At 44.2% G+C, this 71730-nt stretch overlaps 1 protein-coding gene, 5 non-coding genes and 1 pseudogene across 6 annotated transcripts; 3 read left to right on the top strand and 4 right to left on the bottom strand.

Moving 5' to 3' along the window:
- Positions 1-725: 725 nt before the first annotated feature.
- Positions 726-797, top strand: TRNAQ-CUG. The gene has a single exon. It is a non-coding gene; the product is annotated as a tRNA-Gln (tRNA).
- Positions 798-7460: 6663 nt separating this feature from the next.
- Positions 7461-7624, bottom strand: LOC115899294. The gene has a single exon (XR_004059045.1). It is a non-coding gene; the product is annotated as a U1 spliceosomal RNA (small nuclear RNA).
- A 13225-nt stretch (positions 7625-20849) lies between these two features.
- Positions 20850-21013, bottom strand: LOC115899506. The gene has a single exon (XR_004059199.1). It is a non-coding gene; the product is annotated as a U1 spliceosomal RNA (small nuclear RNA).
- A 10125-nt stretch (positions 21014-31138) lies between these two features.
- TRNAN-GUU lies at positions 31139-31212 on the bottom strand. The gene has a single exon. It is a non-coding gene; the product is annotated as a tRNA-Asn (tRNA).
- Positions 31213-42529: 11317 nt separating this feature from the next.
- Positions 42530-46913, bottom strand: LOC115898988 (annotated as a pseudogene).
- Positions 46910-46980, top strand: TRNAG-CCC. Its single transcript has one exon. It is a non-coding gene; the product is annotated as a tRNA-Gly (tRNA).
- Positions 46981-59111: 12131 nt separating this feature from the next.
- LOC104671058 lies at positions 59112-66931 on the top strand. The gene is given in 7 exon segments (XM_030935512.1): positions 59112-59190; positions 63046-63189; positions 64277-64415; positions 64721-64767; positions 65655-65706; positions 66481-66673; positions 66675-66931. Coding segments are annotated over 5 exon segments (483 nt in total). The 5' UTR covers positions 59112-59190; positions 63046-63189; positions 64277-64390; the 3' UTR covers positions 66841-66931.
- The last annotated feature ends 4799 nt before the right edge of the window (positions 66932-71730 follow it).

The following is a 71730-nucleotide window of genomic DNA, read 5'->3' as shown; positions in this document are numbered from 1 at the left end:
ACAAAATTTAGCCGGGTATGGTGGCATACACTTGTAATCACAGCTACTGGGGTTTACAATTATTTGAACCCAACAGATGGAGGTTACAGTGAGGGGAGATCGCCCACTGCCACTGCACTGCACTCCAGCCTGAGCAACAAAAGAGACTCTATCTCAATGCAAAGGAAGGAAGGAAGGCAGGAAGGAAGGAAGGAAGGAAGGGAGAAAGAAGTGAGAGAGGAAGGGAGGGAGGGAGAAAGAGGAAGGAAGGAAGGAAAGAAAAGAAAAGAAAAGAGAGAGAAAGAAAGGAAAGAGAGAAAGAAAGAAAAAAAGAAAGAAAGAAAGAAAGAAAAGAAAGAAGAGAAAGAAAGAAAAGAAAGAAAGAGAGAGAGAGAAAAAAAGAGAGAGAGCGAGAGAGAGAAAAAGAGAAAGAGAGAAGGAGAGAAAGAGAAAAAGAAGAAAGATACTTCACCTTGGCACAGGAAACTCTTATGACCGAGGCTTCAAGGGCTCTTCTCTGGCCCTAAACCCACAGTGGATATTGCCTCATTTTCCGAGGTGCAAATGCAATGATAGAAGCCGATCAAAGGAGAGGACAGAGAGAAAGCAAGAGGGGTGGCTACTTCCTACTGATCCACCTTCCTCGAGTGTTGCTTGTGGGATAATAGAAATGCCTTGACATGGGTGGGTGGGAACTATTGCTACTTATTAGGAATTCAGACACCGCCAGCAAGCTTGCATTGTGAGGTTCCATGGTGTAATGGTGAGCACTCTGGACTCTGAATCCAGCGATCCGAGTTCGAGTCTCGGTAGAACCTTTGTGTATCTTTCAGTTTAATTAGGACGATAGTGCAGTGTTTTATTCCCTAAATGGAATGGGGATTCCACTGACGTTCAGAAGCTCTGAGCTGCGGGCCTGCGTGTCCCTTCTGCTCGCGATGTACCTGGCGCTCCTTGTCCCCTCTCCGTCTCCCTCTTAGGTGTTCGGGGTCCCAGAAGCCAGGTTCTCACAGTGGCAGGGACCACAGGGAAATTGCCGAATCATCCAGTCGGGGTCACCGATCCTGCAGGGTCCCCTTCCTGGGCGAGTCTCCTGGCACCCAGCAATCGGAAGCCCGGACCTCCCGCCCCCACCTCCCCCCCACCCCCCGCCTCGGGGTGAGAGGTCTCCTCCACTATAAAGGCTGCCGCCCCTCAGTCCTAGACCGGGACTTTCACCCGGGAAATCTCGTAATGGCACCCACTGTCATTTTGGTAAGTAAACGGTGGCGTGAGAAATTTTGATGGGGTTAGCTCAGTCATTGGAGATTGTGTCTCAGTTTAGGATGGATGGTTGGAGACCTAACTTGGGATAGCAATGCTTTATTCACATGGCCCATCTGATTCCGAGTGTTAATTTATTCTCTTCTTCATACTCAGATTTTTATGCCGAATTTTTAGCTCCTACGTCTCTATTGCGGACCCTAAAAGTCGCCATTTCACTAAGCTTTGGAACCTGACTCCAGGAAATCTCATTTATTTATCCCAAGATCTGAGCTAGAAAGAGAAATCCTCCCGGCGGCCTCTTCAAGCGCGCGGCCTGGGAGCGCGGGTTCTGATCCTCCGCCGCCCCGGCCGAGCTCCCAGCAGCACCACGGGGAAGAGGAGCCTGAGCAGCTCTGACGGGGCGAGTCTCTGACGGTGGGGCTCCCCCTCGTCCCGTCAGAACCCTGCCCCAAGAAGAAGACGCCTTAGGACGCTACCAGAGTTAAAAATGTTTTCTCCTGCTCTTCAGAGCACTTGGGATGAGGTTCCTGATGGGTCTTGGGAGCGAACTAAGATGTCACTCCAGGCGCTCAGGACCATGGCTCTCATTTTCATATTTTGGGTCTGAGAGCGATTAGGAAGGACTGAAAATCACCGCAATCTTTGAAGGGCTCAGAGGACGAGCCGGGGTTGAGTGGGGTGAGATGAGGCCTTCTTGGCTCCTTGGAGTGGACTAGAAGGTAAGGAAACACACAAACTCTGTTTCCCCTTGCAGGCTGGACGGCAGGGCCTGGGGAGGAAAATTGGGCAAAGAGTAACAATATTTATGTACAGGTTGGCTGCACGCATTAAAAATTGTTATCCCTAGAGGTAAGTGTAGGAAGAGACCAGGGCACTGCTGTTCACCTCCAGCTTTGCAGCATATGTAAATTTGACAACAGTGTATAGTGCATAAAAATTCATTCCTGTTTACAAATAATTGATCACAACCAGTTACAGCTTTCATTGTGCCTTCTCCACTTCCACTGCTTCACTTGACTAGCCTTATAGGAAAAAAAATCATTTGTAAATATGATATTGTTTCAGTTGATCCTCAGCCCACTCATTCCCCACCCTCTGAAAGTAGCTGGAACAATAGGTGTGCACCACATGCTGGGCTAATTTTTCTATTTTTAGTAGAGATGGGGTTTCAACATATTGGCCAGGCAGCTCTTGAATTCCAGAACTCAAGTGATCCACCTGCCTGGGCCTCCCCGCACCTCCCTGCTGGGACTACAGGTATAAGCCACCCTACTTGGTCATCATTTGTATTTTGAATTTAAATATTTTGTAGTCATCACTCTTCAAAGACTCTGGGTTTTGTTGCATGAGCATGATGGGGTTCATGACATGCTACTCCAAAATATAACATCTTGGGGTATTGAATATTTTATGCTAAAGGAATTTGAGTAAACAACAGAAGCAAGAAGGTCATTGTCACCCCACCACTGGCTGCCCTTCTTCTCTGAAGTCGATTAAAAGACACTTATGTGAGAGGTGCACTCTCTGTACCCAGAGGAAAGGTGCATCCTCAATTCTGAAGACACAGGGACACAGAGAAGAGCCTGAACACAGAGGCCTGGCTACGTTTTCCCCAGTTTGTTACTGCTGGGTCATACTATTATTGTCTTATCATACTTCTCCATGACTATCCATTCTTCAACAAACTGACTGTTAAACAAAAAAAAAAAAAAATTGAGATTTAGCTGTTTCCATGGGCCTTCATTTCCTTTAGAAGGCGCTCCTGTCATGTAAAACGTACATTAAATAAATACATATGCTCTTCTCTTGTTAGTCTGTCTTTTGCTGTAAGGGTCTCAGCGGTGAACCTAGGCTGGGTGAGGAAAAGTCATCTTTCCTCCCCTACATGTAGAAATGTCTTCCACTATAAAACTACAAAATATATATATATATTTTGACAGGGTCTTGCGCTGTCATCCAGGCTGGAATACAATGACGTGATCTCAGCTCACTGCAATGTCCACCTCCTGGGTTCAAGCGATTCTCCTGCCTCAGCCTCCTGAGTTGCTGGGATTACAGGCGCCTGCCACCACACCCGGTTACTTTTTGTATTTTTAGTAGAGATGGGGTTTCACCATGTTGGCCAGGCTGGTCTCGAACTCCTGACCTCAGGTAATCCACCCGCCTCAGCCTTCCAAAGTGCGGGAATTACAGGCATGAGCCACTGCACCCGGCCAAAACTGTAAGAATTTTATTGGGGCAGATTTGAAGCCAGAAATTGAATCATTGTTCCCCTTTGGAGGAGCTGAACAGATGAGCTAATAAACTCCCAGTTCCTCCCAGATAGAAATACTTCTCTAGCTCCTTCCCTGAAGCTCCTTGAGGGTCAAACCTGCTGGAGATTGAGGGGCCTTCCTGGAACCTCCCAGCTCAGGAGGTTACTGCTGGTGAGAGGATTGCTGCAGTCTCCCTGGGAGGGTGCACAGCCACTGGAAAGTATCACTGCTGTAACTTCAGTACAAATGGTTTTCATCACATCTGCTCTTTGTGCAGTGTTGCAGGCAAAACACCAGAGCTAACATGCACATGAGTAACATATGCACATTATCAACTGTGCCTGAATCACAAAGTGCCACATGTTATGCACAGTTGATGAGTGCATATTGATTTGCTTTAATGCGACCCCCAGAGCAAATGCCAGAGAAAAGGCAAGTAGGCAAGGCAAAAAAAACTTTATTTACAAGCCAATGTGAAGGAGGGGTGAGGTTCACCGGCCTCCGGCGGTGGAGGCCGACGAAGTCGCTCCGGCGTTCTCGGACGAGGTTCCTGGGTCCCGAGCACGAGAAGGGGGCGAGGAAGTTCGCTCCGGCGTTCTCGGACGAGGTTCCTGGGTCCCTGCGCACGAGGAGGGGCCACGGAAGTTCGCTCCGGCGTTCTCGGACGAGGTTCCTGGGTCCCGCACACGAGGAGGGGCCGAGGAAGTTCGCTCCGGCGTTCTCGGACGAGGTTCCTGGGTCCCGCGCACGAGGAGGGGCCACGGAAGTTCGCTCCAGCGTTCTCGGACGAGGTTCCTGGGTCCCGCACACGAGGAGGGGCCGAGGAAGTTCGCTCAGGCGTTCTCGGACGAGGTTCCTGGGTCCCGCGTAGGAGAAGGGGCCCAGGAAGTTCGCTCCGCGCACCCGCGGGAGCGGCTTTTATGTCCTGGGCCCGGGAGTGGGAGGGCAGTGGGCAGGACATAGGCGGGTCGGGGGCGGGGTGGTAGGCGTGGCTAGGCGGGTTCCGGTTTTTCTCCGTCGGAGGTCGGGTTGCCCCTGCGCAGTCGACCCCTGTCTTTCCCGGGCACGGGAAAGTTGACGGTGAAGAACCCGGAACTGTGCCATCTTGCCTCCGTTTGTCCAAACACATATGTTTACTCATTTAGTCCTTACCTCAGGCCGAGGTCACACCATCATTTTCACCTTCCATATGAGAAAACTGAGATGCACAAAGACGTTAAGTGACCTGCCCAGGGTCACTCAGCCAGCAAAGGAGGATTTGAAAGCAGGAATTTGAAGTGAAGGCAGCCTGGCTCCAGAAGATATTCTGAAAACCACCGTGTTTATACTGCTCCTAGTGAAATCACCCTTGCAAAAATTAAGGCAGTGAGAAAAACCTGACATAGGAAAACTATGACTGTGAAAGAAATCTGACCTGACTCCATCTTGCTTCTAACCTCTGAGCTGCCCTTGTCCATTCCTGGGCATAGGCCAGGCTAACTATGAGAGGAGTTTAGTTCCAAGTCTAAGTCTGAAACAAAGATGACTACCCCTTCCCGAGACAAACTCCTTCCTATCTTGGGGATCAGACCTCCTTAGCAAAGCTAACAAATTAGGCACGAGATTGGAAATTATGGCTCAAGAGCCATGCAGCCAGAAGCCACACGATTCCTAAGCTCCCCAACTGTGCCTATATATAACATTGCTAGCGTTAAACCTTAGATTGGTGTCCAAGATATTTTTCAGACCCTGCCTTATGATGGACTAGCTGGCACACCCAGACCAGTAAACTGGCTCATCTGGTCCTGTGGCCCTCACCCAGGGACTGACTCAGTGCAGTAAACAAGCTCTGACACTGTGATTTCATCCCCCAGACCAACCAATCAGCTTTGCCCATTCCCTAGCCCCCTGCCTGCCAGACTATCCTAAACAAACAAACAAACAAACAAAAAACTCTAGTCTTTGAATTTTGGCAGATTTGAGTAATAATAAACCCCTGTCCTGGTCACTCAGCTACCTCTGCATTTATTAAATTCTTTCTCTATTGTAGAAAGCCTGATGTTCTCAGCTCCATTGGCTTTTCTGGGCAATTGGCAAGATAAACCTACCGGGCAGTTACATTAATAAAAGAGAAACACAAATGGTAAGCATGCTTGAAAAGAAATGTAAGTCTGTGTATTTCTTTTGAAGAAACACAAAAGGAGGAGGAATGATAAGACAGGCGATACACTGTCCTAAATATTTTCGTGATTCTCCTGCCTCCCCCATATTCTTCTTAGTCCGACAGCTGCTCCACAGAAACCTTCAAGTTAAACACAGTCCTGCCAGAACTGGGTTTGTCCTTCCCTTTACATTTTCCTCTCACCTGCTCCACACCCCTTCCAAATCTAATCTGTTCGTTCACTTCCAGGTCATTGAGGATTTTCCATTTAAAAATTTAAAAAATTCATAAAGGGGAAGATAACTGCTCATCCATATTCACACCTCCTGGAATTAACTACTGTTAACATAGGTACATATTTTTCTTTCAAATCATTGTTAAGCTATTGTCTTTTAAAAAAAATTAAACATGCTAAGCATAGACCATACTAACAGTAGAGAAGATGTAAACATATGTAAAATTTTTGGTCACCTTAAGTTCAAAAATAATTTCTCATAACATTTGGGCAACACTGGAGCAATGGTCTTGTGGTATATCTACAGAGACAGGAATGTATGTTGTAGCTAGACTGTCCCCACCAGGCCCCAAAAAAGAAAAAGAAGAAAAAATAATAAGGATATATATATCTGAAAAAATAATAAAATAATAAAGATGCATATATGTATGCTTTTACAAAATTCAGCTTAGACTCTATTTTTATTTTACAAATATTCCATTTAATAGTGCATGAACTTAACTGCAGACAAAGAGACAGAACCACAAATGAAGGAATTCCTCAACTCCCTAGCACAGTTAGAGAGACATCTTTCTAAAGGAATCCTCTAAGGGTAAACATACACTAAATTAAGTAGAAGACATTAAGATTTGGAGTGGTTTTCTTATTCCTTTTTACAACCAAGTTGATTAAGGTGTGAGCTGACTATGGTGCAACGCATCCATTTCAAGTTTGATGACGTGTCTATTACTCTAAAAGGTCCTCTCGTGCCCTTTGCAGTCAGTCCCACCCTCTGCCTGACCCCAGCAATCAATGATGTAGTTTCTGTCACTATACAGGTTAGTTTTACCTGTTCTAGAAATTCACCTTGATGGCGCCTCACAGGATGCCCTCTTTTCGTCACTCGGCATAATGTTTTTGAGATTATCCATGCAATCTCATCTTTCCGTAATGTGTCCCATTTTATTGCTGGGTAGTTCGGGTAGCTGGGGGGTAGCTGGGGTAGATCGCAGCCCTTTCTGCCTACAGGTAAGACTGCGGTTCCGACCTGCAGGCCTCGGTGAACACGAGCAAGGGCACCTGGGCGCGGGGAGAGCCCTCCCGTTCCCCTATGGAAAGCAAGCATGTTGTGTCTACAACCGAACGGGGACACTGCTTTCATCCCAAAGAACAACACCAAAGTCCCTGCTTTCATCTCAGAGAACAGCACCCGACTGCGTAGAGTTTCTTCCTGGCTCTGTGAGGTGAGAACACGTTCCCCACTAGCACAGAAATCCCACAAACCCCTGTGAGGGCTGCAGTTAGAAGCAGAGGCTGTGTGAAGAGTGACTGGGGGCTACGCAAAAACACGAGGGTTTCCACAGAGCGTGAGAACCCAAGAGACTGGAGACCATGAAGCAATCTGCAAAAAGCAACCCCACGTAGAGAGAGAAGGGAAGGGAACGGAAGGTCCTTGCGGTCACTTAGCTAGTGTTAACGGATAACACGGTATTTCTTGTTAACCAACACCGCAACTATAAGGAGAACGGTTAAGATCCAACCCAAACCACGTACACGTGAAGAACAGCCTTTTGCATGAATTCTACTTTTAGTCAATACAAAAATATAGGGGAAAGCGCGAACGCAGTCCCCCACTACCACAAATTATGCAGTCGAGTTTCCCACATTTGGGGAAATCGCAGGAGTCAGCACATCCGGAGTGCAATGGATAAGCCTCGCCCTGGGAAAACCACCTTCGTGATCATGGTATCCTCCCTGCCAGGTAAGTATGAGTTCCTGCACCTCCGCCCCGCCACAGCCCCACACGCCTCACCCTTTACACGCACGGTCACTTGCCCCGCGCACCCCCGAGCCCTCCTAGCCCTGACACACAGCTGGGACTCTCAGGTCCGACCGGCGGTCCTGGGCTCGCTCCTACAGCACGGGAACTCCTTCGTCGCGAAGCAGCCGGTGGCGAAGCGGCAGCCCCTGCGTTGCCTCATCTACATAGAAGTCGCCCTCTCCGTGATGTCACCGACAGCGCGTTCCCGGTCCCCGTCTGCTTTTCCGCCCCTTCGTCCGCCCACTCAGCCGAACAACCTGCTGCCACAGCCTGCGGGGACAGTGACGTCTGCCTCTCCTTTCCCTCCCTTCCCTGTCCCTGGTCTTCCCCAAAGAAGCGGGCGTTTCTGTTGTAGTTTTTTGTTTTTGGTTTGGCGCCGAGTCTCGCTCTGTCGCCCAGGCTGGAATGCAGTCGCATGATCTCGGCTCCCTGCAACCTCCGCCTCCCGAGTTGAAGCGATTCTCCTGCCGCAGGCTTCCGCATAGCCGGGATTACAGGCGCATGCCACCAAGGCCGGCTAATTTTTGTATTTTTAGTAGAGACCGGGTTTCATTCACCATGATGGCCAGGCTGATCTCGGACTCCTGACTTCAGGTAATCCGCTGGCCTCAGCCTCCCAAAGTGCTGGGATTACAGGCCTGAGCCATCACGCCCGCCCAGAAGCAGGTTCTTACACTGTGTTGCCGAGGACCTCTTTGGCAGACAGCTGGAACCTGTCCACCCTTCTTCAAACAATGGCTTGTAATGCGCAGACTAAAACATGTAGGATTACACAGGAAACTGGTTCTCTTCACATCGTTATCCTTGTGATGTAACATTCTACTTGAAATTACAAGTCGTTCAATATCAGAGAGAAACCAAATCTATGAAACAAGAGAGGCTGCTCAGATGACTGCAAACCAGCCATCCTTACTTGTTTTACCACTAGTAGTGTTATAAAGACGGTGGTCCAATTTCATGAATCTTGTAGGGTTTTTTCAAATACAGCAATGTACAAATATGCTGCCCCAGCAGAGCACACTGGACACTCAGGCATGGTGCTGGAGTTTGTCATGTCTTCCACAGCCTTCTCTAGACCTCAGCACTTACCTCATGTTAGCACTTTATGCTCTGCAAAGACAGAAACAAAGTGGTCCAAATTTGGGGGGGGAATATATATATATATGGGGGAAATTTTATTTGAGGTGCTTAACAGATTACTGTTAATCTGTAGAATCCAACCCCAAACTCTGACAATACTCCACAGACTTCAAAACTATCAGGCAAGTTTTTCCTGTCCTTTGCTTTCATATAAACTGAATCATAAAGTGTGTAGGGGGTTTTGAGGGAGTATAAGTGCCCAATGGGTTCACGTTGCCTGCTGCCTAGACAGAACCAATTTATCTAGACAGGGAATTGCAATAAAGAAAGTCATTTACCCAGAGCCGGCTGTGTGGGACCCAGAGTTTTATTATTACTCAAATCAGTATTCCTGAGCATTCTGGGACCAGAGTTTTTAAGGATAGTTTGGTGATTGGGGGCCAGTGAGTTGGGAGTTCTGATTGGTGAGGTCGGAGATGAACTCAGAGGGAGCTAAAGCATCCTCTTGAGCTGGGTCAGTTCCTGGGTGGGGGCCACAAGATCAGATGAGCTGGTTTATCCATCTGGGTGGTGCCAGCTGAGGCATCGAGTGTAGTGTCTACAAAATATCTCATGTACCGATCTTAGGTTTTACAATAGTGATGTGATCCCCAGGAACAATTTGGGGAGGTTTAGAATCGTAAGCTGGAGGCTGTGTGACTCCTAAACCATCATTTCTAATACCGTGGCTAATTTGTGAGTCCTGCAAAGGCAGTCTAGTCCCCAGGTAGGAAGGGGGTTTGTTTTGGGAAAGGGCTGTTATCATCTTTGTTTCACAGCTAAACCATAAACTAAGTTCCTCTCAAAGTTATTTTGGCCTGTGCCCAGGAATGAACAAGGACAGCTTGGACGTTAGAAGCAGGATGGAATCAGTTAGGTGGGATCTCTTTCGCTGTGATCATTGTCCCAGTTATAATTTTTGCAAAGTCAGTCTCAGGAGCAGAGGCATAGGTTTGACTTCTTTCACTCAGTCTTACATCTATGAATTGTTCACGTTATTCGTGTGGTTATTTGTTTCTGTGTGTATTCCTTTGTATGAATATAGGCCAACTTATTTATTTATTCTACTGTTGCTGAACATGTTGACCTAAAAGAAAGAGGCTGAAGCACAAAATAGAATCTAGAGTTTACTTGGGCCAATGTGAAGGCAGCTGCCTGGAAGACTCACACCCAAAGAACTTTGGGTCTGAGCTCCCTTTGGCCTTTGTCACAAGCAGGTTTTGAAAGGTCAAAAGGGAGGACGCACGATGGACTGATAGAAAGGTGCCTGTGTGGAATTCTCATTGGTTTTCAGAAATGGCACTGATGAGACATTGGCTATCCGTTGTTACGGGGTGTGGGATATAGTGTTTGGTGTGGCATTATTAGATTAATTTACACCTACCTGGGGTGATAGCAAGCAGTTCCAACAGATGAATACATAGCTCAAAAGGAAGGAATCAGAAAGTGGTTGCTGTCTTGATTTAATGTCTCTCTGACCATGTGAAGTGGCTCACATTCCTCAGATAAAAATTCTTTAAAAAAATCTTTCTTCTTGAAAGCACTGGTGGTGAAAAGCTCAGCCAAGGTGTCCCTCTTTGCCAGGAAGGCTCATTCCCAGATGGTCTTTCCCAGGCTGAGGGCAGGGGAGGAAAGGAGCCGCCTCACTGAGGAATTTTTAAGAGCACCAAAAAGCCCAGTGAAAGGGTGTCACAGAGTAGGGAAAAAAAAAAAAGAAGAAGAAAAGAGGAGAGAGAGACCTCAGTTAAGTCTACAGCTGTCACTTGTTGAATCATCTCTAGTCTTCAGATACCATAAAATCAGTTTTCTCAGAAATAAAACAAGAAATATATAACATTAATACTTTGAGTAGAACACATATAATGCACACAAGAATGAGATTCACAAAGAGAATCTGTATGCCAGAACAGTAAGGGAACCTATTCCTATTCCATTAGGGAGCCAACTAAAACCATCAGGGAAAACATCACATCCCAGTTCTTCTTTCATGATTTCTTGTAGCCAACTGACTTCTAATTTTTTTCTAGATGAAGTTCTACTTCATGGGAAGTATTTATATATGTATACGCAACAAGACGTTGTAACCAGCACACATCACCTCCCTGATCAGCTAAATCTATCATCTAAAGCGGACTGCGGAGGCTGCTGTGGCTGCGGCTCTCCCCTTGTGTGTTCTGGGCTGTGTTGTACTAAGTGGAAGAGGAGGTCATGGGCAAGCGTTGTGCGGAGATCACAACCAGGTGGGCAGGCGGCTGCTATCTGTCTCCACACTATCAGTTGACAATGTACAATTCCTTTTATGAACTCTTATAAGTGCTGCTGTGTCTACTCATTGTTTTTGTTTTGTTTTGTTTTGTTGAGACAGACTCTTCCTCTGTCTCCCAGGCTGGAGTGCAGTGGCACAATCTTGGCTCACTGCAACCTCTGCCTCCTGGGTTCAAGTGATTCCCCTGCCACAGCCTCCCAACTTGATGGGACTACAGGCACACGCCACTGTGCCCGGCTAATTTTTGTATTTTTAGTAGAGACGGGGTTTCATCCGTGTTGGCCAGGCTGATCTCGGACTCCTGACCTCAGGTGACCCACTCACCTCGGCCTGCCAAAGTGCTGGGATTACAGGTGTGAGCCACCGCGCCCAGGTTCTACCTGTTTTTAAATAAGGATAATATTGTCTTTGAAAATATGTATCATCTAAAGTGATGCGATTATCTAGTACAACCTTAGCCAGTGAATAAATAGCTTTTTGTTGAGCTGTGAAATAGGCTACAGTTTCATCAACAATATTTGTTTCTTTCTTTTGTCTTTTTTTTTTTTTTTTTTTTTTTTAAGACACAGTCTTGCTGTGTTGCCTAGGCTAGAGTGCAGTGGTGCAGTCTTGGCTCACTGCAGCCTCCACTTCCCTCGCTCAAGCAATCCTCCCACCTCAGCCTCCTGAGTAGCTGGGACTACAGACATGCACTGCTATGCCTGGCTAATTTTGTTTTTGTTTGTTTGTTTGTTTTGTTTGTTTGTTTGTTGAAAGACAGGGTCTCCCTATCTTGCTCAGGATGGTCCCAAATTCCTGAGCTGAAGCAATCCTCCCACCCAAGCCTCTCAAAGTGCTGGGATTACAAGCATAGGCCACCAAGCCTGGACTCTATTTTTCTTTCAGAGAGTAGGAGTGGCTCTGTCGCCCAGGCTGGAGTGCAGTGTCACCATCATAGCTCACTTCAGCCTGGAATTCCTGGGTTTAAGTGATCCTTCCAGCTCGGCCTCTGAATCACTGGGATTAGAGGCCAGAGCCACCATGCTGAATTTTTATCAGCAATGTTACCTAGATAAAAGAAGGATTTCTAACCATGGGAAGCAATATCCCATCAAAATAAAAAGTCTGTGCTCCCCCAAAAATGTTTGGAGCTATGTTCTTAATGGCCAGGCAGTGGACATGCCTAGCGAAAAGTTTGAGGATACTCTTCCAATTTTGGTGGTTTTTTTTTTTGGTTTTTTTTTTTTTTTTTTTTTTTTTTTTGAGATGGAGCCTCTCTCTGTCTCCTAGGTTGAAGTGCAGTGGCATAATCTTGGCTCACTGCAACCTCTGCCTCCCAGGCTCAAGTGATTCTCCTACCTCAGCCTCCTGAGTAGCTGGGAGTACATGTGAACACCACCATACCCAGCTAATTTTTGCATTTTTAGTAGAGACGGGGTTTCACAATGTTGGCCAGGCTGGTCTCATACCCCTGATCTCAGGTGATCCACCCGCCTCGGCCTCCCCACTCATCCAATGTTGGGTTTCTTCAGAGGTATATATGCATAGGCATGACCAAATATCCTAAAAGACATTGCACTTCATCATTCCATGTCTTTAGACATTTAAGGGCCATGAATGGTGATCTCTTCCAGAGACAAAATAAATGCTGGTGCAGAACATGTAAGTGTAGTATAATTTGGCTACATCAGCTTTCAGCATTTAAGCCATGGGTCACACATGTTAGAGCAAGAGGGCAGGTTGGATCCTGATAGCAGAAGGGAGTGTTTTTGTCTTAGCTTTCCAATAGCATCATGGTGTTCACCACTGTCATTTCAGAGTGAGGCAGCAATTTTTTGTTTGGTTGGTGTTGTCTCTGGTTTTTTTTGTTTGTTTGTTAGTTTTTTGCAGCCGGGTTCTCACTGTTGCCCAGGCTGGAGTGCTGTGGCAACATCACAGCCCAGTACAGTCTTGATCTCTTGACCTTCAGGGCTCAATGAATCATCCTACCTCAGCTTCCCAAGTGCTGGAGTTACAGGCACACACCACCACACCCAGCTTATTTATTTACTTTCTGAGACAAGGTCTCACTCTTTTGCCCAGGATGGACTGCAGTGGTGTCAACAGGATTCACTGCAGGCTCGAACTCCTGGGCTCAAGTCATCCTCTCACCTCATACTCCTGAGTAGCTGGGACTACAGTTGGGTGCCACCATGCCTGGCTAATTTTTTCATATTTTGTAGAGACATTGTTTCACCATTTTGTCCAGGAAGCTAGTCTCAAACTTCTGGGCTCAAGTGATCCTCCTGCCTCGACCTCCCAAAGTGCTGGGATTACAGGCAGTTATTTTGACAGTACAATTACGATGGTTTAAACTGAGATGTGGGGCAGGAATGTTAGGAAGAGTCAGACAGATTCGATAAAGAGGTTTTGCTTGATGTGATCCCGAGTTGCATCGTGAGTGTAATCAGGGGGAATACTGGTGAAATTTAGCACAGGATGTACCAATGGTCATTACGGCCAAAGGTGGTTGGTGGTTTAAGGTGGCAAACCCAGCACCTTGTCAAATTTCCCACAGTGGCAATGGTTTGTGAGATTCTGATGAGAGAATCCCTCCCTGCTGTAATCAAATTAATTAGGGACAGTAAAACAACAATCTGATCACAGGCATTTTGCTATGTGTGTAGGTATATATATATATATACATACATGCAATAGGACTAGTGTGTCATATCTTTAGAGAATATGCATATAGGGTGATTTTACCAAAACCACGAAGAGAGGACCCCTACAAATTAAAGGAACCCTAATGGTGTACATATTCCAGCCTACAGAAAAAGAGATTAACCCTTTCAGTTGCAGTTAGCACTGGAATTGTGAATAACTGGTTATACAGCCCAGTTATATATGACATCTGGAAGTCGGCTACAACAGATGTCAGCTACTTGCCATCTTGGTCAGGGATATTGCAGGTCACCTTTAAGTGAAAACCTCACTGACAAATGTCCACTCTGGAGAGCTGCCTTTTAGATATGAGAAACATGAATCTGTGTGTCAACGCCCTTATGTTTACTGCCACAGAGATTGGGCAATAACACCTGATGTGAGCCAGGTGTTGTGACCCACACCTCTGGTCCCAGCTACTTGGGAGACTCAGGAAGGAAGATGGCTTGACCCCAGGAGTTAAAGGCTCCAATGAGTCATAATTGCGCCACTGCATTCCGGCCTGGGCAACAGAGGGAGTACCCATCTCAAGAAAAAAAGAAAGAAAGAGAGAGAGAGAGAGAGAGAAAGAAAGAAAGAGAAAAGAGAGAGGGGGAGAGAGAGAGAGAGAAAGAAGGAAAGGAAGGAAGGAGGAAAGGAGGAAAGGAGGGAGGAAGGAAGGAAGGAAGGAAGGAAGGAAGGAAGGAAGGAAGGAAGGAAGGAAAGAAAAGAAAGAAAGAAAGGAAAACATTCATATTAATAATATCTATTTGGTGCCCTCCAGTGGGCTTGGAGGGAATATTTTATTTGATGTTTCCAGTAAACAACATCTCCAGATTATAGTCCACAATGTTTGATATTTTCATCTCCCAGCAGCTCATTATGAAAGGCATCCTTTATTAATTCGGAGCTCTTGGTAAGAAGTCTTGTGAGACCTTAGCAATGATGGAGAATGTTACCTTTAAGAAGTACAGTACAGGTTCATAAGCCCCTTCATCTAACCACTACATGGGTCTTCCTGTTCTAATTTCAAAGGGAGACTGTGAAAGTTTTCCAGAAACAGTGGGGGATCTTTGGCCAGGGAAGGTTAAAAACTTCTGTTAGTTTTGCCGATTGAGTTTTTATTGTATCACTATTGAGTTGCACCAGTCCAGAAAATTAGGGGTGATAGGCACAATGGAAACGTTGGGAGATAGGCCAAACATTGCAAATGGATCCAACTACCTGACTGATAGAGTGTGTTCGTCAGTTGCTATGAGATCAGATGGCACTCCCCATGAGGAATGATTTTTTTCTAATCACAGCCTGCCTACTGCTTGGGCTGAGGCTCATTGGCATGGAAATGCTTCACACCATTGAGAGCATATACAAATTACCACCAGAAGGTATCTGTGACCCTGAGATGGAGACAGCTGGATAAAGTCTAACTGCCATGTCTCGAAGGGTCCTAAAGGTACAAAGTCCCTGTGACACGTGAAGGGGTTTTCCAGGATTATGTTCGGGCCAGAACAGACGGTACAGCAAGAATAAACCTTTTGTACAATCGTAGACAATGGTTTTCAATACACTGCTTTCCCCACGCTATCATTTTGTCTGAATTCCAACAAGTCAGCTTATGAACTACTTTAAAAAGGGTAATTGAAGCCTAAGGGGTGGATCAGGGTATCATTGGGCCCATACCATATGCCTGTTTCTGGAAAAAAACTTGTTCCCTTTATCTTTCCAGAGAAAATAAAATATTGACTCAAAATAAATAAATTTTAAAAAGAAACAGGGCTGACCATGGAGGCTCATGCCAGTAATCTCAGCACAGCACTTTGGGAGGCTGAAGCAGGAGGATCACTTGAGCTCAGGACTTGCAGACCAGCCTGGGCAATTTAGTGAGACACAGAATTAATATTTTTCTTAATAGCCACATATGATGGTGCATACCTGTAGTCTCAGCTACTGGGAAGGGTAAAGTGAGAGGATCACTGGAGCCCAGGAGGTTCAGGCTGCAGTGAACTGTGATTGTGGCACTGCACTACAGCCTGGGCAACAGAGAAAGACCTTGACTCAAAAAAGAAAAGAAAAGAAAATGTCTTACAAGTTTAGCTGTCCATCCTATGCAACAGAATATCTATGTGTAATGTCCACCATGTCCTTCTGTTGTACCCTCCCCTTAGTTAAGCCAGGAAGGCACCTGTCCCCTTATTAGAATATCATGGGCTCATGGCCAGCACAGTGGCTCACACCTGAAATCCCAGCACTGTGGGAGACTGAGGCAAATAGATCTCTTGAGGTCCGGGGTTGGAGACCAACCTGGGCAACATAGCAAGGCCCTCTCTTTACAAAAAAAGAAGAAAAAAGCTGAATGTGGTGGTGCATGTTTGTAGATCCAGCTACTCTGGAGGCTGAGGTGGGAGGATCACTAGAGCCCAGGGGGTGGAGGCTGCAGTGACCTGAGATCACACCACTGCCCTCCAGCCTGGGTGACAGAGTGAGACCTAGTCTAAAAAATGTGGGGGAAGGGGGAGAAAGTTTGTTGTGCAAGCAAGTAAATGAAGAAAGGGACAGTATTAGAGTTGAGAAATAAATTGGAATATGAATTGGTACCTCTCCCGCAGAAGATAAATTTGCTAAAAGTGCTGAAGTTAAAGGCATTATATAAGACCTGTTGCATAAGACCACTGCTTCACTTGACTAGCCTTATAGGAAAAAAATAATTTGTAAATATGATATTGTTTCAGTTGATCCTCAGCCCACTCATTCCCCACCCCTTGAAAGTAGCTGGAACAACAGGTGTGCACCACATGCTCGGCTAATTTTTGTATTTTTAGTAGAGATGAGGTTTCGCCATATTGGCCAGGCAGCTCTCAAACTCCAGAACTCAAGTGATCCACCTGCCTGGGCCTCCCTGCACCTCCCTGCTGGGACTACAAGCATGAGCCACCCCACTTGGTCATCATTTGTATTTTGAATTTAAATATTTTGTAGTCATCACCCTTCAAAGTTTCTGGGTTTGGTTGCATGTGCATGACGGGGCTCAGGACATGCTACTCCAAAATATAACATCTTGGGGTATTGAATATTTTATGCTAAAGGAACTTGAGTAAACAACAGAGGTAGGAAGGTCATTGTCACCCCACCACCTGCTGCCCTTTCTGAAGTCGATTAAAAGACACTTACGTGAGGGGTGCCCTCTCCGTACCCAGAGGAAAGGTGCATCCTTGATTCTGAAGACACAGGGACGCGGAGAAGCCTGAACACAGAGGCCTGGCTACGTTTTCCCCAGTTTGTTACTGCTGGGTCATACTGTTATTGTCTTATCATACTTCTCCGTGACTATCCATTCTTCAACAAACTGACTGTTAAACAAACAAAACAAAACTGAGGTTTAGCTGTTTCCATGGGCCTTCATTTCCTTTGGAAGGTGCTCCGGTCATATAAAACGTACATTAAATAAATACATATGCTCTTCTCTTGTTAGTCTGTCTTTTGCTGTAAGGGTCTCAGCAGGTGAACCTAGGCTGGGTGAGGAAAAGTCATCTTTCCTCCCCTACATGTAGAAATGTCTTCCACTGTAAAACTATGAAAATATGTATATATATTTTGACAGGGTCTTGCGCTGTCATCCAGGCTGGAGTGCAATGATATGATCTCAGCTCACTGCAACGTCCGCCTCCCGGGTTCAAGCGATTCTCCTGCCTCAGCCTCCCGAGGTGCTGGGATTACAGGCGCCTGCCACCACACCCGGCTACTTTCTGTATTTTGAGTAGAGATAGGGTTTCACCACATTGGCCAGGCTGATCTCGAACTCCTGACCTCAGGTGATCCACCCGCCTCAGCCTCCCAAACTGCCGGGATTATAGGCGTGAGCCACTGCCCCCGATCAAAACTATAAGAATTTTATTGGGGCAGATTTGAAGCCAGAAATTGAATCATTATTCCCCTTTGGATGAGCTGTACGGATGAGCTAATAAACTCCCAGTTCCTCCCAGATAGAAATACTTCTCTAGCTCCTTCCCTGAAGCTCCTTGAGGGTCAAACCTGCTGGAGATTGAGGGGCTTCCTGGAACCTCCCAGCTCAGGAGGTTACTGCTGGTGAGAGGATTGCTGCAGTCTCCCTGGGAGGGTGCACAGCCACTGGAAAGTATCACTGCTGTAACTTCAGTACAAATGGTTTTCATCACATCTGCTCTTTGTGCAGTGTTGCAGGCAAAACACCAGAGCTAACATGCACATGAGTAACATATGCACATCATCAACTGTGCCTGAAACACAAAGTGCCGCATGTCACGCACAGTTGATGATGTGCATATGTTTACTCATTTAGTCCTTACCTCAGGCCGAGGTCACACCATCACTTTCATCTTCCATATGAGAAAACTGAGATGCACAAAGACGTTAAGTGACCTGCCCAGGGTCACTCAGCCAGCAAAGGAGAATTTGAAGTGAAGGCAGCCTGGCTCCAGAAGACATTCTCAGAACCACCGTGTTTATACTGCTCCTAACGAAATCACCCTTGCAAAAATTATGTCAGTAAGAAAAACCTGACATGGGAAAACTATGACTGTGAAAGAAATCTGACCTGACTCCATCTTGCTTCTAACCTCTGAGCTGCCCTTGTCCATTCCTGGGCATAGGCCAGGCTAACTATGAGAGGAGTTTAGTTCCAAGTCTAAGTCTGAAACAGAGATGACTACCCCTTCCCGAGACAAACTCCTTCCTATCTTGGGGATCAGACCTCCTTAGCAAAGCTAACAAATTAGGCACGAGATTGGAAATTATGGCTCAGGAGCCATGCAGCCAGAAGCCACACGATTCCTAAGCTCCCCAACTGTGCCTATATATAACATTGCTAGCGTTAAACCTTAGATTGGTGTCCAAGATATTTTTCAGACCCTGCCTTATGATGGACTAGCTGGCACACCCAGACCAGTAAACTGGCTCATCTGGTCCTGTGGCCCTCACCCAGGGACTGACTCAGTGCAGTAAACAAGCTCTGACACTGTGATTTCATCCCCCAGACCAACCAATCAGCTTTGCCCATTCCCTAGCCCCCTGCCTGCCAGACTATCCTAAACAAACAAACAAACAAAAAACTCTAGTCTTTGAATTTTGGCAGATTTGAGTAATAATAAACCCCTGTCCTGGTCACTCAGCTACCTCTGCATTTATTAAATTCTTTCTCTATTGTAGAAAGCCTGATGTTCTCAGCTCCATTGGCTTTTCTGGGCAATCGGCAAGATAAACCTACCGGGCAGTTACATTAATAAAAGAGAAACACAAATGGTAAGCATGCTTGAAAAGAAATGTAAGTCTGTGTATTTCTTTTGAAGAAACACAAAAGGAGGAGGAATGATAAGACAGGCGATACACTGTCCTAAATATTTTCGTGATTCTCCTGCCTCCCCCATATTCTTCTTATCCCAACAGCTGCTCCACAGAAACCTTCAAGTTAAACACAGTCCTGCCAGAACTGGGTTTGTCCTTCCCTTTACATTATCCTCTCACCTGCTCCACACCCCTTCCAAATCTAATCTGTTCGTTCACTTCCAGGTCATTGAGGATTTTCCATTTAAAAATTTAAAAAATTCATAAAGGGGAAGATAACTGCTCATCCATATTCACACCTCCTGGAATTAACTACTGTTAACATAGGTACATATTTTTCTTTCAAATCGTTGTTAAGCTATTGTCTTTTAAAAAAAAATAAACATGCTAAGCATAGACCATACTAACAGTAGAGAAGATGTAAACATATGTAAAATTTTTGGTCACCTTAAGTTCAAAAATAATTTCTCATAACATTTGGGCAACACTGGAGCAATGGTCTTGTGGTATATCTACAGAGACAGGAATGTATGTTTTAGCTAGACTGTCCCCACCAGGCCCCAAAAAAGAAAAAGAAGAAAAAATAATAAGGATATATATATCTGAAAAAATAATAAAATAATAAAGATGCATATATGTATGCTTTTACAAAATTCAGCTTAGACTCTATTTTTATTTTACAAATATTCCATTTAATAGTGCATGAACTTAACTGCAGACAAAGAGACAGAACCACAAATGAAGGAATTCCTCAACTCCCTAGCACAGTTAGAGAGACATCTTTCTAAAGGAAACCTCTAAGGGTAAACATACACTAAATTAAGTAGAAGACATTAAGATTTGGAGTGGTTTTCTTATTCCTTTTTACAACCAAGTTGATTAAGGTGTGAGCTGACTATGGTACAATGCATCCATTTCAAGTTTGATGACGTGTCTATTACTCTAAAAGGTCCTCTCGTGCCCTTTGCAGTCAGTCCTGCCCTCTCCCTGACCCCAGCAATCAATGATGTAGTTTCTGTCACTATACAGGTTAGTTTTACCTGTTCTAGAAATTCACCTTGATGGCGCCTCACAGGATGCCCTCTTTTCGTCACTCGGCATAATGTTTTTGAGATTATCCATGCCATCTAATCTTTCCTTAATGTGGCCCATTTTATTGCTGGGTAGTTCGGGTAGCTGGGGTAGATCGCAGCTCTTTCTGCCTACAGGTAAGACTGCGGTTCCGACCTGCAGGCCTCGGTGAACATGAGCAAGGTCACCCGGGCGCCTGGAGAGCTCCCCCCGTTCCCCTACAGAAAGCAAGCGTGTTTGTCTACAACCGAACCGGGACACTGCTTTCATCCCAAAGAACAGCACCAAAGGCCCTGCTTTCATCCCAGAGAACAGCACCCGACTGCTTAAAGTTTCTACCTGGCTCTATCAGGTGAGAACACGTTCCCCGCTTAGCACAGAAATCCCACAAACCCCTGTGGGGGTTGCGGTTAGAAGCGGAGGCTGTGTGAAGGGTGACTGGGGACCACGAAAAAACACGAAGGATTCCGCAGAGCGTGAGAACTCAAGAGACTGGAGACCATGAAGCAATCTGCAAAAAGCAACCCACGTAGAAATGGAGAAAAAAAAAGGCTCTGCGGGCACTTAGTTTGTGTTTAAGAAGCTCACGACGGCGGACAGAATACCGCAACAGGGTATTTACTTTCTGTTTCCCATCACTGAGACTATAATGAGAACGCGTAACATACCACCCAAACCACAAATACGTGGAAGTTAATACTAATTCTTTACGTGAAATCTACTTTTTCAACACAACAGTTCAGGGGAAAGCGCGAACGCAGTCCCCCACTACCACAAATTATGCAGTCGAGTTTCCCACATTTGGGGAAATCGCAGGGGTCAGCACATCCGGAGTGCAATGGATAAGCCTCGCCCTGGGAAAACCACCTTCGTGATCATGGTATCTCCCCTGCCAGGTAAGTATGAGTTTCTGCATCTCCGCCCTGCCACAGCCCCACACGCCTCACCCTTTACACGCACGGTCACTTGCCCCGCGCACCCCCGAGCCCTCCTAGCCCTGACACACAGCTGGGACTCTCAGGTCCGACCGGCGGTCCTGGGCTCGCTCCTACAGCACGGGAACTCCTTCGTCGCGAAGCAGCCAGTGGCGAAGCGGCAGCCCCTGCGCTGCCTCATCTACATAGAAGTCGCCCTCTCCGTGATGTCACCGACAGCGCGTTCCCGGTCCCCGTCTGCTTTTCCGCCCCTTCGTCCGCCCACTCAGCCGAACAACCTGCTGCCACAGCCTGCGGGGACAGTGACGTCTGCCTCTCCTTTCCCTCCCTTCCCTGTCCCTGGTCTTCCCCAAAGAAGCGGGCGTTTCTGTTGTAGTTTTTTGTTTTTGGTTTGGCGCCGAGTCTCGCTCTGTCGCCCAGGCTGGAATGCAGTCGCATGATCTCGGCTCCCTGCAACCTCCGCCTCCCGAGTTGAAGCGATTCTCCTGCCGCAGGCTTCCGCATAGCCGGGATTACAGGCGCATGCCACCAAGGCCGGCTAATTTTTGTATTCTTAGTAGAGACCGGGTTTCACCATGATGGCCAGGCTGATCTCGCACTCCTGACTTCAGGTAATCCGCTGGCCTCAGCCTCCCAAAGTGCTGGGATTACAGGCCTGAGCCATCACGCCCGCCCAGAAGCAGGTTCTTACACTGTGTTGCCGAGGACCTCTTTGGCAGACAGCTGGAACCTGTCCACCCTTCTTCAAACAATGGCTTGTAATGCGCAGACTAAAACATGTAGGATTACACAGGAAACTGGTTCTCTTCACATCGTTATCCTTGTGATGTAGCATTCTACTTGAAATTACAAGTCGTTCAATATCAGAGAGAAACCATATTTATGAAACCAGAGAGGCTGCTCAGATGACTGCAAACCAGCCATCCTTACTTGTTTTACCACTAGTAGTGTTATAAAGACGGTGGTCCAATTTCATGAATCTTGTAGGGTTTTTTCAAATACAGCAATGTACAAATATGCTGCCCCAGCAGAGCACACTGGACACTCAGGCATGGTGCTGGAGTTTGTCATGTCTTCCACAGCCTTCTCTAGACCTTGACACTTACCTCAGGTTAGCACTTTATATTCTGCAAAGACAGAAACAAAGTGGTCCAATTTTGGGGGGGGGGGGAATATATATATAAATATAAATATATATATTATATATAAATATATATAATTTATATATAATATATATATTTATATATATATAAATATATATATGGGGAAATTTTATTTGAGGTGCTTAACAGATTACTGTTAATCTGTAGAACACAACCCCAAACTCTGACAATACTCCACAGACTTCAAATCTATCAGGCAATTCTTTCTGTCCTTTGCTTTCATATAAACTGAATCATAAAGTGTGTAGTGGGTTTTGGGGGAGTATAAGTGCCCAATGGGTTCATGTTGGCTGCTGCCTAGACAGAACCAATTTATCTAGACAGGGAATTGCAATAAAGAAAGTCATTTACCCAGAGCTGGCTGTGTGGGAGACCAGAATTTTATTATTACTCAAATCGGTCTTCCTGAGCATTCTGGGACCAGAGTTTTTAAGGATAATTTGGTGGGTGGGGGCCAGTGGTTTGGTTGGGAGTTCTGATTGGTCAGGTCGGAGATGAACTCAGAGGGAGCTAAAGCATCCTCTTGAGCTGGGTCAGTTCCTGGGTGGGGGCCACAAGATCAGATGAGCTGGTTTATCCATCTGGGTGGTGCCAGCTGAGGCATCGAGTGTAGTGTCTACAAAATATCTCATGTACTGATCTTAGGTTTTACAATAGTGATGTGATCCCCAGGAACAATTTGGGGAGGTTTAGCATCGTAAGCTGGAGGCTGTGTGACTCCTAAACCATCATTTCTAATACCGTGGCTAATTTGTGAGTCCTGCAAAGGCAGTCTAGTCCCCAGGTAGGAAGGGGGTTTGTTTTGGGAAAGGGCTGTTATCATCTTTGTTTCACAGCTAAACCATAAACTAAGTTCCTCTCAAAGTTATTTTGGCCTGTGCCCAGGAATGAACAAGGACAGCTTGGACGTTAGAAGCAGGATGGAATCAGTTAGGTGGGATCTCTTTCGCTGTGATCATTGTCCCAGTTATAATTTTTGCAAAGTCAGTCTCAGGAGCAGAGGCATAGGTTTGACTTCTTTCACTCAGTCTTACATCTACGAATTGTTCACGTTATTCATGTGGTTATTTGTTTCTGTGTGTATTCCTTTGTATGAATATAGGCCAACTTATTTATTCTACTGTTGCTGAACATGTTGACCTAAAAGAAAGAGGCTGAAGCACAAAATAGAATCTAGAGTTTACTTGGGCCAATGTGAAGGCAGCTGCCTGGAAGACTCACACCCAAAGAACTTTGGGTCTGAGCTCCCTTTGGCCTTTGTCACAAGCAGGTTTTTAAAGATCAAAAGAGGGGATGCACGATGGGCTAATAGAAAGGTGCCTGTGTGGAATTCTCATTGGTTTTCAGAAATGGCACTGATGAGACATTGGCTATCCGTTGTTACGGGGTGTGGGATATAGTGTTTGGTGTGGCATTATTAGATTAATTTACACCTACCTGGGGTGATAGCAAGCAGTTCCAACAGATGAATACATAGCTCAAAAGGAAGGAATCAGAAAGTGGTTGCTGTCTTGATTTAATGTCTCTCTGACCATGTGAAGTGGCTCACATTCCTCAGATAAAAATTCTTTAAAAAAATCTTTCTTCTTGAAAGCACTGGTGGTGAAAAGCTCAGCCAAGGTGTCCCTCTTTGCCAGGAAGGCTCATTCCCAGATGGTCTTTCCCAGGCTGAGGGCAGGGGAGGAAAGGAGCCGCCTCACTGAGGAATTTTTAAGAGCACCAAAAAGCCCAGTGAAAGGGTGTCACAGAGTAGGAAAAAAAAAAGAGAAGAAGAAAAGAGGAGAGAGACCTCAGTTAAGTCTACAGCTGTCACTTGTTTAATCATCTCTAGTCTTCAGATACCATAATCAGTTTTCTCAGAAGTAATATATAACATTAATATATATATGTTATAATTATATATATAAATTATATATAATTTATATATTATATATAATATATAAATTATTATATATAAATATATATAACATTAGTAATTTGAGTAGAACACATATAATGCACACAAGAATGAGATTCACAAAGAGAATCTGTATGCCGGAACAGTAAGGGAACCTATTCCTATTCCATTAGGGAGCCAACTAAAACCATCAGGGAAAACATCACATCCCAGTTCTTCTTTCATGATTTCCTGTAGCCAAATGACTTCCACTTTTTTTCTAGATGAAGTTCTACTTCATGGGAAGTATTTATATATGTATACGCAACAAGACGTTGTAACCAGCACACATCCACCTCCCTGATCAGCTAAATCTATCATCTAAAGCGGGCTGCGGAGGCTGCTGTGGCTGCAGCTCTCCCCTTGTGTGTTCTGGGCTGTGTTGTACTAAGTGGAAGAGGAGGTTGTGGGCAAGTATTGTGCAGAGATCACAACCAGGTGGGCCAGGGGCTGCTCTCTCCACACTATCAGTTGACAATGTACAATTCCTTTTATGAACTCTCGTAAGTGCTGTTGTATCTACCCATTGTTTTTGTTTTGTTTTGTTTTGTTTTGTGCAGACAGACTTTCTCTGTCTCCCAGGCTGGAGTGCAGTGGCACAATCTCGGCTCACTGCAACCTCTGCCTCCTGGGTTCAAGCGATTCTCCTGCCACAGCCTCCCAACTTGATGGGACTACAGGCACACGCCACTGCACCCGGCTAATTTTTGTATTTTTAGTAGAGACGGGGTTTCTTCGTGTTGGCCAGGCTGATCTCGGACTCCTGACCTCAGGTGACCCACTCGCCTCGGCCTGCCAAAGTGCTGGGATTACAGGTGTGAGCCACCGCGCCCAAGTTCTACCCATTTTTAAATAAGGATAATATTGTCTTTGAAAATATGTATCATCTAAAGTGATGCGATTATCTAGTACAACCTTAGCCAGTGAATAAATAGCTTTTTGTTGACCTGTGAAGGAGGCTACAGTTTCATCAACAATATTTGTTTGTTTCTTTTGTCTTTCTTTTTTTTTTTTTTTAAGACACAGTCTTGCTATGTTGCCTAGGCTAGAGTGCAGTGGTGCAGTCTTGGCTCACTGCAGCCTCCACTTCCCTTGCTCAAGCAATCCTCCCACCTCAGCCTCCTGAGTAGCTGGGACTACAGACATGCACTGCTATGCCTGGCTAATTTTGTTTTTGTTTGTTTGTTTGTTTGTTTTGTTTGTTTGTTGAAAGACAGGGTCTCCCTATCTTGCTCAGGATGGTCCCAAATTCCTGAGCTCAAGCAATCCTCCCACCCGAGCCTCTCAAAGTGCTGGGATTACAAGCATAGGCCACCAAGCCTGGACTCTTTACTTTTTTTAGAGGGAGTAGGAGTGGCTCTGTCACCCAGGCTGGAGTGCAGTGTCACCATCATAGCTCACTGCAGACTGGAACTCCTGGATTTTAATGATCCTTCCAGCTCAGCCTCTGAATCACTGGGATTATAGGCCAGAGCCACCATGTTCAATTTTTATCAGCAATGTTACCTAAAGTAAATGAAGGATTTCTAACCATGGGAAGCAACATCCTATCAAAGCAAAAATGTGCTCCCCCAAAAATGTTTGGAGCTATCTTCTTAATGGCCAGGCAGATAATTAGCAAGTTTTCTCCCAATAGGATCTCCAACTATTACTAAAATAGAGTGGTAGACATGCCTAGTGAAAAGTTTGAGAATACTCTTCCATTTTTTTTTTTTTTTTTTTGAGATGGAGCCTTGCTCTATCTCCTAGGTTGAAGTGCAGTGGCATAATCTTGGCTCACTGCAACCTCTGCCTCCCAGGTTCAAGTGATTCTCCTACCTCAGCCTCCTGAGTAGCTGGGAGTACATGTGAACACCACCACACCCAGCTAATTTTTGCATTTTTAGTAGAGACGGGATTTCACAATGTTGGCCAGGCTGGTCTCGTACCCCTGACCTCAGGTGATCCACCCGCCTCGGCCTCCCCACTCATCCAATATAGGGTTTCTTCAGAGGTATACATGTATAGGCATGACCAAATATCCTAAAAGACATTGCACTTCATCATTCCATGTCTTTAGACATTTAAGGGCCATGAATGGTGATCTCCTCCAGAGACAAAATAAATGCTGGTGCAGAACATGTAAGTGTAGTATAATTTGGCTACATCAGCTTTCAGCATTTAAACCATGGGTCACACATGTTAGAGCAAGAGGGCAGGTTGGATCCTGATAGCAGAAGGGAGTGTTTTTGTCTTAGCTTTCCAATAGCATCATGGTGTTCACCACTGTCATTTCAGAGTGAGGCAGCAATTTTTTGTTTGGTTGGTGTTGTCTCTGGTTTTTTTTGTTTGTTTGTTAGTTTTTTGCAGCCGGGTTCTCACTGTTGCCCAGGCTGGAGTGCTGTGGCAACATCACAGCCCAGTACAGTCTTGATCTCTTGACCTTCGGGGCTCAATGAATCATCCTACCTCAGCTTCCCAAGTGCTGGAGTTACAGGCACACACCACCACACCCAGCTTATTTATTTACTTTCTGAGACAAGGTCTCACTCTTTTGCCCAGGATGGACTGCAGTGGTGTCAACAGGATTCACTGCAGGCTCGAACTCCTGGGCTCAAGTCATCCTCTCACCTCATACTCCTGAGTAGCTGGGACTACAGTTGGGTGCCACCATGCCTGGCTAATTTTTTCATATTTTGTAGAGACATTGTTTCACCATTTTGTCCAGGAAGCTAGTCTCAAACTTCTGGGCTCAAGTGATCCTCCTGCCTCGACCTCCCAAAGTGCTAGGATTACAGGCAGTTATTTTGACAGTACAATTATGATGGTTTAAACTGAGATGTGGGGCAGGAATGTTAGGAAGAGTCAGACAGATTCGATAAAGAGGTTTTGCTTGATGTGATCCCGAGTTGCATCGTGAGTGTAATCAGGGGGAATACTGGTGAAATTTAGCACAGGATGTACCAATGGTCATTATGGCCAAAGGTGGTTGGTGGTTTAAAGTGGCAAACCCAGCACCTTGTCAAATTTCCCACAGTGGCAACGGTTTGTGAGATTCTGATCAGAGAATTAACCCTCCCTGCTGTAATCAAATTAATTAGGGACAGTAAAACAACAATCTGATCATAGGCATTTTGCTATGTGTGTAGGTGTATATATATACACATACACGCAATAGGACTAGTGTGTCATATCTTTAGAGAATATGCATATAGGGTGATTTTACCAAAACCATGAAGAGAGGATCCCTACAACTTAAAGGAGCCCTAATGGTGTACATATTCCAGCCTACAGAAAAAGAGATCAACCCTTTCAGTTGCAGTTAGCACTGGAATTGTGAATAACTGGTTATACAGCCCAGTTATATATGACATCTGGAAGTCAGCTACAACAGATGTCAGCTACTTGCCATCTTGGTCAGGGATATTGCAGGTCACCTTTAAGTGAAAACCTCACTGACAAATGTCCACTCTGGAGAGCTGCCTTTTAGATATGAGAAACATGAATCTGTGTGTCAACGCCCTTATGTTTACTGCCACAGAGATTGGGCAATAACACCTGATGTGAGCCAGGTGCCGTGACCCACACCTCTGGTCCCAGCTACTTGGGAGACTCAGGAAGGAAGATGGCTTGACCCCAGGAGTTAAAGGCTCCAATGAGTCATAATTGCGCCACTGCATTCTGGCCTGGGCAACAGAGGGAGATCCCATCTCAAGAAAAAAAGAAAGAAAGAAAGAAAGAAAGAAAGAAAGAAAGAAAGAAAGAAAGAAAGAAAGAAAGAAGGAAGGAAGGAAGGAAGGAAGGAAGGAAGGAAGGAAGGAAGGAAGGAAGGAAGGAAGGAAGGAAGGAAGGAAGGAAGGAAGGAAGGAAGGAAGGAAGGAAGGAAGGAAGGAAGGAAGGAAGGAAGGAAGGAAAGAAAGAAAGAAGAGAGAAAAGAGAGAGGGAGAGAGAGAGAGAAAGAAGGAAAGGAAGGAAGGAGGAAAGGAGGAAAAGAGGAAGGAAGGAAGGAAGGAAGGAAGGAAGGAAGGAAGGAAGGAAGGAAGGAAGGAAGGAAAGAAAGAAAGAAAGAAAGAAAGAAAAGAAAGAAAGAAAGGAAAACATTCATATTAATAATATCTATTTGGTGCCCTCTAGTGGGCTTGGAGGGAATATTTTATTTGATGTTTCCAGTAAAAAACATCTCCAGATTATAGTCCACAATGTTTGATATTTTCATCTCCCAGCAACTCATTATGAAAGGCATCCTTTATTAATTCGGAGCTCTTGGTAAGAAGTCTTGTGAGACCTTAGCAATGATGGAGAATGTTACCTTTAAGAAGTACAGTACAGGTTCATAAGCCCCTTCATCTAACCACTACATGGGTCTTCCTGTTCTAATTTCAAAGGGAGAGAGTGAAAGTTTTCCAGAAACAGTGGGGGATCTTTGGCCAGGGAAGGTTAAAAACTTCTGTTAGTTTTGTCAGTTGAATTTTTATTGTATCATTATTGAGTTGCATCAGTCCAGAGGATTAGGAGTGATAGGCACAATGGAAATGTTGGGACATAGGCCAAACGTTGCAAATGGATCCAACTACCTGACCGATAAAGTTTGTTCCTTGGTTGCTATGGAGATCAGATGGCACTCCCCATGAGGAATGATTTTTTCTAATCACAGTCTACCAGCTACTTGGGCTGAGGCTCATTGGCATGGAAATGCTTCACACCATTGAGAGCATATACAAATTACCACCAGAAGGTATCTGTGACCCTGAGATGGAGACAGCTGGATAAAGTCTAACTGCCATGTCTCGAAGGGTCCTAAAGGTACAAAGTCCCTGTGACACGTGAAGGGGTTTTCCAGGATTATGTTCGGGCCAGAACAGACGGTACAGCAAGAATAAACCTTTTGCACAATCGTCAACAATGGTTTTCAATACACTGCTTTCCCCACGCTATCATTTTGTCTGAATTCCAACAAGTCAGCTTACGAACTACTTTAAAAAGGGTAATTGAAGCCTAAGGGGTGGATCAGGGTATCATTGGGCCCATACCATACGCCTGTTTCTGGAAAAAAACTTGTTCCCTTTATCTTTCCAGAGAAAGTAAAATATTGACTCAAAATAAATTTTAAAAAGAAACAGGGCTGACCATGGAGGCTCATGCCAGTAATCTCAGCACAGCACTTTGGGAGGCTGAAGCAGGAGGATCACTTGAGCTCAGGAGTTGCAGACCAGCCTGGGCAATTTAGTGAGACACAGAATTAATATTTTTCTTAATAGCCACATATGATGGTGCATACCTGTAGTCTCAGCTACTGGAAAGGGTAAAGTGAGAGGATCACTGGAGCCCAGGAGGTTCATGCTGCAGTGAACTGTGATTGCGCCACTGCACTGCAGCCTGGGTAACAGAGAAAAACTTTGTCTCAAAAAAGAAAAGAAAAGAAAATGTCTTACAAGTTTAGCTGTCCATCCTATGCAACAGAATATCTATGTGTAATGTCCACCATGTCCTTCTGTTGTACCCTCCCCTTAGTTAAGCCAGGAAGGCACCTGTCCCCTTATTAGAATATCATGGGCTCATGGCCAGCACAGTGGCTCACATCTGAAATTCTAGCACTGTGGGAGGCTGAGGCAAATAGATCTCTTGAGCTCCAGGGTTGGATACCAACCTGGGCAACACAGCAAGGCCCTATCTCTACAAAAAAAAGAAAAAAAAAGCTGAATGTGGTGGTGCATGTCTGTAGATCCAGCTACTCTGGAGGCTGAGGTGGGAGGATCACTAGAGCCCAGGGGGTGGAGGCTGCAGTGACCTGAGATCACACCACTGCCCTCCATCCTGGGTGACAGAGTGAGACCTAGTCTAAAAAATGTGGGGGAAGGGGGAGAAAGTTTGTTGTGTCAGCAAGTAAATGACGAAAAGGGACAGTATTAGAGTTGAGAAATAAATTGGAATATGAATTGGTACCTCTCCCGCAGAAGATAAATTTGCTAAAAGTGCTCAAGTTAGAGGCAACACAAAAGATCCATTGAAGTTGCTGGTGCCTGTAAATCCTGGCACTTTGCAAGGCTGCGGACCAGAAGTTTGGAGACCAGCCTGGGCAACATGGTGAAACCCCTTCTCTACAAAACATACGAAAATTAGCAGGGCATAATGGCCCACGCCTGTAGTCCCAGCTACTGGGAAAGCTGAGAGATGGGAGGATCGCTTGAGCCTGAGAAGTCAAGGCTACAGGGAGACGCAATCAGGCCACTGCACTCCAGCCTGAGAGACAGAATGAGACCCTCTCACAAAAACTAAAAATAAACATTAAAAAGCCTGTAATATAGCAGTGGCACATCCAGTTCTCTACGCTACTATAGAACTATCAGTGGCCAAAGGTATGTGTGCAAGAATGACGATTTCAGGATTCTCTGAAATCCTAAAACCATGAAGCCAACCTCATTTCAAACACATTTTGAAAAGGGTTAAATAAATTATGCACAAACTGACAGATAAGAAATGCTGTTTTCAAAAATGATGGAGAGGATTATTATGATGATGAATGATTCCACTTTCTATCCATATCATTGATAGAGCAATCAGTAAATCCAGCACATCCAGGGGATGGGACATCTCTCTAGGCCTCCTATTAAAAATGAAAAAATTGAGGCTGGCATATAACCCATCCAAGCCTATAAGGGGCAGCATGAGGATTTTATCGGCACCAAAAGTGACTCGTTTGGTCTCTGTTTCTTGTACACAGGCACAAGACAGCATGACATTTCAGGAGATGCTCTGTCTGAATGGATCTGTGAGGCGGAGGTGTGTGGGGTCTGGGGAGTGGCCCTTGACAGGGATCTCTGTTAACTGTGCCTAGAATCCTGGGAAGATAAAACCCTCCCTGCAGTGGGCATCCCTGGCTGGCCTGGAACCACCAACCTTTAGGATTTGGGACTATGGGAAGAAAAAGGGCAGATTCTCTAGTGATGGATAATACACGAACGGGGGAGATTCTTTAGTGATCGATAATACACAAACGCTTTAAAAGCCTGAGCAAGCGTCCCTGGGTGGGCTCGAACCACCAACCTTTCGGTTAACAGCCGAACGCGCTAACCGATTGCGCCACAGAGACAGGAACTACTTATTCTACTGTGCATTATGGGAAGGGCGCCTTTAACAAACTGCCCCTATCGCTTCCAGCCTCAGGGCTCGCCTGGCAGGACGATAGAGCAAGGCCTTGGAAAACCCGAGCGATTAGAGCGGTGAATCGCGCTGGTCACGCTGGACACCTGCGCGGGAGATTCTGGAGCCAGAAGGACAGCCAAATGGCCTTGGCCCGCCCTGCCCCTCGCCTGCTTCAGAAGCCCCCGGAAACTCCCAGTTCCCCGGAAACTTCAGAAACCCGGTCCCTAGCCGCCTGGGGGCCCCAAGGGAAGCTGAACGCCCAGTGGGTTCCCGGGATGGCTCTTCCCGTTCTCTGCGCCGCCTTCACCCAGTGAGGGAGCCTGTGCCCACCCGGCCCAGTCGCTTTCGGGGCCGCTGCGGAGCTGCCGCTGCCATCTTCGAATCCTGTGTCCCGCACGGGGGCTCCACCAGGGCAGGGATGGTGGCGAGGGTCGCTCGTGGGTCCCCTCGCGGGGAGCAGGGTCTGGCACTCACCAGGGCGCACGACTAGGACTTGTTGAATGAATCCATCGTCGCCTTTAGCTTTTAGTCCTTTGAAGAGGCTTGAGAATGGAAATCATGAGAGATTTTTCCATGGGGAAGTTCTTTTTACAAAGCGTTTATTCAGGTTGATTTCTCGGCACCCCGCGGGGCGGGCAACGGGCGGGGCCTCCAGTGCACCTTCTGCGTGGTGGAGAATAGAGAATCTCAGCTGGGTGGTGGTCAGGCGGTGGTGGGTGGTGGGGCGGGAGGGCGGGAGCGGGGGAAGGGAAGAGCAAAAGCAGGGAAAGAAGCTGGGGAGCGGTGGAACAGACATGCAGATCTCCTGAAAGGCTCGTGGGGAGGCACAGGCGGTATCTTCCGGAGGAGAGAATTGGTTTTTTATTGTAGCAGAATGGGGAGGAATTGAGAGCAAAATGGAGACAGAACCTGAAAGAGCCCGAAACGAGAGAATCTGTAGCTTCCCAAGAATAAGATCTTCCAGAAAAATCAGACTGAAAACTAGGCGTCTGGGACCCCTGAAATCCTTGGAGGAGTAGCACCATCATGACCCTCTGTGTTCCTCTTGGCAAAAGGACTTGCTTCCATTGTTTGTTTGTTCAATTGTTGTGTTTGTTTAATAAATAAAACCCTTTTCATGTATCTTTGAAATTATGTTGTTTCCATTACTTTATGATTGCAAACAATGCTGCGGTCGTCATTCTTGTACATTTCTCATTGGCCACTGGTGTATTTTATAGGGTAGAGGCCTCGAGAGCAGTTGTTCCAGCATAGTGATTACATGGTTTTTTATATCATTCCATTTTCTTTCCTTTTTTGGCTTATTAGCTATAATTCTTTCTTTTATTATGTCAGTGATAGCTTTAAGGTTTCTAGAATACGTATTTATCAGTTTGCCCTCAAGTGACATTATACTTCCCCTTCTGGCCTTTATGCTAGTGTTGTCATGTATTTTGATTTTAGACGTGTTCTAAACCCCAACATCTAAGTACATACATAGCGATTTCCAGGCATCTCCATTTCTTTGTGTAGGTCCAGATTTCTGTCTGATATCCTTATCCTTAGGCCTGGAGGACTCCTTTAACGTTTGTTGTAGTGTGGGTTGGTGAATGCTTTCATTTATTTGTATGTCTTTATTTTTATTTGTATTTTTTTGAGATGGAGTCTCACTCTGTCACCCAGGCTGGAGTACAGTGGCATGATCTGGGCTCACTGCAACTTCCATCTCCTGGATACAAGTGATTCTCATGCCTCAGCCTCCCGAGTAGCTGGGATTATAGGCATGTGCCACCACGCCTGGCTAATTTTTGTATTTTTAGTAGAGACAAAGTTTTGCCATGTTGGCCAAGCTGGTCTCCAACTCCCTGACCTCAAGTGATCTGCCTGCCTCGGCTTCCCAAAGTGCTGGGATACACGAGTGAGCCACCACACCTGGCCTCATTTTTTGTATGTCTTTAAATATCCTTATTTCAGTCACATTTTTGGAAGATTTTTCGTTGTGGCTTAGAATTCCAGAATAACTTTTTTCTCTCTCTTACTACTTTAATATGTTGCCACTTTGATGCCTTGTCATTGATATATCATCTTTTCTGTTTTTGTAAAACTGGCATAAAGGAGGCTTCCTGTACTCGTTATATAATTTTTGGAATGTGTATTTAAATTTTAAAAACTTTTATTATACTCTAAGTTCTGGGATACATGTGCAGAACGTCCAGGTTTGTTACATAGATTTGTTACACGTGCCATGGTGATTTGCTGCACCCATCAACCCGTCATCTACGTTAGGTATTTCTCCTAATGCTATCCTTCCCTTTGCCCCCCACCCCCTACAGGCCCCAGTGTGTGATGTTCCCCTCCATGTGTCCATGTGTTCTGATTTTTCAACTTCCTCTTATGAGTGACAACCTGCAGTGTTTGGTTTTCTATTCCTGTAAGTTTGCTGAGAATGATGGTTTCCAGCTTCATCCATGTCCCTCCGAAGGACATGAACGCTTTCTTTTTTATGGCTGCATAGTATTCCATGCTGTATATGTGACATGTTTTCTTTATCCAGTCTATCATTGATGGGCCTTTGGGTTGGTTCCAAGTCTTTGCTATTGTGAATAGTGCATGTGTGCATGTGTCTTTATAGCAGAATGATTTATAATCCTTCAGGTATACACCCAGTAATGGGATTGCTGGGTCAAATGGTATTTCTGATTCTAGATCCTTGAGAAATTGCCACACTGTCTTCCACAATAGTTGAACTAAATTAAAAATATGAAAATGGGCTGGGTGAGGTGGCTCATGCCTGTAATCTGAGCACTTTGGGAGGGGGAGGCGGGACGATCAATTGAGGCCCAGAGTTGGAGACCAGCCTGGATAAGATGGCAAGACTCTCTCTCTCTCTCTCTCTCCCTCTGTGTGTGTGTGTATATATATATAATATATACACTATATATAATATAATATACATAACTATATGTAATATATATACACACACTCTCTCTATGTGTGTATATATACACACACACAGATATAGACACGTCCATCGTGAAAGTCCTAGATTCATCTTAAGTTCCACTGAAAGTGCAATTAAAGTAAAATGTGCCCACCCTGTGGGCCAACCCTACCTCCTGACATGTAAGTTGTGTTTGTGAGACATTCTCAATAGCATTTGCTTTCCCTGGCATAGTGGTTTTCATGTTTTCCTCACACCTGAATGTCCTCAGTGCAAAACCTGTCAGAATTCCTTTGCTGTTCTTCTTTGAGAACCCTCCAGGGTTTTGTTTACTTATTTATTTTATACCTTTTAAAAGCATAGAGACAAAGACTGGCGAGTGGCATATATTACTACATTAGTCTGAGTTCTCCAGAGAAAGAAAACAAGCAGGATACACACACACACACACACACACACACACACACACACACACACACACACAGAGAGAGAGAGAGAGAGAGAGAGAGAGAGAGAGAGAGAGAGAGAGAGAGAGAGAGAGAGATTTATATTGGCTAATGTGATTATGGAAGCAGAGAAGTCCAAGGTCTACACTGAGTAAGCTCTAGACCCAGGAGAGTCGAATGTAGTTCTCTACCAAGTCCGAGGCCCAAAGCAGAAGACTGATGTCCCGGCTCAAAGGCAGTGGAGCAGAAAGACTTCCTTCTTAGCTTTTCATTCTATTCAAGCCTTCTGTGGGTTGGATGAGGCACACTCACACTGGGGAGAGCAATCTGCTTTACGCAGTTTACTGATTCAAATGTCAATCTCATCCAAAAACACTCTCAGAAACACGGTGAGAAATATTGTTTAACCAAATATCTGGGCACCCCATGGACCATTCAAACTAACAGAAAAATTAATCTTCACAAATACTCTCAATAAAATTGACTAATAAATTTAGCATCATGTCCTGCCTGTTTATCCCACAACAATTAATGTATTCCAGCATAACATTGTCTTCCTTTCTCTTATAGTAGCAACATGTGAGAGTTTCATTGAAAGTAAGGTTGCCCAGGCACGGTGGCTCACCCCTGTAATCCCACACTTTGGGAGGCCGAGGTGGGCAGATCACCTGAGCTCAGGAGTTTGAGACCAGCCTGGATAACATGGTGAAACCCCATTTCTACTAAAAATGCAAAAAATTAGTTGGGCATGGTGGTGCGTGCCTGTAATCCCAGCTACTCAGGAGGCTGAGGCAGGAGAATTGCTTGAACCTGGCAGGTGGAGGTTGCAGTGAGCCAAGATCCCACCATTGCACTCCAGCCTGGGCAACAGGAGTGAAACTCCATTTCAAAAAAATAAAAATAAATAAATAAAGTGACGTTAATTTTGACCTTATGGAGTCTCTCCCCAACCCCTACATACCATTGCCACTTGTGGATTGTCATTTTGTCATGGCTTTTATGTAAAAATATATCAATAAGCTATATGCAGTGCTAATCTAAGTTTGAGTTTCATCCTGACTCCATAAGCCACTTTCCATTTTGATAAAGCCTGGAAATATTCGTGTCCATCTCCTTGAATATGGGCAATGGATACCTATTGTGGGGCCCACTCTCAATCTCACGGTTTTCTTTATTTTCATTCAGGTTTCAATAGATATGCCTGGGCTGCCTGAAAGCCACTGAAAATGACCCGTGGCTTTCTGCATCTAACAGAGTCGACTAAAATCTAAGCCATGTAATGGGGTGATGGAAAGTGAGAAACACCAAACTCAGCACACAATGACTCAGTCTAAATTTCTGGGCTAAGAGATGACCAGACTCTATCATGGCTTCTCAGACATAAGGCTTTGTCCGGAGGATGACTGTAGGCTCCCGTAACAATGCCTACCCCAGAAAGCTCGAGGCTGCCAGGGGAACTTACTTTAGTTCTAGCCAATACCTGCTGATGATGGTAGATTCAGGATCTCCCTTTCTTATGGCACTCACTAAGAAGGGAATCCTTCCTGCATCCCTTTGAGATGTGTGTGTATCTCCTAGGGACTCCAGTGTGTCTTTCCCTACGATCTGAAAGTCTTATTCCTTTGAGCTGTAGTTCTCAGGAAGAACTGAGCCTCTGTCTTCCAGTCTCTGTGGGTGGTTAGAATCCTATCTTCAATATTGCCAGCTAGCAAACACAGCTGACCTGATGAGGCAGAAGTTTACACTGACCAACCTTTTGTAATGTTTCACTTGTGCCCTGCCCCCTGCCCTCTCTCTCTCCTCCCTCTCCCCCTATAATGCCATCACCTCTGCACAAATGGGAACGCAGCTCAGCCAGGTTCTCTACTGTCAGTAGTTAGTGAATAAAATCCGTTTTCTGTGCTTTAACTAATGTCTGGCTTTTTCTTTGACAAAATAAGTGGAGTGATCATTTTTGGTGTCAAGGCAGCTGCAAAGAGAGGCACAGACATGGCAGGAGAGGGAGGGATCACTTGACCCTTCTCATTTCATAGGCATCTATTCCTGCCTGGTGTTTATAAGCCTGACCCTTGGCTGGGCTTCCCTGGGGTATCTCTCCATGGCTCTGTGGCAAGACTTGAAAAGGCTGGTGATAACACTTGGTGTCCCCATAGACACCTTCAAAAATGTCATTAAATGCTTGCAAGAAAATGAAGGGAAACATAGAAAACCTGATTTTGAAAGTCGTTGCCCCTCCTTCTTCCTCATTCAGAGTGTGTATGATACTGCTGTGTGACGTTGGTTGGACTGCAATTTAGCACAACACCTTTTCTAATATTTGGCAGTTTCTTACAGAGTTAAGTCTACCCTATAGGAAAGCAAATTGACTTTCATTCATTACCCATGAAAAATGAACACATACATCCAACAAGACTTCTACAAGAAATGCTCATAGAAACCTTATTTTTATACTAAGGAAAAACTAGGTACAACACAAGTCCTCATCAACAGAAAAATTTAATATCTACTGTTATATAGTCATAAAATGACCTCACACACAGCAAACAAAAATGAGCAAAAAAAAATCTTTTTTTAAAGCAGGGAAAGCATGAAAAAACACAGTAACATGGGTAAAACCCTCCAAACACCATGCTTAGCAAAAGATGCCCATAAAATATCTTTTGAATATCAAAAACAAATTTATTTTAATGTACCTGTCTGATACTCCTGTGTGATTCCATTTACATGAAGCATCAGGACTCAACAGTGGTTCCCTCTTTGAGATATTTTGATGGAAAACTTCCTGGGTTGATGGAAATGTACTATAGCTTGGTCTGGTTGATACTTAAAACGGTCTATACATTTATTAAATTTCACGGTACACTGTTTACATTTACATTTTTAATATAAAAATAACGTTAATTATTTTTAAACTGCTGAAATCCTAAAATGAATACTTCTTTTAGTATTGATTTTACCCTGAGATATATTTTTTACTTTTATATGTACTGTAAAATCTGTACAATAAAGTTTGGAGTAAATTAGAACTTTTTACTCTTCCTACACAGTGCTATAAGTTGGAACATCTTGATTCCATTTACCCTCCTTGTGATTTTCAAGTTACTGTCATTAATTTTATGGCAACATATATTTTAAGTCACATGGACATCACTATGATCGTTGGATTAGTAAAACGTACTATTTGACTGAGCCACGCATTTAACCTACACATTGCTCTGCGTTCCTTCATTCCCTTTCCACATTCCCCGGGGATCATTTCACATTTTTGCGTTTCCCTTAGTTAGCATGTGCTGCTTCTCCAGAAAGATCTGCACTTCACCTCCACTTGAAAGATCTGTAGTCTTGGGTTAGGAGCCAGCAGGCAGTTGAAAATGATAGTATTTTAGAACTCTGTGGTGTCCTACTTTTTCACTGCTGTGAATTTAGCTCCCGACCTTTGGACACAATAGGAATTTCCCCTCTGGGCGCTGCTCTGGCTTTCCCATGTGCCTTGGGCATTCAGCAGTGTCCTGATGACATGCCTAGGTGTGGTTTGTTTGTCCTTATGCTGCTTGGAGTTCATAGCTCCTCTTGCACATGTGGCTTGATGCCTCGTTGGGTTTGTTTCTCATAATTGTCCATAGGTAAGAACTATTTCCTTTCAGTATTGCATCTGTCCCATTTTCTGTCTCCTCCAGCTTCCAGGACTTTAGTGACATATTATGTTAAGCGTTTATGACATAACTCACATATATATATTCTCAAATATATATGCACTCGTTTCTTAGTTTTCCTTCCTGCTAGCTCTCTATGCTTATCTGGAAAGTCTCCGCTTACTTATCTTCAGGCTAGTAATCCCTCTTCACACGGATCCAAACTGCCATTACACCAATCTATTGACTTTTTAAAATAATAACTATTGCATTTTATTTCTAACTTTAATAGATTTTCTTTCCAATTATAAATATTTATTACATCTCTATGTTATTTCTACCATGACCATATTTTATTTCTATGATTTCCATTTTATTTCAAAATAGGTTATTATTTTCCGGTGAAAAATTTTACCATCTCTTCCATTTTTCTGAACATCTAAATCATATCATTTTAATGTTACTATCTGACAACCTCGATATCTCCGTCATCTGTGAGAAACCTATTGTTTCCTGTTTTGGGTTTGTTTTCTCTTGCCTCTGCTACTTTATATGCCTAGAATATTGTGACTGAATGATGGGTCTTTGCGTGAAAAATTATGAAAGGACTGAGTCATGTTCTGTCTTTCTAAAGATTAATTCCCCTCTGCCCCTGGCAGGCCGCAAAGGGGCGGATCACCCCAACCTGGTCTCTGTCTCGGCTGATCTGCAGCTTGTTTTTCCTCTTGGGAAACTCAGCAGCAGGATTTTTCCCTCAGAGAAACATCACATTTAAAGCATATGTAGAAAAATGTGAGTTTTTTTCGTAAAAAGTCTTAGTTTTCTTATTGTAAATTTAAACACATGATTATTACTGTTCTTAAGCTAATTGGGCCAGCCTGGGCAACACGGTGAGGCCCTGTAACTCTGAAAAATAAAAACATTAGGCAGGCATGGTGGCATGTGCCTGCAGTCCCAGCTACTCAGGAGGCTGGAGCAGGAGGAGCACTTGAGCCCAGGGGTTCAAGGCAGCAGTGAGCTAGATTATGCCATTGCACTCCAGCCTGGGTGAGGAATAGCGACTCTGTCTCTGAAAATTAATAATAATCGTATAATAATAATAAGACTATTGGGGCAGTACCTCCTTTATATTGATCAGATACTTAATTTGTCTATAGTATTCAGAGCAAGACAAAGTTAGAAAATACTGTGTATTTATACTTGAAAAAAATCCATTAAAGTACCAGGCATTCTAAAGCATGTCATACGTAACATCATTTAAAGTGGAAACAGAGGCAGTGGTCTCTATCAGTGATGCTTATCAGTGAGGGAAACAAAAGGAATCATTAGGTACCCTTAGATACCTGGAGAACCCTCACTGCCAAAAATCTCAGTAATTCTGTGATACAATTTTGAGTTTAACAGATTATTCTCTTTTCCAGAGGATGAAGTTGCCAACCTAAAATAACAACCAAGAGAGGGTGGTTCTCCAAAGAAATGAATGTTTGGGAATAAACAGAGGATTTCAATCCGGGATCCGCACACTACGGAATGAGGACCCATAGGCGCATCCGGGCAGGCTGAGAAGGGGAACCTTTCACAGCCGAAATGAGGAAGGTCACGTAGTTGTTTAGAAACCATTATCCTTGGCCACAAGGAATAATCACAAGGGCGGCATCGGTCCAAGGCTGAATAGGCAGTTGCTGGGCAGATGTCCTTGCAGAGAGATTCTTTGGGTAAGGTTGTGGTGGCCTTTGTGCAAAGTTGTGGTTTTCAGAGAGTTCCTGTGGTAGTTTTTTGTCATGGGCATGTATGTGTGAGCACCCCTCCTTTGTGATCTCCTGATTCAATTTTGTTAGGATTTGGCATAAGTGGCTCCATTTTTCATTCTGAAAACTGTTACAGGTCATTGCTTTTCTACCATTTTTACTAAGGGCTGGACTTGCTTAAATTACAGGAAATTATGAGGTCTTGATTTGTATAATTATCAGAAGCGCTCACGTTGCTGACTCAGTTGCTTATTTGGGATGTAATAATTGTCTTTTTTCTCCTTCCTGTACTGTAATTTACACAATCCTTAGAGGAGATTAATTCGATATTTTTCAGCTATGAAAAATTTGAATAGCCCATCAAGGAAAGCCGCCCCTCACATGCTAGGAATTTAGTTTCCTTCCTGTGCCAAGATCCATTTAGGTATAGCACTTTCCTGGAGCCAAGAGTTCCTATGAAATGGGGCGTGGCACATTGTGTATTAAGATCATCCTTATTATAGAGATGCCATTCTTGCAGATATTGACAACTACTATGTCCATAAGACTTTTACCAAACATCAGAAAGACAAGATACGAAAAAATTCTCATTGCTGCAGTCTCAAATGTCAGGAAAGACCAGAATCTTTAGGATAATGGACAATCAAGAAAGCCTCGCAGACTAGATTAGCTGTCACGTACTGCCAGTCAGGGAATGGATCCTTGTCAACCACCACCTAACAGAGATTGTCCCCAGAAGTTCACTCCATAACATCAAAACCAGAAACCCACACTGGCGCCACTGATGGCAGAAAATAATAATGCAAAAATGAGAAAGAAACAGTAAGAGAGAGAGAGAGAAGACATAGAGGGAGAGAGAGACCTGTACTATAGCCATACTTAGTGGGTAAAAGCCAAAGAGCTCAATTTCTATTCATGATATTCATTAGAAGAACCAAGGGAACAGGAGCTAATAGCTCTGAGGGTTCAGGACTTCACAAGATGCCTGTAGGGTGGAGGGTTCTGTTGGCTCCAGTGATGTTTCTCAGATAGGCTAATTGTTATGGACACAGCCCTTGAAAAAAATCTATCAAATAATAATACAGGGACAGCTATCTGCATGCTAATTTACCATTGTATAGGAGGGAGAATGGGCATTAGATTGGTTTTGGCAAATAAAAGCAAAACCAAGATTTATGAAGAAAAGAGGAAAGGGGAGAAGAAAAAATCGCCTGGGACCTTTGTGATTTTGTTCCCCTTGTATAAGGGGACTTGACAGAAAGCTTTCCAAGAGGTCACTGCGGCGCATCTTCTCCTGACCAGTGTGACTTGGTCATCACAGAAAACAATCACGGATGTTGCAGGACTTTAAAATATCTTAGAAGTTTATCAGTTCATCCTAGGTCAAAGAGTATCTGTGTGTGATGTCCACCATGTCCTTCTGTTGTATAATCCCTCAGTTAAGCCAGGAGGGTGCCTCTCCCCTCCTGACCAGCCTGGGCAACACGGCAAAATCCCATCTCTACAAAAATACAAAAATTAGCCCATCGTGTGGCGCATACCTGTGGTCCCAGCTCCTTGGGGTGCTGAGACAAGAAAATCGCTCTGCCTCAGGAGGTCCAGGCTGCAGTGAGCCATGTTTGCACCACTGCACTCCAGTCTGGGGGACCAAGGCTGGAATATCATACATCGATGTGTAGAAAGTTTGTTGTGCCGGCAAATAAATGACAAAAGGGACATTGACAGAATTGGGAAACAAATTGGAATATGATTTGGTACCACTCCTATGAAAGATTAATTTGCAGAATGTACTCAAATTAGAAGCATTAAATAAATTCTATAATGTAAAAATAGCACATCTTGTTCTCTACACTATAGAAATATCTGCATGAGTGACCGAAGATGTGTGTACAAGAATGATGGTGAGTGTAGCATCATTTGTAATCCTAAAATCGTGAAACGCACCTCACTTCAAAAACATTTTGAAAAGGGTTAAATAAATCATGCACAAACTGAGGAAGAAATGCTGTTTTCACGAACAATGGCGAGGATCACCATGAGGATGACTGATTCCACTGGTCACATTACTGATAGGGCAATCAGTAAACCCAGGCACATCCTGGGGATAGGATACTACTGTAATAGGTCTCCTATTATTAAACATGAAAAACTTGAAGCACAAAATGTCTACCCCACTGACCCAAGTCACGGGAGCAAGGAAGATTTTTATCACACCACAAGCGAGATCCTTTCTAAGGTCTATGGGATTCCTGAGTTTGACAGGTATGGCGTGCGGTGGCCCTTGCTAAGCCTCAGACTTAAGGTGGATAGGAAGTGGGGACACGTGTGTCTTGTGATCAATCAGGAGTTGGTTGTCCAATCAACAGAAACAGGTTAAAATAAAAGCCAGGGCCCGACTCGAACCACCAACCTTTACCGTTAACAGCAGAACGCTCTGACGAATTGCGCCACAGAAACACGTTCCGTACCTTCTTCTGGGCGCTATAGGAAGGGTGCACTCACCAAACTCCCCATCCCCTCAAATCTTCAGGGCCCTCCCGGCAGGATGACTGTGTAAGTTCCAGGTCCTTGGAAAACTGGAGAGATTAGAGCGGTGAATTGTGGTGTTGGACACTCGCGCGTTGGGACATTCTAGAGCACGAAGGACAGCCGTATGGCCTTCGCCCGCCCTGCCCCTCGCCTGCTTCAGAAGCCCCCGGAAATGCCCCGGTCCGCGACCCGAGCCCGAGCGGCCGCCTTGGGGACCCAAGGGAAGCAGGACGCCCGGTGGGCTCCCGGGTTGCCTCTTCCCTTTCTTTGCGCCGCCTTCATCTACTGAGGGAGCCTGTGCCCACCCTGGCCAGTCGCTTTTGAGGCAGCTGCGGAGCTTCCGCTGCCGTCTTCGGATCCTGTGTCCCGCACGGGGGCTCCACCAGGGCAGGGATGGTGGTGAGGGTCTCTGGTGCGTCCCTTCGCGGGAAACAGGGTCTGGCACTCACCAGGGCGCACGACTAGGACTTGAATTAATCCATCGTCGCCTTTAGTTTTTAGTCCTTTGAAGAGCTCTGAAAATAGAAATCAGGAACTGTTTTTCCATGGGGAAGTTTTGTTTTGTTTTGTTTTGTTTTGTTTTGTTTTTGAGACAGGGTCTGATTTGGTCGCCCAGGCTGGAGTGCAGAGGTGCAAACACGGCTCACTGCAGCCTCGACCTCCTGGGGCAGAGCGATTTTCTTGCCTCAGCCCCCCAAGGAGCTGGGACTACAGGCGTGAGCCACACGACGCGCTAATTTTTGTATTTTTTATAGAGACGGGATTTCGCCGTGTTGCCCAGGCTGGTCGAGAAGGGCAAGTAAGTTCTTTTTAAAAAGCTTTTATTCCGATTGATTTCCTGGCATCCCGTGGGGCGGACAATGGGCGAGGCCTCCAGTAAACCTTCTGCCAGGTGAAGCTGCAGGGGCTCAGCTGCGCTGTTTTTGAGTGGGTGCTTGGGGCACCTGGGCGGGAGCGGGGCATGGGGTAGGTCTAAGGGGGAACTGCAAGGAGGAGAGCAAGGAAGTCGGTAGAGGCAGGAACCCTGGCGAGGAAACTTCCCAGTAGCTTTGTTCAGCGGGAAGGACCGGATCCTTGAGAGATGAACCTCATCTTTTCTCCTGTAGCAGAGTGGAGAGAAAGGGAGGAAAAATGGAGAGACACCAAGAAAGAAGGAAAATCATGAGGTCTCTTAGGCCGAAGCAGCCCTATATTAAATTTAAAGAAGAAAGCAGGCGGCTTCCTGTGATCCTATATTGGTTAGTACTCTGCATCGTGGCCAAGGGTCAAATCCAAGTCCAGGCAGTATCCCTCCTGGGGCGTGGCACTCCTCCTTTCCTTTAGACTGCAACCTCTGCCTAGGCTGCGCTCTTTACCTGCGACTAGAGAGGTTAGAACTTACCCGTGCCTTCGGAGCTCTGTGCAGTGGTGAGAATAGAAGGAACCCCTGCTCTGCACGCTGGGGTCCGGTCACCTTGAAGGCTGGGCTTTTGCTCCCTCTCTGAGCAAGTGTAACACCCAAAACGTGAGCTACTCCTTCTCAGTCAGCCTTATTGACACGATGTGGCCATACTGTTTTTCTGGTTCAGATATTTCAAACATCGATTTGGCCTTTTAAGGCCAAATCAGAAACAAGTGAAAGGACATGAGGAGAGTTTGCACTCCAACTGGGAATTTTAAGTAAAGCCTAAAGAATACAATAAAATCTAAACTTAATGTCATTGCCCAACACAAAATTTTTATTTCTGTTTTTATTTATTTGTTTATTTATTTTTGCTATCAGTAAATGACTGAAATATAATCCACACAGACCAAAGTGTGCCAATCTTAAGTGCATAGCCCAGTGCATTTTGATGTAAGAAACCATCACCCAGATCAAGTTACAGGACATCATTTTCACCAGCCCAAAAAGTCATTAGAGCCCCTTTACAGTCAGTCCTCACCCCATCCCCAGGTAGGCAATCACCATTCTGATTTCTGTCTCCATGGATTACTTTTGCTTCTTCTTGAAATTCACGTAAAGGAATATACTGACTTTGTCTGTGGTTTTTTTTTGTTTTGTTTTGTTTTTATGTTTTTTAATGCAAAGATGGTTTTGAGATGCGTCCATTTTACGACATGTATCTCAGCTTTTCGATGTTATTGATGAATACAATACCATTGATGGACAATTGGGATATTTCTACTTTTGACTATTGTGAATAAAGTGTTTAGGAATATTGTACTATGGGCCTTTTTATGGACCTGTGCCTTCATTTCTCTTGAGTATAAACCTAGTAATGGAATGGCCGGGTCATGGAGCAGGCGTATTTTTAACTTTATCAGAAACTATCAGTCTTTTAGAATGGTTGCACTATCATATTCTCTTGCCAGCAACAAGGGATATATTTGCTCTGCATTCTTATAGACTAGTGGTTTTCCCTGTCTCTTAAATGTTGGTCATTCTGATGGGTATGTAATGGTGTCTCATGGCATTTTAGATTTGTGTTTTCTGAATGAGTAATGGTGCTGAGAATTCTTTCTTTTGACATTTGGACATGAAGAAAGCCTCTTTTGTGAAAAAACACTGTTCAAGTGTTTTGTTCATTTTAAATTGGCTTGACTCTTTCCCCTTGCCCCTTTTTACACAAACTTTACTGTTAGAATAGAAAAATTGAGAAGCTAGTACACAGAATGGAGTAAAGAGGCTGGAATGGGTTTTGGGGAACCAACTCACATTTTATAGTTGTTTTAACATCCCCATCCAAGAACAATGTGTGTTTTTCAAAGACATCCCCTTATTGAAATATGCAGAGAAAGTGTGGGATAAAAGAGCATATACTAAACTTCTCAGAACGAGTTTCTAGAAGTGGACAAGGGAATAGGAATCAGATAAACAGAGGAAAGGATAGACAGTATGGGCCTTGCTCAGAGTGGCCACCATAATATGTCCTGAGCTAAGGACATGGAATTTCAAAAACAGTATAGGAAAACAGAAAGTTTACCCAGACAGACCAGTCTAGTTAAGAAAGGCAGGAAGAGACATTAAAAAACAAAGCAAAAACAGGGAAATCATACAATGAAATGCTGGGAATGAGACTAACTATGCCCATCATCTCCAACATAACACTAATTACTGCTAATTATAATGGATCTAAATCTCTCAGTTTGGATAGAAAAGGAAATGCTGGCTCTAACAGTTTAATGGACAGAAAAGGGTTACATATTAGAAGCCGTGCATATTATCCTTAGCACACTAATGCAGGATCAGAAAACCAAATACCACGTGTTCTCACTTATCAGTGGGAGCTGAATGATGAGAACACTTGGACAGATAGGATGGGGGTGGGGACAACACACACTGGAGCCTGCCAGACAGTGAGGCTGGGAAGAGGGGAGAGCATCAGAAAGAGGAGCTAATGGATGCTGGGCTTAGTGCCTGGGTAATGGGATGATCTGTGCAGCAAACCACCATGGCACAAGTTTACCTATGAGACAAACCTGCACATCCTGCACATGTACCCCTGAAATTAAAGTAAAAATTGGAAATGAAACATTTAAAAGGAAAAGAAAACAAACAACAACAACAAAGAGAGCGGTGCAAATCTGTACCAGGCTTATCAGAAACAAAAGAATGAGAGTGAAAACATGGATATCAGACAAAGGCAAACAGCAAAATAACGCTTTACATTATTAGCTAGAGGAGTAACATCCTAGCATCTACCTAGAGTAGAACGGAATCGAATGGGACTGTTTTTTCCTGAACTGGCCTCCTTGGGTGGCCGACCAGGGCATGGTGAAGGGAAAAAAATCTTGAAGCGAAACGTCCATTTCTTCGCTCTGGTTTTGGTCTCTGTAAGGCATAAGAAGTTAAAAGCAAGATCTGATCTCTGGAGTTTTCCAGGAATTCGAAATAGATATATGAGGAAAGAAGCTCAGTTATCACCCAGGTCTCCGGGAGTATCCCAGGTATAGTGCCAAGAGTCCAGCTTTCCAAACCGGGGTCCCTGGGTTCTGAAGGCCTTTTTGGGGAAAGTACTGATGTTCGTGTTAAGGTTGGGAGGAAAGGGTTTGGAAGGCCCTAAGCGGCGGGAAGGCAAAGAGAAGATATCAAGAAGCAAGGCAAGAACTTTCCACAGGCCCACGTTGGATACAGCACCTGAGACAAGAAACCGGGTGAATTTCTGGTGTTTTCCAGTTGCACAGAGCCTACTTCAAAATAAGGCTTTTTCAAGTCAATTCTTTTAATGCGAAGCCATAAGTTTGTGGTGTTGCCTGATGCAAATCTCCACTGTAAGCCTTTGCTCTGAGTGTCTTTTTTGTTAGTTCATCTTCCAAAGAGAACGGGGAAAACCTTGAGTCCGTATGTTCCCTCTTTCCTGGGAAAGGCCACAGGGTTTGCGAGCAGCGGGCATTGGTGGTTCAGTGGTAGAATTCTCGCCTCCCACGCGGGAGACCCGGGTTCGATTCCCGGCCAATGCAATTTCTGGTTTTGTACTCTCTTGTGTTTACATTTACTTACCATAACTGTTCTTCAGATAGGTCACAAACGCGGTAAAAAAGAGAAGAAAAAGGGAACTACTGTATAGCTTTCGGGTTCCTTCCAGAGTGGAATTTCTCTAGCAGGTACTTTGCAGAGATTGTCTTTGAATTAGCCAGTGTGTCTGGTTGGTCTCTGCGTCTTTGCATATTTGGCCCTAAAACCGGAGGGACTTTTATTGTCTCTTCTGGCGGATCCCTGAAATACAGAGTCACCTGGACATTGATTTCACCGCCTGGACTTTGGACAGACCATATGACCATGTCTGCCGATGGAGTGCAGCTTAAGAAATAAATGACATTCCCGAAAGGAGAGAAGCTGTGGGGTAGGGCGGACACACGCAGTGATGAGGAACTGAAATCCAGGGAAAGGGGAGGCGTGTGAGGAGGAACCCGCGTGCAGATGAGGGGAGCTGCGGAGAGGGGCCTCGGACCTTCCTGTTGAGGAAGGCCCAGTCTTTGGTGGTCTGGGCAAAATGAAGGATGGGCCCCGAGTGGAGAGTAGCACGTCCCCAAAACTCATTTCTATCACCCGCGTTTGTTTTACACTCCACCAGGCAAATCTTCTGTCCAAGGGATTCTTTTTATTGCTTCTCTTTAAGCAGCGTGGTCGGGAGGCCATGACAACCACTAGCTCTGGAGGTTTGGGGAGGAAACCTGGAAAAAGAATGCTCCAGGATCATCTGGTTTGTCCGCCCCTGTTTTCATCTACCCTTTTCCTCAGCGAAACTTACGTGGGTCCAGGATGTAACATTGCAGCTGTCACATTGGCGGTTTAAGAGCCGCTGACAAATCTTCCCCCAAAGGGGAAAGAGCCCCATTTGACCCATAGCCATGGAGTCAGAAGCAAGAGCAGAATCGAAAATGCTTTTCTCTATGTCGTTCTCTCTCTCCTACCTGTGAACATCAACCTTCCACGCACGCTGGTTCAAAACCGCCTTAGTCTCTATAGGAGGTTTACCATTTTTCACAGTTTCGGTAAACCATGTTTCCTTCTTGCTTCTACAGTTCTTCCAGGGTTGGGTTTCAGGAGCTGCTCAGCAGTGCAGGCTAGTTCTACATCCTGGTTCAAAATCATCTGTTTGGTTTTGCTACTAGGGTAAAGTTTGCCTCCTAGACCAGAGTTAAGACGTGTTCCCTCGGCTTCCATTTTCTAGAGATAACTGGTATCATTTCTTCCTTAAATGTTTAGTAGGGAAACCATCTAGACCTGGTGCTTTGTTCTGGAAGGTTGTTAAGCTTTGCTTCAATTTCAGTAATAGATAAAGATCTATTTAGGTTATCTACTTCTCTTTGTGTGAGTTTTGGTAGACTGTGTCTTTCAAGGACTTGGTCCAATTCATCAAGTTATCAAATTTGTGAGCACAGAATTGTTGATAATCCTCATTTGTTATCCTTTTAATGTCCATGAGATCAGAAATAAGGACCTTCTTTTCTTTTTTTATTAGTAATTTGTATCTTCTCTCATTGTCTCTTGATTCACCAGCTAGATGTTTCTCAATTTTATTGATTATTTTAAAGAACTAACTTTTGGTTTTGTTGATTTTTCTCTCTTGATTTCTGGTTTTGTTTCCTTGATTTCTCCTCTAATTCTTAGTTTCTTGTTTTTCACTGACTTTGGGATTCATTTGCTCTTGTTTTTTGAGTTTCCTAAATTGTAAGCTTGAATTATTAATTGTAGATATTTTTTCTTTGCTAACATATACATTGAATACTATGAATTTCTTTCTAAGCAACAATTTTCCTGCACCTAGAAATTTTTTTGTAAGTTATACACTCATTTTCATGTAATTTGTTCCAAGACTTTTCCTTGGCCCAGGTGTTATTAGAAGTGTGTTGTCTGATCTCCAATTTTAGGGTTTTCCAGCTATCTGTCTGCTATTGATTTCTACTTCAGTTTCATACTCTGAATGAAGGGCATACTTGGTATGATTTCTATTCCATTAAATGTGTTGAAATGTGTTTTATGGGCCTGAATATAGTGGATCTTGGTGAACATTCCATGTGAACCTAAAAAGGATATGTATTCTGCTCTTGTTGGATGAAGTAATCTAAAAAGTTGGTGGGATCCAGGTGACTGGTAGTGGTGTCCAGTTTCACTATATCTTTATTGATTTCCTGCCTGCTGGATCTGTCAATTACTGATGCTGAAGTCTCCCGTTGTAATAGTGAATCTGTCTATTTGTCCTTGAAGTTCTATCCGCTTTTGCCTCTCGTATTTAGATGCTCTGTTGTTAGGTGCATATCAATTAAGGATTGTCGTATCTTCTTGGAGAAGTGACCTCTTTATCATAATGTAATGACTCTTTATCCCCATGATTTTCCTCCCTCTGAAGTAGGCTCTGTCTCAATTTAATATAGCTTATATCGTTTTCATTTTTGAGACCGAATTTTGCTCTTGTTCCCCAGGCTGGAGTGCACTGGCACAACCTTGGCTCACTGCAACATCTGTCTTCCAGGTTCAAGCGATTCTCCTGCCTCAGGCTCCCAAGTAGCTGGGATTAAAGGCATGCACCACCACGGTCGGCTAATTTTGTGTCTTTAGTAGAGTCGGGGTTTCCCCATATTGGCCAGGCTGGTCTTGAACTCCTGATCTCAAGTGATCCACCTGCCTCGGCCTCCCAAAATGCAGGGATTACAGGCATGAGCCACGGTGCTTGGCTGCTTCTCCAGTTTTCTTTTGATTACGATGAGTATGGTATATCTTTCTCTATCTCTTCACTTTGAATATCTCTGTGTCTTCTTATTTAAAGTAGGTTTGTTGTAGAAAACATATAGTTGGGACTCATTTTCCATTCTGCCAGTCTCTTTCAATTGGTATATTTGGACCATTCACATTTAAAGTGACTATTGATATCACTGGATTAATATGTACCGTACATGTAACTGTTTGTATTCTTTGACTTTCTTCATTGTTTTCTTTTGTGTCTTTTACTCTTTTTCTACCTTCTCTGGCTATAATTGAACATGTTATATGATCCCATTTTTTTCTTCTTCTTCTTAAAATATGAATTTCATTCATTTAAAAAGAGTGTTTTTGTTTTCACCCTATTGCTTGCCATATATATTTACAACTAATCTAAGTCAATGTATAAGTAATGCTATGATGCTTCATGGGTCACGCAGGTAACTTAAAAACAAAATTCCTTATTCCTTTCCTACCACCCTTTAAAACATTGCTATCATTCATTTGATGTATTCATAATGTATAATCATCCAATCTATTGTTGCTATTTTCCTTATTTTGACAGATGATTATATGAATTAAAAATAAAAATAATAAAATATTTTATTTTATCTTCATTTATTTCTTCTCTAACTTCTTTCTTTGGTGTAGATTTGTCTCTGATCTTTGTAGTTTTTCTTCTTTCTGAAGAGCTTCTTTTAACCTCTCACGGAAGACAAAATCACTGGTGACAAATTCCCTCAATATTTGTTTGTCAGAGAGTCTTTATTTCTCCTTCACGTTTGAAGGGTAATTCTACAGAATTCTAGGTTAGCAGGATTATTTTTCCTCCAACATTAAATATGTCAGCTGCATGCTGTTCTTGCTTGCTTGTTTTATGAAGAGAAGTCTAATGTAATACTCATCCTTGTTCTTCTAAGGTAAGGTGTTTTCTTTCTCTAGCTTCTCTCAAGATGTTCTTTGGTCTTTGATTTTCTACATTTTCTATATTATATGTTGTGATGCTTAATTGTATGTGTAAATTTGGCTGGGCCATGGTGCCCAGATATTTGGTCAGATATTATTCTGATGTTTCTGTGAAGGTGTTTTTTGATGAAATGAGACATTGAAATCAGCAGACTTTGAGTAAAGCAGATGACCCTCCATAGTGTGAGTTGGCCTCATCTAGTCAGGTGAAGGCCTTAATAGTATAAAACCTGACCTCCCCCTAACAAGGAGGAATTCTGCCAGCAGATTCCCTTTAGACTTGAACTGCAACTCTCTCCCCTAAGTCTCCAGCCTGCTTGTCTACCTCATCAGATTTGGTCTCACCAAGCACCCACAATTATGTGAGCCAATTCCTTAAAATCAGTCTCAATCTCTTTCTCTCTCTCTCTCTCTCCTCTCTCTCCCTCTCTCTCCATCTTTATTTCTATCTATCTTCTGTTGGTTCTGTTTCTCTAGAGAATGTTTACTAGGATTTGCATGCCTAGGTGTACAGTTTTTAGTATTTACCCTGCTGGGTGTTCTCTGAACTTCTTGGATCTATGGCTTGGAATCTCTTATTAATTTTGGAAAAATACTTCTTTTCTTCCTGTGAGAGTTAGTTTTATGTGTCAACATGGAAAATGTTTTTGGATGAGACTAATACTTAAATTGGTGAATTTGGGAAAAGCAGATTGCTTTTCATGATGTGAGTGAACCTCATTCCGTCAGTAGGAGGCCCGACTAGAACAAAAAGACCAGCCTCTTCAAGCAAGAGGGAATAAGAGCAAATTCCCTGACAGATGACCTTTGGAATACATCTGTACCATCAGTTCTTCTGAGCCTCCAACCTGTCAGGCCACACTGCAGATTTCAAACTTCCCAGCCTCCATAATCACATGAACCAATTTCCTGTGCAGTCATTTCTCAACATCACTGGGTGATCGGTGCCAGGACCCCCTGCAGATAACAAAATCCATGGATGCTCTAGTTCCTTATACAAAATGATGTAGAATTTGCAGATAACCTACTCACATCCTCCCGTGTGCTATATAAATAGTTGTTATGTGGTATTGTTTAGGGAATAATGACAAAGAAAAAAGTCCATATATGTACAGTCCAGACACAATCATAAGTTTTCAAAAAATATTTTGGAGTCAGGCCTGGTTGAATCCATGGATGCAGAACCCACAGATATGAAAGATCAAATGTAATAAATCTCTTACTCTTTCTCTCTCTCTCTATATGTATGTGTGTGTATGTGTGTGTGTGTGTAATGTGTATTTATATATATATATAGTGTGTGTATGTATATGTATGTATATGACCTATTGATACAGTGGTAAGGAGTAGGGGAAGGAAGTGTTCTATAATCCTATGATTAGGTCTCAGTCTTGTGGTGAGCCTGTGCCCCTGGGCTGTGACCTTCAAAAGTGCTTCTCAAATTTTGTTCCCTCTTAGGTGAGACAGGATGGCTAGAGGTCGCTGGAGTTGGGTTTTTCCCTTTCCCCACATTGGTTAGACTCTGGAAACACAATTTTCTTTTGAGGGCATGTGTTTGTTAAGTAGAAGAGAATGCACCGGGCATGTTTTTCAACGGTTACCTCTCCTTGCCCTCCAGAAGCATGCAAGGAGTTGTCTCCGATTCTCACCCTAAGTCTTCTGGAGACAAAACTCATGAAGATATGGGAGGCTCCCACTAGTTAGGCCCCCAGGAGTTTTTACCTCTCAGGCTGGGCTGCTGTCAGCTCCAGCAATTAGCCAATTCCCTTTGAATTATGTCTACCCAATGCTGGCTCCAGCGGTGGTTTCTGATTCAGGTAAGTTGTGATTCTCTGTATTTGCCCATGGCTCGAAGTTTCATAGGATTGGCATGTCTTAGGACCTCCATTTTCTGTTGCATATAAGTAGAGTTATTGATGTTCGGTTTGTTCAGCTTTTTTTCTGGTGAGAGTGGGAGTGATGGCTTTTAAGCGCTTTACAAGTCTAGTTGTAATTTCTGATAACCATGTGACAATTTTAGATCTCTTTAAAAAGGTAATATGTTTAATTCAGGAATTGCAAAAAGCCTTGCAGCAGCTACAAGAAGAATTGCAGAACAAGAGCCAACAGCTTCGTGCCCAGGAGGCTGAAAAATACAATGAGATTCGAACCCAGGAACAAAACATCCAGCACCTAAACCATAGTCTGAGTCACAAGGAGCATTTGCTTCAGGTGAGTTTACATGATTTCAATGAAAACCGGGCTCATAGAACTCTGAAATTTGTTTATATAATTTTAAGATATTATTCCACCTGTGTTGAGTCCCCGCTATATGGAAAACATTGAGAGGTGGGAATCAAGAGGATTCAAAATAAATAGAAAATATAATTTGTGGATTAAGATGCTTACTAACAAGTGTAAGAAACAGTACATATAGCCCTGATTTAAGCAGTCTTTTATGAAGTCTTTTATAAAGACTTAATATTCAGAAAATAGTCATTAAGCACCTCTGTGAGTCACACACTTTTCTGGGTGTTGGGAAGACAAAAGATTTGGCTACTGCTCTCAGTTTAATAGACGAAGACAAAAAACTGTACAGAAACTTCCACAGAGTCATTTTGATGATAGAATGAAAGTTTGAGGGGAAAATGGAGCATTAAGAAAATACTGATCCAGGCCGGGCACGGTGGCTCAAGCCTGTAATCCCAGCACTTTGGGAGGCCGAGACGGGCGGATCACGAGGTCAGGAGATCGAGACCATCCTGGCTCGGTGAAACCCCGTCTCTACTAAAAAATATTTAAAAACTAGCCGGGCGAGGTGGTGGGCGCCTGTAGTCCCAGCTACTCGGGAGGCTGAGGCAAGAGAATGGCGGAAACCCAGGAGGCGGAGCTTGCAGTGAGCTGAGATCCGGCCACTGCAGTCCAGCCTGGGAGACAGAGCTAGACTGCGTCTCAAATAAAAAAAAGAAAAGAAAAAAAAAAAGAAAATACTGATCTGTTCTGCCACCTACTCTAAGCTTCAGTCACATTGAATCCACTACATTTCACTGAATGTACAATTTTTTCATTGTATGCGTAGTGTGCATACTTTTTTTCTCTAGCATACAGTCCTCTTTCTTCTTCACTTAGGAAATCCTAGTCCTTTAAGAATCACCGCAAATGTTACCTCCTCTGTGAGGTCCTTACTGACACCTGCAGGCAGAGTTAGGCAGTGCATCCTGTGTTCCCCTGGTAACTAGTGTAGGATGCAGGACAGTTAATTCTATGTGTTGTGTCTGCTGTATGTTGCAGAATAGTTTACAATTTATATGTCTGTTATCTCTGCTAAACTTGTTACTTTTGAGGAGAGTGATCACATCTTGTTTTTATCCTGAATAACTAACAAATTACTTGGCAATTTGGTTAATATTGAATAAAAGAATAAAAGAAACTATGTTTTGGTCTCAGGAATTTCGGGAGTTCCTACAGTATCGAGATAACTCAGACAAAACCCTTAAAGCAAATGAAATGTTTTTTGAGAAACTTCGCCAGCGCATACATGATAAAGCTGTTGCTCTGGAGGTGTGTATCATCATTTTGCCCACTATGCTATGGATTATTCTATCTACATAGGTATTATAGAAATTTGTGTTTACCTAAATTTGCTGCTTTGGGATTTGGTTTTCTATTCAGCCATCTTGTGGAATAAGAGTGATCAGGATAGGTTATTGAACAGATGGTGTGTGAGCACTTGGAAAATAGTGAGCATTATTACCAGAATTTCTCTAAGAGCAAGGTAGGACAGATTAAGTAAGTGGAATGAAGGGTTTTGCAAAGAGAGAAATGCAACATTCTCCAGGCTATGGGGGATGTTGAGCCAGTATGCTCTTCCCCACCAACATAGGGCCTTCCTTCCCTGCTCCTTAACTCTGGTTGTCAGGGCAGATGTGCTTGAGGTCATCTTCCTGCTGAGCTCTGGCCCCATCATAATAAATCAGTCCTCCTGTGTTCCTCTCACCAGAGCACTCCCAGGAAACGGAAAGCCTGAGGGAGGCTCTGCTGTCCTCTCGATCCCACCTTCAAGAGCTCAAAAAGGAGCTGGAGCATGAGAAGATGGAAAGCAGCAGCTTTTGGAAGACCTGAGGGAGAAGCAGCAAGAGGTCTTGCGTTTCAGGGAGGAACATCTTTCCCTCCAGGAAAACGACTCCAGGTAATAGAGGACCCATTGACAGAGAAGAAAGCATTCTTCATTCCTCCATTCATTGTTACATTAGAAGACGGGATATTGGCAAGACAATTGGTGTCTTCTTTTGGAAACCTCAATGTTCCCTCTGCTATTCCTGATTTTTGTGTGTCGGGGCAGGGGGTGCTTTGAGCAGAAGAAAGGACTTCTCTGGGAATGCCTTGTCACTCCCAAGTTGAGAGAGTAAAACTCTGTTGTAGAAGTCTTCAGTATATCAGAGACTTGAAAAAGAAGGGTTTCCATGCTTTCAGTTATAGGACATTAGTCTCACCATCACCTAGGAAGCTTCTTTTTTTTTTTTTGAGACGGAGTCTCGCTCTGTCGCCCAGGCTGGAGTGCAGTGGCCGGATCTCAGCTCACTGCAAGCTCCGCCTCCTGGGTTTACGCCATTCTCCTGCCTCAGTCTCCCGAGTAGCTGGGACTACAGGCACCCGCCACTTCGCCCGGCTAATTTTTTGTAAGTAGAGACGGGGTTTCACCGTGTTAGCCAGGATGGTCTCGATCTCCTGACCTCGTGATCCGCCCGTCTCGGCCTCCCAAAGTGCTGGGATTACAGGCTTGAGCCACCGCGCCCCGCGGAAGCTTCTTTACTGGCTGTGATGCTTGGTCCCAGCAAAAGCCCTGTAACTGCTTGTCAGAATGCAAAGAGCACTGTAGGAGCAGTAAGGAGACTGCTGGTGTGTCTGTTCTGCTCTGAACTAATGTAGGTAATGGCGTGTTTTCAAGCAAAGTTACTTGACCTCCCTCAGCCACCATTTCCACATCTGCAAAATAAAAGTGATGGTCTTCATGACCCCCTGAGTTGACATCTGGGGCTCAGATGTAACCCTAACCGTAATCTTTATGACCCCCTGAGTTGACATCTGGCTCTCAGCTTATTGCTCTGGTGTGACTGAGTGGCTCTTCCATTTCAGTGCACCTTGCCGCTCCCTGGTCAGACTGCAGCACAAGCTGGTCCTCCTGCAGCAACAGTGTGAAGAGAAAACAGCAGCTCTTTGAGTCCCTCCAGTCAGAGCTACAAATCTACAAGGCACTTTATGGCAATTCCAAGAAGGGGCTGAAAGGTATGTGTTCCTCTCCCCTCACCCCATAAGCTTTTTACCCTTGCATTGGATGCTAGTGAGGTCTTAGGTCTTTCCTTTGGGAGTTATGGAGATCAAGCTACAGAGTTCTGTCTCAGAAACCCCCACCCAAGCCTGGGGCTCCCAGTAGGAACTCTCATACACAAAGCCCAAAGGGACAGGTTGGTGGCATGAGCAAGATCCAGCCTGATCATTCCTAATTACTTGAAGAAAATCTAGACATTCCTATCAACGTCTAGATTATAACATTTTTAAAGCAAAAGAACTGTCCTAATGATATCACAATTTGAAAAGGCCTTTAATATTGTCAGTAATACATACTGACAATCCACTCAGCCCAATGTAGCAGGCGGTCTGTTCCTACCCTGACCCTTTCCCTAGTGATATCTGACTCTCAGCTTATTGCCCTTCCATTTAATTTTCGTAAACCCTGATTTAGTTTCCTGATTTTCTAAAGAGAAGGTGAACTGGAATTTGAAGAATTACAGTGGCGTACCAGGCTGGGCGAATAGCTTAAGTACAAAGCCATGGTGAGTATTGAGTCAGTGGGGACCAGCCTGCCCACAGGAGAAAATTAAAAGACACGAAAACCAAAAAAACCCCTAAATTTCAATCCTGGATTTAAATGTTAAGGACATTTATTGAAGACTTTGCTGCCTGCTTAAATAATCATCTAATATTTGAGAATTTTGATATATTTCTTCGTTCTTCTTTAAATGGAGAAGGGTACTCAAAACATAATGTTAATAAGTCACAGCAGGCTGGACAGAGGACTGACATCAATGTCATGAAATTTAGCAAAGATAAAAAGCAAAATCCTGAGCTCGATTAAAAATATCAGTGGTAGAAATACAAGAAGAGGGTAGAAATACAGGACAGGCAGCCGTTCATGGACTTGAGGGTTTGGGGTTTGGTAGAAACATGTTCATACAAGTACAGCAGAGGCCAAAGGTTGCTAGAAATGCCAGCTCAAACTGACACTATGGTAGTGTAAGTGTGATGTTCACCTGTGGAGGCCATGTCTAAAATATTGTTAGATTAAGAGGCATCATCTTTGAAAAGGGCATTGACACACTAGGGAACATAATGAAGACAGGGCGCACAATGGTGTGGACCAGAAATCTCCAACTGGTCAAAGAAACTAAAGAAATTTAGGCTTTCAAAAGATCTTGAGGACATGAGAACTGCCTTCGGATATTTGAAGAACTGTCAGGTGAAAAAAACTCATGTATTTTATGTCCCTCCAGAGGGCTAAGCAAAGATGAAGGGCAGTGGAATTTAGATTCGAATTATCACAAATCCTGATTTAGTTTCCCGATTTTCTAAAGAGAAGGCAAACTGGAACTTGAAGAAATACAGGGGGCTCACCAGGCTGGGAGAATAGCTTAAGTACAAAGTCATGGTGAGTGCTGGGTCAGTGGAACCAGCCTGCCCACAGGAGAAGATTGGGGCTGGGGGCGTGAGAAGTCAGGATAGTAGAGCAGAGTCCCCAAATCTTGAAAGCCCACAGGTCAGGGTGAAAGTTGACATTCTGTATAGAGATAATTAAACTAAGTCTGTTGTTTTTCAAAGAAGATAAGCATAAGATGAAAACAGAACTTTAAGATGCTAAGTCTCAGGGGATGTCCTGGAGTTGGGAGACATTAGAATCTGGGAAACCTATTGGATGGGTCTAGTGCTATTCTGGCACATTAAGAGATGACAGTCTAATACTGGGTGCTATTGGGAAAATGAAAAGGTATAGATAGATTTTAAAACACCTCTTTAAAAAATAAGCAAAATTTAGTGAGAACTTGGATTGAGGAAGAGAGAGAGGAACATCATAAAACTTTGGGCAAAATTCAAGAGTAGATTATTTACCAAAGTCTCTAAAACTACTTCATCCTGAGCTACCTTTCCTTTCATGCTTTTCTCCCTGCCTTTTAGGACTCATTTCAAAGCTACAACCACTAAAGCTCCATAATCTCTTCTCTGTAATTTCAAAATTCAGTAAGATCTCCAAATTAAATTTTTTCAAATACTCATTTAGTGACAAAATCTAGATGAACTGACAAGAGGATATTCATAAGTCTTTATTTATCTACTTAGAATATTCACATAGCTGATTGCAGAAATAGTTATATATTTTATTAAGGATTGTGGCTCACATGCAACTGGGTACATGTTATATATGATATATGCACCCTGTTGCCTTGCTAAAAACTAAAACAAATTTTACCTTTCAAAATACATTTGGCCTTAAGGTTTTCAGATAAGGGATTGTGGCCTTGTAGAATATTTCTTATATCTCTTCATCCTCAGTACAAAGACATAAACTACATGTGGTGAATGCCGGTAAATATATATACATGTATACATGTACATATATATGTACATATATGCACCTATATATAGTATATACACAACATATATACACACTGTATGTAAGTGTGTGTATATATATGTACACACACACACACGCATATATATATATAGAGAGAGAGAGAGACACAAGTTGAAAAACTCAGTTATAATCCCTGGTCTAAGATGCCCAACTCACATTCTCATACGCTACCAAAAGACCTCCTCCTTCTCCTCTTTCATTTCTGAGAGTGAAGACTGTCAAATCTCTTTCTCCCTTATCCCCTACCCTTCTCTAGCTCAGTGCTGGCCTTCTATCTTGGAGGATTCTGTACTTTAGCCTACAGGACTAAGGTTACTATAGAGATGAAATATGGACTTATCCTCATCTGCCAATCAAATGCTCTATAGGTGCATGTGTGTAACTTAAACCGCAGGGAAGTTTCAGACTGGATGTGTGCCATCTCAGTGCCATCCCCAGGCCATACACAGAAATGGTGACATCTCTATCATAGATGGGTTGCATAAGACTCAGATGATAATGGGATCCTTGGCAGAAAAGAATGTCACAGAGGAGGGTTCTGACAAGTGCTCGGAAGTACTTGGGTCAATGTTACCAGACTCCTCTCCTCTCTTAGCTTACAGCCTGGATGCCTGTCACCAAATCCTTTTGAGCAGTGACCTGAGCCACCTGGTGGCAGAGGTACAAGCTCTGAGAGGGCAGCTGGAGCAGAGGATTCAGGGGAACAATTGTCTGCGACTGCAGCTGCAATAACAGCTGGATAGCAGTGCTGGCAAAGCCAGCCTCAGCCCCTCCTCCGTTAACCAGAACTTCCCAGCCAGCGCTGACCCTGGAAACAAGCAGCTGCTCCTCCAAGGTAGGAAGGAAAAGGGACTTAGAAAGCCCGCGGCCAGTGGGGAGATCACCAGGATGTCTGCGGCAGAAGGTATAATCTGCCTGGTCCATGCTCCTTGGGGTCAGGTTGAAATCAGAGATGTTCTAATTTAGCAGCCTGAGTGAAAGCGTGGAATTTAGGTCAGACCAGGATCCAGGTTCTGAGCTTAGAGGTCATTTGATTTGGGCAAGGTGTTTAAAGTCTCAGAGGTTTAAGCCTTAGTTTCCTCATATTTAAGATGAGGATAATAATAATATATACCTTATATGATTTTGAGCATTAAATGAAATCACTTACAAGTGCTTGGCACACTAAGAATTGCTCAGTAATTAGCAGCTGTATATGTTCATATCGTTTTCTTGGATTTGCTTAGTGCTTTAGTATTAGCCAAGTGTTTTCACATATACAATTTCATCTGAAGTAAAGCAGGTTTTGCTATCTCTGTATTTCACATAAGAAAACGTAGGTCTTGAGATATTAACAGACAAGCGAGGGTTTAGAGAAGTTGTAGACAAAGCCAGGATCAGAACCAGGTGTTGTGATTTGCAGTCTGTGTTCCTTCCAGCTCATTGTGCCCTGTCTCCGTATTGCCGACCTCCCCAGATTCTCTAGTCCCCCTTTCCCTCACAGGTGGGGAACTCAGTGTGTGGCAAAATGTTCCCTCCCCTAAGGAAACAGGGCTCTGGGGAAGTCCTGGATGGTGGGTGATTTATTTCGGGTGGCCATCATTCGCTTTCTCTACCCTACCCCTTGCCTGCCTTTTCAGATAGGCGTGTTTGACCAGGTCCCCCTTCTCTTCTCAACATCCCCCATCAATCTCACTTCTCCCAGTTTTCATTGAAATGACAGTGGTGTCCCCCTAGTCTCTTAAATCATTCAATTTCTACTTCCTCTGTCCTTTTTCCTTTTAATACACCATTTAGTACACCATCTCCACTCACCTCCATGGCCACACCTTCAATTTCATTCAAATCAGGAGCCGCTTCTGTTCAGTTTCTCTAAAGCTGAGCTTTCAAACTCTCCTGCCAGCTATTTCTGGATCATGTGAATCTTTATGTTTCTCTGGTTCTTGTAGATGCTCATTTATCTGATAGTAACCTTATTTGTCAAATGAAGGTGACAATAACATGATTATGCTGTTTTGGCAATTCAATAAAAAAAAACACACGTAGGCCACCAAGCAAAGCGCCTGGCCGCCAGGAACTTCTCAGCTAACGTTAGGTGGACGCCTTGCCCTCCTCTGGGCTGCCCTGATGGTTGTGGTGTTCAGTTATGTCTCCAACTCTTCCTTCTAACCAGGCCTTCCCCTTTCACCAGCTTCCCACACAGCAGCCAAGACTCAGCCCCACTGGTGCAGTCCCTGCCCCTCATTCTCCAGCACCCCCGAGGCCTGAGCTGGAAAGCAGGCACTGGGCCACACTTGCCTGAGCAGGACCTTTTCTACCTTCTTTGTGATATTTTCCAATTCCTCCACCACACGGTGGCTTTTTAGTCTGCAGCAAGACAACGTTAACCCACCAAGCCTTCTGTCTCCGTTCTTCTCATACAAGTCAATTTTTTTGAGTATTAGCTCATCAGAATGATGACTACAATGTTGAGTTTAGTCCTCCATGAATCCATTCATTCCTTGGTTCCTTGATTCTACATTTTAATATGTACTATGTATATTTATACATATTACATTTAGTTACAGGGTATCGTACTAGATACCACATACTTATTATACTCAAGACTCGGTTTATTAAAATACACCTAATAATTTTTCAAACTAGAGGTTTCTTTCTCATGGAACACCCCTTAGTCAAAGGAATATCTTTTTGTTCTGAAGAATGGAAACATTCTGAACTCACTGACTCATAGGCTTTTGTTTTTGCTTGTGGGGTATGGATAATTCTGTAAGAGAAGAGTCCTGCCACCTTAGGCCTCCGTGGGGACGGCTAGGTGTGCATGTGCTTCACGAGCAGGGTGTTCCAGGGCTCCTGAAAACTGTGGTTGCCTTTACCCCCTAGTTTTAGCTGTGTCCCCTCCAGTCCGGGATGTTGCGATGAATTCCCCAGCTCTGGTCCTCCCCAGCTCTGCTTCCTCTACTCCTGGCTCAGAAACGGCCATAATCCACAGAACAAATGGTAAATACGGCAACTAAAGGGCCCAGGGACTGATGATGGAAAGTGATTAATGCAAGCAACCTTTTGTTCTCTCTAAACATATTATCTGTATTTAGACAGTTTTCCCTGCATGCCCCGAGACCTTTAGCCCTACTCACTAGACCTTCTGTGGCTGCCTTTCTTGCCATTGTTCATCCTTCTGTAGTTTACCTACTGCTGTTTTTGCAGCACCATAATCTCTCCATTCTTGAAAATGCTCTCTGTATCCAGCTTGATTTCCTTGTCTGTGTCTGTGTATTTATTATGATTCGTCCTATTTCATTTGCAAATAAGGAAAAAATTGTCTCCTGGCAAATTTATCAAGAGATAATGTAAGAAACATTATAGAAATATAGAAGCCAGAAGATCTCTATGGACTTTGCCCCACCCTTGTACATTCCAAGGCTTTCTTTCTTGTTCCCAGCCTCTTCTTTTTCTTGTCCCCTACCTCTTTTGAGTTGGAGCAAACCTAGGATATCATTATGAATAACAGAAGATTCTGTTGTGTTGTCATTTTCTTTTCCAGGCTTGGGTTTGGATACTTTTCCAGTAATGAAGACCCCTCCCAAGCTGGAGGGTGATGCTACTGATGGCTCCTTTGCCAATAAGCATGGCTGCCATGTCATTGGCCACATTGATGACTACAGTGCCCTGAGAGAGCAGATTGCGGAGGGCAGGCTGCTGGTCAAACAGATAGCGTTTCTTGTGAGGTCAGCGTGCAGCTTCCCTGGCCTTGAAGCCCAAGGCACAGAGGTAATCACACCTGTAGCTTTAGGTGCACTCTTTCTTTGTGTCCTTTCTTCCTTTGATGTTAACTCCTTCTCCCACCATTTTTGTTTTTTGATTTTGTTTTTCATGCTTTGCATCTCTCAACAGCTGAGGCTTCCTCTTCCATGTATAGCAGCCAGGCCTTGTCTTCTCTATCTCCTATTTTCACTGTGAGTTCCACTCTGTTCCAGATGTAGCTGACTGAATATTTCCCCTCAGCCCCACAGAAACACGTGGCATTGCCTAGCAGCCTTTGGTAGCTTATTATCTACCACACTCATGCAGGCACATGACCATCTGTGGGCAGAGTTGACACAATGGGGTGGACAGAAACTGAAGGATTTGCAGGTGTATGGCCCCCACATGTGGAAGGGGCGAGAAGCCTGGCAGCCATGGCATTTCCTTGTGCAGGCTGCATAGGGGGAGGGAAGGCAGTCAGCAAAGCTTCTGAGAGTGCCTTGCCAGTGAGAGAGACCAGGCACCAGTGGCTGTGCTGTCTGAGCTGCTGGAGACCCATGGGTGCGTAGGGACAGCCCTGCCTCCACAGAACCCCACATAGAGGGCAAGACACACACCCAAGTAGATCAGCACAGTAAGGGGCTACAGGCACAGCATGAGAAGTCATCCTCTGTGCTGTGAGGCTGCCAATGCAAACGTGGTCATTTATCTCAGGCAAGGAAGGTAACAGGTTCATAGAGGACACAGCAAGGGGGGTGAGTTTTGAAAGCCTTGTGGGTTCTGCAGGTGGAGGGAGGCATACCTGGTAAAGGGAGCAGCACCTTAGTTCTGAGAACTGCAAATGGTTGTGCGAGGGCTTCACAGTTCAAGCAGGCCCATGTTCTGTGCCTCACTCACAAAGGAAGCTGGAGCCCATGCAGGGGGAAGAAAGTAATCTCTGCGCTCCTGTGGTGTTACCTTTCCCCAGGTGCTAGGCAGCAAAGGCATTTGTGAGCTTCGGAGCAGCACCAGTGCCCTGCACCATGCCCTAGAGGAGTCGGCTTCCCTCCTCACCGTGTTCTGGAGAGCGGCCCTGCCAAGCACCCACATCCCTGTGCTGCCTGGCAAAGTGGTAAGATGCCAGTGTCCTTTCTTGGTTCCAACCCAGTTCTCCTGCCCTCCAATACTGTTCTGTCTCTTCAGTGTCACGGCTTTTCCAGAAAATCAGGAGCCACATACTGAATTGGGATAGACAGGACCTTAGAGGAGTGTCCCTGGAGGGACATCTCTGACCCATGGTGGCTGCTTTCATTGTAGCTCTGAATACATCCCATTCCCTGCCAGCCCCCTGGCCCCTGGTAAGAAATCAAAGAAGAAAAGGAAGGGGTGTGGAGAAGGTGGAGACATCGTAACCCTGGCAATCCATAAAAGTTCAGTTTCTTTACCGCTCTGAAGTTTGGCTGAGCTGAAATTCAGTTAAAGCTTCAGCACCCATCTCCCACCCTTCAGGTCCCATGGTCACATGATCACAGAATGCCCCCATGAGACTGAGCCTTTTTAGCCACTGCCTGGAATCCCAGCATATCACTTCAGCTGGCATCTCTGGACCAGGCCTGGGGAAAGTCAGCCACCCCTCAGGATCTGCTCAGAGCTCAGGCTAACTCTGATTGGCAGACCCTTGAGGAGACAGGTTTCAGGATCCCCTCCCCAGGGATTCTAGCTCCAGATCAATGTCACCAATACCTTTTGGGATCCAGCTAAGCTAATTCCAGGGAGAGGGTGTTTTGCCATCTCCATATTGGCACAAATATTTACAAACTTGCAAACTTTCATGAGTCCAGATCTCTCTCCCGAATATATCATTTCTGAACTCTCAATCTTGCCTGTGAAGGGAGAGTGACAGAACTGATATCAGGACTAAAGCAAGGTCCTCTTCAGAGTTGGGGGTTTTATACCAGCCTGAAGCGAGGTCCTCTTAAGCTACAGGTGTGTGGGCCGGTGCTAGTCTACATGGGAGATTCCAGAGTCTAAATATTTCTACCTAATGGCCTCATCCTAAACTGTCCTCAGCTGGAGGTATCTGGGGCTGTGAAGGAGGAAATCCAGTTCAGGAGAGTGGAGAAGATTGTAGAATCCTTCTTTGAACTGGGAAGAGCCACAAAGCACAGGGTGCTTTAGGCCTTCTGCCTCTTCAGTAAGAATCTGTTCCTGTTATCCAGGGAGAATCAACAGAAAGGGAACTTCTGGAACTGAGAACCAAAGTATCCAAACAGGAGCGGCTCCTTCAGAGCACAGCTGAGCGTCTGAAGACCGCGAACCAGCAGAAGGAGAGCATGGAGCAGTTCATCATCAGCCAGCGTAGGTTCCCTGAGAGGGAATGGGGGAAGAAACGGGCAGTCTTCCCAATGCCCCACTTGTGCTGCAGAGGAGCAGTGACCGGGGGGCTTGGAGATATTGGGAGTGGAGACTGATTTGATGTCCCTAAACCTCCTGTGCCACGAGCAATTGTGGATGCAGAGGGAGGGGAGGACGGGGGGTGGATAGAAGGAGACTCCAAGCTGAATGGCCAGAAAGAAATAAATGCTTTAGAATTCTCACGCTAAGCAAGTAGGGTTAATTTCTGCTGGTGATTTCTACTCTGTGGTGCTCTTTTGTTGTTTCAGTAACCAGAACACACGATGTTTTAAAGAAGGCAAGGACTAACTTAGAGGTAAGGAAACTACTGCACCAGTCAGAGGCACCAAGCCTGTCTCCAACCCATCACCATCCATTAGCAGATATAGTAGGCAACCTTGGCCTGCTTTGGCCTTCCAGGAGAAGATTTGGGTCCACTTGCAATATCACAGGTCCTCAGTGAGTGTCCTGCTAGTTTCTGTTCCCATCACCCTCCCACCCCGTCAGCTCCTGCCCCTGTATCTTGGTTCACTCTCACATTGTCATCATCTCTCCTTTTTACTCCAGTTTTTCTTCTTTGATGGCCAGTCAGGAGACTGGAGAAATGCAGTTCAGCTGACTCTTGAAGTCATTAGACATTCGGGAGTCTGCCTCGGAATGAGCTTTTGGCAGAGGGATCTTGAGGCCAGTTATGTGTTCTACTCTTCATGAAAAAGTAAAAGCAATTTGCAACCTAGTAAACTGATTTCACTGCACACTCCTGGGTTAAGAACAGCAATTTGATTTTGCTATATCTTTAAGCAACATGACAAAAGATATTTGTTGGGTCTCATTTGTCTAAAAGAGAATTCGTTAGTAAATAACAACTGAATCTCAGGGGAAAAATGTTACAAATGTACCAGACATTATCTATGTTTACTTAAAACACTAAGTGTTAATCATTCCCTAGGAAGTGCTTTGAAGAAAAACTTGAGGTATATGAATTGGTTTAAAAATCAGAAACTAAACCTGGACTTCAAAGCTTTGCCATAAGCAATTGAGCATATTCCTAGAAATGTTTCTAAACTGTAACCTGAGAGAATGTTGATCTCCACAGTGTGAAAATGGCTTGGGCCAGTTTAACTTGCTCTTTTTTTTTTTATTTTTTCACTAATTCCCTTTTGTTTTTCTCTAATAATTCTTCTCTTTCCTGAGCCTCTTTAGAGCAACACTTACAGGATTGCCTCTGTAAAGCCTTATTCCTGTCCCAGAAAAGGTAACCCAAAAAGTCTCTAGTATCCACTAAAAGATAACCCAAAAGTCTCTAGTATCCACTGGCCTTCTCCAGTGTGGAAGCTTTCCCCTCCACCTCCCATAGATCACTGGAAAGGACCCGAGGCCTCGGTTCTAATCCCTGGCTTATCACTAACTGGCGTGTGGCTTCGGCTTGTCCCTTAGTCTCTGTGAGACTGCTGCACCCTCATCTGTCAAAGATGGATCTGGACTTAGTTGAGCTTTGAGGTCCTTGTGGACTTGGCCCCTCCACACCCTCATTATGGTGACTGGACATAAACTTAACAGAGGACTTCCCCACAAAATGTCTTCTTCTTCCTACAACAGGCTGTTTCTATATGTGCATGTTTCATGCTAAGCACTTCTTTCTTGGGTGGAGATGGCAAAGGCCTCTTTCTGCTGAGACAAAGTGATTTGGAGAGTCACCTGGCCCCTAAAGAGGCAGTGGTAGGATCCAGCCACCCATTGTGTGGTGAATTGGAGCAGGGATCTCAGCACACTGGGAGTTGGGGAGGCTCCCCATAACCTCAGGCACCTGTTGCTCCTCCAGACTGCAGCGCATGCTCTTAGCTCATCCTCTTAACTGGCTCTCATCATGCTCCTGGCTTTGGTTACCCCGTAGCTCTCACTCCAGCTTCAGGTAGCCATCAGTAGTGCCTGGCAATATACGCTGATTTGGATTGTTTTATTTTTGTCTGCAGGTGAAATCCCTAAGGGCTCTGTTGTGTACTCCAGTCTTGTGACCCTTGCCTTCCAGGCACCATGCAAGAAGCGCAGCCACCAGAAGTCCTTAAAACAGCAGGAAAGGCGGGCCTGTCCCCCTTTTGTGCAGCTACCTATCTGCTGAGGAACTTCTGGGCTTCGTTCCTCCAAGTCCACCGGAGGGTCCAGAAGAGGGAGTCAGAGATGTATCCTGGTGGAGCTGGGAGAAAGCCAGAAAGCATTTCTGAATACCGTTAGCCAAGATCCACTTGGCCCAGCACTAAGCAGAAGATGCGTAGTTTGCATAGAAGGTTTCATGGTACTGCTTCTCAACAGCCCCAGCAGCTTGGGAACTAGCAACAGCACATTTCTCACCTCATCAGCTGTCCTGAGATGGAAAACTCAGTGGATATAGGACCGTGATTCCGATGAATGGGGCACGTGGTCCCAATGCTGGAGCTCCTCTGGCAGGTTCTAAAAGCACACTACTGAGCAGCGGTGCCCTGCCGGACCGCTGGCAGGGATCAGTGAGCACTACTCAGATCCACACCTGACTCTGCTGGGTCGAGTCAGGCTGGGCTTTGGTCTGCACTGTAGCACCTGTGTTCTTTGAGTTCACATCATGAATGTGGTGACTTCCCAGATACCATCTCAGGCTTAACCTAGCACATCCGATTTCTTTTCTTGTGTGATACCCAAATTGGACTGACCTCACTTCAAATATGCTGTCCCATTTTGTCATCCTGTCTTACCTCAGGGAAGTTGGGGACTGATGGCCAGACCAACTGTTGAAATTCTTGCATAGAGCAAACCTGTGCTCATTTTTAAGCGGCATGGGAGAGGCCCCCAGCCACAGCAAAGCCTAGTCTGTGTCTTCGCAGTGCTGATAGAATATGTGTGTGTGTATAAATGTATGATATAGATTTATATGCGTTGCTATTGCCATATATTGAAGGCCAACATAACTGATGGACAGGGTGGGTGACAGAAAATGAAAATGTTTTTGGTGATTATTAAAGCAAAATGTGTATTAAAAAAAAATAGTTTTTCTTTCGCTGCTTTGTTTCCCATTTCTGCCCCAATCCCTTGACAGTGTAAAGAACTGGAAAGGGAAAATGGGAAAGACAAACTGTGTTGAAGAAGTGCACAGTCTAACGCCCGAACTCGAACTTTAAAAGATTAAGGTTTTCCTTCTTTGTCATTTTGTAAGAATCCCCAGTCTGAAAATATGAAAGAATGCTTCTTAAACTCGGTGTGCCTTAGAAGCAGCTGTGGAGATTACACGAGCTACCTGCTGGTCTCTAATCCCAGGAGATTTAGTTGGTGTGAGCCCTAGAATCTGCATTTTTTATATAAGCACCCCAGGTGATTCCATTACATGTGGGCTGCAGATCACAGTTTAAAAAAACAGTGTTCTATAACATTGAATCAAAACTAAAACTAAGTTTAAGAACCTTGAATCAAAAAGCATGTCATTCCATAAACATGGATATAAAAATTTTTAAATATTCCTTGGGAAACGTTCTTAGCTACATGCTTTTGATCCCCAAGATTTAAATAAAGCTATCACTTCACAATTATTTACTAGAACATGTAAAAACTAAAAACAGGTAGAAGGTGGAGTAAGATGGTAGAATAGAATTCTCCAGCAATGGTCTCCCCGAAGGAACATCAAATGGAACAACTATCTATGCAAGAAAACACTTTTACAAGAGCTAACCAGGTGAGAGATTATAGCACCTGCTTTTAACATGATAATAAGAAAAGATGATTGAAGAAAGGAGGAAGGACAGTCTTGCATTGCCTATGACACCTCTCCCCCAACTACAGGAAAGCATCTCCGAGAGAGAATCTAATGGCTTGGGGACAAGGAGGAAAGTGTAGGACTTTATATTGAAACTTAGTACCAGTCTTGCCATAGTGACACATGGCACTGGACAGAATCCCACAGCACTTGATTCCAGGCTGGTGCCCACAAAAGAAGCATTTAGACCCACCCTGGGCCACAAGGGAATCAGCTGCCCCAGCAGGAAGAACCCACCAAAGTTCTGGCTGGCTTTATCACTGGAAATTTCTTGGGCTTCAAATACATTTCAGTGGCAGGCAGGCTGTAGTGACAGCAGTCCTTGGGCAAGCCCTGATGCTGCATAGATCTGGAAGACCCGGGACTTGAGGTGTGAGCCAGTATGACGACAGCAGCTGCAGCAGCTCTGGGAATGCCTGTATCACCCCTCCCCACACTCCAGGCAGTGCAGCCTGAAGACAGATTCTTTTTGCTTGGGGGAAAGAAAAGGAAGTAAGCTAGGGGCTTTACCTGGGAATGCAGAGAATAATCCACGATCTCCCCCAAGTCCATAGGGCTGGGGACCTAGGAATCTGTAAGAATTGCAGTGTGCTTGGGCCTAGGGTGCCCTGTAGTACAAACATGGCTGCAGTGATCACTGGCTTAGGGAACTCATCAGCCTACTTTGAATCATGGAAGGTCCTCTGAAGGGCAGGTACAAACAAGACCTGACTTCAAAGGCTGGAATAAATATCTTATCCTTCAATGCCCGGATATTGACAAACATCAACAGTATCAATAACATTGAAGTCAATATGACTTCAACAAATGGACCAAGTAAGGCACCCAGTGACCAAACCTGGAGAGATGGAGATGTGTAACCTCTCAGGGAATTCAGAACAGCTATTTTGAGAAAGCTCAATGAACTTCAAGAAAGCACAGAGAAACAATTCAGAAATATATCAGACATTTAACAAGGATACTGAAGTAATGGAAAAAAATCAAACAAATCCTGGAGCTGGAAAATGCATTAGTGGCTCTCAGTAGAATTGATCAAGCAGAAGAAAGAATTAGAAGCCCTCATCTGAGGATAATGTGTGGTCATGGCCTCTTTGGTCAGGTCAGTTTTTGTAATCTGTTTTTTTTCTTTTCCTCCAGCATCTGTTTTTCTCTGACACTCAGCTTTCCTGAAAAGTGTTTAGTGTTTCTAACTCATCCAAGTTTTCCAGCTGTATTTTTCTTTCTCATCTGCTGCAGTTTTCATCTTTAAACTAGCTAGATCTGTAGATGAAAGAAACAATGAGGTAACTTCCAAATTGAGTTAGATCAGTGTAACCAACAGAAAATGATAAGATTAGATAAACACAGGAGACCTGAGCCAATGGAATATAACTTAACAGTTAAAAAACTCAATAATATCTATAAGGCATACATTATGACAGGGAATGTCGTTATGATATTACAATTGTTCATCTCTCTAAGATCTCTCGGATCAGAAGGTCACCTTTCTCCAGTTTTTTTCATAATTGTATCAGACTGAGGCACTGAATTCTAGGACACCTCTATATTTTTCTTGAATTATAGATTACTTGTCTTCCTTTAAGTCTTTTTTAGAAATTTACTTATCCAATAGTCAAAGAGGATTCTTCTTTACATTTTTATTAATTCTGTTTACCTAATTTTACTGTGTCTAGTCAGGTCCTATTCCTATTCTGGGATAGATGAGATTCTCAGTTTTATAGGTAAGTAATAGATAGGGGAAATAACAACTAGACAGAGAATAACCTGGAGTCTGTGGAAGGTTTCAGAGACATGAGAAGAAAACAATGAACACCAAAAGTAAAAGAATGGCATAATTTCAAAAAATCTTTACTTAAAAAAATAAAAATTAATTTAAAATCTGTTTTGTACTCTCAAAAAAAAGTTAAAGAAAACATGGACTCTATAAAACAATACATGAAGCACAAGATAATAAGGTACTACACTGAATTGTAAAAGGAGCAGGCAGAGTTAGCAAACAATGCCACAGCAGAATTTAAGAATAAAGAGCAGAATTAGCAATACCTAAAACCAAATCAATTTTGTGAAGAATCAATATCAGAAATTTGCCCAAATGCCAAAAGAAAGGACAAAGAGATGAAAATTATCAAAGAAGAAATAATAGATATGCAGGAAAGACAATTAAAATGCAACACATAGATATCGATGCTCCTGAAGAAAAGTAAGGACAAGTGAACCATAAAGCCCTAAAGATACAATAGGAGGAAATATTCTTGAGCTGATAAAAGACCTGAAATTGCAAACTGGAAGGGACTCATCATGCACCAGGAAAAAAAAATCTAGATAAATTTTGATTTGCAAGTATAAAGACATAATTCTATAATTTAGAAATGTAATGACACAACCCCTGCAATGGTTTTTTGTACCACTGTTGAACAGTTGTTTTCACATTCTTGTCTGCTTGTGAACACAGAGTAGGGTCATACCTCTCTCACTGGAGGTGAGGCTTCCTTAAAGATAGTAGATATTTCAAATGTCAACTGCTGAAAAGAGAAAGATTCTAAGATGAGAAAAGAGAATTTGGAAGGTGGGCCTTAAACAAGAACAAGCGGGAATTCCTTTCTCTGAGCCTCATTCTCTTGAGGCTGCAATCCAAAGAGTCATAATATGCTCACTAATGCTTCCAAAAAAAGAAGGGAAAATGTCATCTGCCATATGGAGCCAAGCTAGGAACTAAGGTGGGGAGTTAATGAGTTAATACAAGTCAAGATCTTAAAACAGTACCTGGCATATAGTAAGCACTCCGCAAATATTAGCTATTATCACCATAATTATTCCATGTGATACGATTACTGTAATTTAGCATAGCCTTATTATTATTATTGAGACAGTCTTGTTCTGTCACCCATGCTGGAGTCTAGTGGCACAATCTCGGCTCACTGCAACCTCCACCTCCTGAGTTCGAGCAATTCTCCTGCCTCAGCCTCCAGAGTAGCTGATACTACAGGCATAGGCCACCACAGCTGGCTAATTTTTGTATTTTTAGTACAGACAGGGTTTCACCATGTTGGCCAGGCTGGTCTGGGACTCCTGACCTCATGACACCCACCTCGGCCTCCCAAAGTGCTGGGGTTACAGGCAGGAGCCACCGCGCCTGGCCTCGTCTTATTATTAAATGACGCACCTTAGACTCAGCTTTGATAGAGATTTAAGAAAAGGGTTTATATGATCTGGAAGGTAAAAGAGAGAGATTCCCCCTCTCTTCAGAGGCCACTGTTGGTCACGGGGATGAGCAATAGCTCAAAAGGAAAACAGAAGCTGGAGTGAGCATAAGGAACCAAAACTCATGGCTGTCAGTTTCAGCCAACCCTCTCAATGTGGCACTAGTCCTTCCAGTGCCAACTGTGGATGAACAGAGTGTTTATCAAGTTACTTACAAAGGAAAAAAAAAATCAGGCTGGCATCATACTTCTCCATAACACATTAAATCTCAGAAAAGAAGAGATTATCCACAGAATATTG

Source organism: Rhinopithecus roxellana, chromosome 8, assembly GCF_007565055.1.
Source record: "Rhinopithecus roxellana isolate Shanxi Qingling chromosome 8, ASM756505v1, whole genome shotgun sequence".
In the NCBI taxonomy this organism is placed as follows: Eukaryota; Metazoa; Chordata; class Mammalia; order Primates; family Cercopithecidae; genus Rhinopithecus; species Rhinopithecus roxellana.
Note: the sequence above shows the minus strand (reverse complement) of the source record. Positions and strands in the feature narration are given on the sequence as shown.